A 72,089-nucleotide genomic window follows, 5' to 3' on the forward strand; every position below is an offset into this window, starting at 1 on the left:
GGTGGAAATATTTGAATTACGAGTTTTAGCGAACATCAAAGAGAGTCATGAAATTGTTCTACAACTCACATTTCTTGGAGTATCATAATGATGATATAGTATCCGAGAGATGTATCCAAATCTTGTTGGATTAATGATGAGATAAAATATTATGACGCCATTATATTTTTGTGGATTATGCTTAAGTGACTACCGCTTTTACACTAAATAGAGCATCATCATGATCCATAGAAATGACACCATACGAGTTATGGCATGGGTATAAACCCTAATAGTCCTTTCTTTAAATTTTGGTTTAAAAGTTTACAACCGAAATCGGATAAATGTCTTTGTTGGTTATCCCAAAGAATTGTTTGGGAATTCTTTCCACTATGAAGTAAAAGACAAAAGTGTTTGTTAATGTTACTTGCTTCTTTCCAAGAAATTGTTTTCTAGCGAAGTATTTGAGTGGGAGGACAATGGAACTTGATAGGGTTTATGAACCTGAGCATAATGATCAGAGTAGCGCAGCATCGGAATTGGTTCCGGAAGCGGCCCCGACGATCATGGCTCTCATGACTACAAATTGTTTTAGCCATGGAGATCGAAGTACATATTGAACCTTGTAGGTATGGTTTACTTTGTGATCAAATAAATGATTTGTGGACAAAGGATTGATTTTGAACAATGATAAACCAACTACAAACAAAGAAGTTATGATGGGCCCTGACTCCGTTAAAATGGCTATATGCTATGAAATCCAAGATAGATGAATACTTTTTGAAAGTAAATGGATCTATAAAAATTGATGAAGCTTGACTTGTTGAAAAGTTGTTTACGACAAAGTTCAAAGAGTTGACTACGATAAGATTAGATCTTCCGTAGCAATGCTTATAGTCTATGTGGATTATTCTAGTAATCACTACATATTTCTTTTATGAGATATGCTAGTAGGATGGCAAAATACATTACTTATAAGAAGTGTGTATTAAAGGTGTATACAAGATACAACCAAAAGTTTTGCTAGTCCGTGGAATACTAGATAGATATACAAACTTCAATTGGATTAAGTAAGTATCACGGAGTTGGAATCTTCACCGGATGAAATAGTCAAAGAGTTTTTTGATTTCATCAGAGACGATGAAGAGGCTTGCATTTGCAAGAAATTAAGTGGGAGCGCTGAGACATATTTATAATACTTTATGTAGATGACATATAGTTGGTTATAAATGATGTAATTATATACTTGATTAAAAAGGTTTCATTGAGAATTAATTTCAATGAAAGGATATGGACTGAAACAAATTTAGTGTCAAGATCTATGAAGATAGATTGAAACACATAAATAAGTTTAAGTCAAAGTACATAGGATGGATATTGAAGTAATTCAATATAGAAATATTAAGAAAATGTTCTTGTCATGTGAAGGTTTAACAAGAATTGAGTGTATCTGACACTCAATGAGTAAAAACACATGAGTGATTATAGATCACGAATAATATGTACACAATCAGATGTCCTATGCTCTAAAAGTGTTATGAGCATGTACCAGAATGATTCATGTGATGATCATTGAAAAACAGTAAGAATATTCTTGAGTACTTAAGAAGAACCAAGTGTATATATATATATATATATAGTTTTGTATGGAGAAATGACAAACAAATCGCTGTAAGATGTTGCACCGATATTTGTTTTGTCACATATGAAAATAAAATTTCAATCTCAAATAAGACTAAGTGTTGTCTAAAAGGTAGCAAAATGAGCTAGAAGTTGTCTATGCTAGATTTAGAAGAGTTCTAAATATTGTGACGGATTCTACAAACGAAGGCAGAGTATGTCATTGTTTTGACAATGACTGAGGATGTTAAGTCAAGAGGTTCTTTGAGAACTTGGTGTAGTTCCGATAGTGTCAGAACTTTGAAGCTATATTGTGTATGACAATATTATTGACATATTTCAGACCACGGAATTAAGGTTCCACCAGAAGACCAAAACATATTTAATGCCGACTCATTTGGAAAATGAGTGATGCGTTGAGACACAAATGAATTGGAAAATACATACGTTTCTGAGCGTGTCAGATCCGTTGACTAAAACCTCTCCCGTGAGCAATACATGATAAAGCACCGGAAGGCCAAGGTGTTATATCTTTACAAATGTAAACTAGATTATTGACTCTAGTGCAAGTGGGAGACTGTTGGAGATATGCCCAAGAGGCAATAATAAAATGGTTATTATATATCTTTGTGTTTATGATAATGTTTGCATACCATGCTATAATTGTATTAACCGAAACATTGATACATGTGTGATATGTAAACAACAAAGAGTCCCTAGTATGCCTCTTAACTAGCTTGTTGATTAATGGATGATTAGTTTCATAATCATGAACATTGGATGTTATTAATAACAAGGTTATATCATTATATGAATGATGTAATGGAGACACCCAATTAAGCGTAGCATAAGATCACGTCATTAAGTTATTTGCTATAAGCTTTCGATACATAGTTACCTAGTCCTTATGACCATGAGATCATGTAAATCACTTATACCAGAAAGGTACTTTGATTACATCAAACGCCACTGCGTAAATGGGTGGTTATAAAGGTGGGATTAAGTATCCGGAAAGTATGAGTTGAGGCATATGGATCAACAGTGGGATTTGTCCATCCCGATGACGGATAGATATACTCTGAGCCCTCTCGGTGGAATGTCGTCTAATGTCTTGCAAGCATATGAATGAGTTCATAAGAGACCACATACCACGGCACGAGTAAAGAGTACTTGTCAGGAGACGAGGTTGAACAAGGTATAGAGTGATACCGATGATCAAACCTCGGAAAAGTAAAATATCGCGTGACAAAGGGAATTGGTATCGTATGTGAATGGTTCATTCGATCACTAAAGTCATCATTGAATATGTGGGAGCCATTATGGATCTCCAGATCCCGCTATTGGTTATTGGTCGGAGTGAGTACTCAACCATGTCCGCATAGTTCGCGAACCGTAGGGTGACACACTTAAAGTTGGATGTTGAAATGGTAGAACTTGAATATGGAATGGAGTTCGAATATTTGTTCGGAGTCCTGGATGAGATCCCGGACATCACGAGGAGTTCCGGAATGGTCCGGAGAATAAGATTCATATATAGGAAGTCATTTTATAAGATTTAAAATGATCCGGAAGGTTCTATGGAAGGTTCTAGAAGGTTCTAGAAAAGTCCGGAAGAAACCACTTTGGAAGGCGGAGTCCCAAAGGGACTCCACCTCCCATGGCCGGCCAACCCTAGGAGGGGGGAGTCCACCTTGGTCTCCACCAAGGGGGCCGGCCACCCCCCCACATGGAAGGGGGGAATCCCACCCCAAGTGGGATTCCCACCTTGGGTAGGTTTCCCTATCACATGGTAGGTTTTGGGTTCGGGTCTTATTCGAAGACTTGTAGTCCAACACTTGGGCTTCCACCTATATAATGAGGGGCCAAGGGGAGGGGGCCGGCCACCCCAAGACCACAAGGTGGCCGCACCCCCTAGTGTCCGGCGCCCCCTTCTCCCAAACCCTAGCGGCCCTCTCTCCTCCACCACATCCCGCACGCTTAGCGAAGCTCCGCCGGGTTTCTCCACCACCACCGACACCACGCCATCGTGCTGCCGGATTCAAGAGGAGCTACTACTTCCGCTGCCCGCTGGAACGGGGAGGTGGACGTCGTCTTCATCAACAACCGAACGTGTGACCGAGTACAGAGGTGCTACCTGTTCGTGGCGCCGTGATCAAGATCTTCTACGCGCTTTTGCAAGCGGCAAGTGAACGTCTACCGCAGCAACAAGAGCCTCATCTTGTAGGCTTTGGAATCTCTTCAAGGGTGAGACTCGATAATCCCCTCGTTGCTACCGTCTTCTAGATTGCATCTTGGCTTGGATTGCGTGTTCGCGGTAGGAAATTTTTTGTTTTCTATGCAACGAATCCCTATAATTGATTCTTACATACTTGCATATTTGCATTCATCATATTACTTTATATTGACAATATCCATGAGATATACATGTTACAAGTTGAAAGCAACCGCTGAAACTTAATCTTCCCTTGTGTTGCTTCAATGCCTTTACTATGAATTTATTGCTTTATGAGTTAACTCTTATGCAAGACTTATTGATGCTTGTCTTGAAAGTACTATTCATGAAAAGTCTTTGCTATATGATTCAGTTGTTTAATCATTGTCTTTACCATTGCTTCGAATCGCTGCATTCATTACATGTGCTTACAATAGTATTGATCGAGATTATGATAGCATGTCACTTCAGAAATTATCTTTGTTATCGTTTACCTACTCGGGACGAGCAGGAACTAAGCTTGGGGATGCTGATACGTCTCCAACGTATCGATAATTTCTTATGTTCCATGCTTGTTTTATGACAATACCTACATGTTTTATACATACTTTATGTCATATTTATGCATTTTCCGGCACTAACCTATTAACAAGATGCCGAAGAGCCAGTTGTTGTTTTCTGCTGTTTTTTGTTTCAGAAATCCTAGTAAGGAAATATTCTTGGAATTGGACGAAATCAACGCCCAGGGGCTTATTTTTCCACGAAGCTTCCAGAAAACCGAAAGGGAAACGAAGTGGGGCGACGAGGCGCCACCACACTAGGGCGGCGCGGCCCAAGGGGGGCCCGCGCGGCCCTAGCGTGTGGGCCCCTGATACGTCTCCGACGTATCGATAATTTCTTATGTTCCATGCCACATTATTGATGTTATCTACATGTTTTATGCACACTTTATGTCATATTCATGCATTTTCTGGAACTAACCTATTAACAAGATGCCGAAGTGCCAGTTCCTGTTTTCTGCTGTTTTTGGTTTCAGAAATCCTAGTAACGAAATATTCTCGGAATCGGACGAAATCAACGCCCAAGTTCCTATTTTCATCGGAAGCATCCAGAACACCCGGGAAGGACCAGAGGGGAGCCCTGGGGGCCCCACACCACACCCCGGCGCGGCCAGGGGGGGCCGCGCCCCCCTATAGTGTGGGCCCCCCAGAAGCCCTCCTGCGCCGCCTCTTCGCCTATATAAAGCCCCTGACCTAAAAACCTCGAGGCGTTCGACGAAAACCACAGAAACCTTCCAGAGCCGCCGCCATCGCGACGCCAAGATCTGGGGGACAGGAGTCTCTGTTCCGGCACCCTGCTGGAGCGGGGAAGTGCCCCTGGAAGGCTTCTCCATCGACACCGTGATACGTCTCCGACGTATCGATAATTTCTTATGTTCCATGCCACATTATTGATGTTATCTACATGTTTTATGCACACTTTATGTCATATTCGTGCATTTTCTGGAACTAACCTATTAACAAGATGCCGAAGTGCCAGTTGCTGTTTTCTGCTGTTTTTGGTTTCAGAAATCCTAGTAAGGAAATATTCTCGGAATTGGACGAAATCAAAGCCCAGGGGCCTATTTTTCCACGAAGCTTCCAGAAGTCCGAAGGATAGACGAAGAGGGGCCACGGAGGGGCCACACTATAGGGCGGCGCGGCCCCCCCCCTTGGCCGCGCCGGCCTGTGGTGTGGGGCCCCCGTGCCGCCTCTTGACCTGCCCTTCCGCCTATAAAAAGTCTCCGTGACGAAACCCCCGGCATCGAGAGCCACGATACGGAAAACCTTCCAGACGCCGCCGCCGCCGATCCCATCTCGGGGGATCCAGAGATCGCCTCCGGCACCCTGCCGGAGAGGGGAATCATCTCCCGGAGGACTCTACGCCGCCATGGTCGCCTCCGGTGTGATGTGTGAGTAGTCTACCCCTGGACTATGGGTCCATAGCAGTAGCTAGATGGTTGTCTTCTCCCCATTGTGCTATCATTGTCGGATCTTGTGAGCTGCCTAACATGATCAAGATCATCTATCTGTAATTCTATATGTTGCGTTTGTTGGGATCCGATGAATAGAGAATACTTGTTATGTTGATTATCAAAGCTATGTCTATGTGTTGTTTATGATCTTGCATGCTCTCCGTTATTAGTAGATGCTCTGGCCAAGTTGATGCTAGTAACTCCAAGAGGGAGTATTTATGCTCGATAGTGGGTTCATGTCTCCGTGAATCTGGAGGAGTGACAAGAACCACTAAGATTACGGATGTGCTGTTGCCACTAGGGATAAAACATTAGTGCTATGTTCAAGGATGTAGTCACTAGTTACATTACGCGCAATACTTAATGCAATTGTCTGTTGTTAGCAACTTAATACTGGAGGGGGTTCGGATGATAACCTGAAGGTGGACTTTTTAGGCATAGATGCAGTTGGATGACGGTCTATGTACTTTGTCGTAATGCCCAATTAAATCTCACTATACTCATCATGATATGTATGTGCATGGTCATGCCCTCTTTATTTGTCAATTGCCCAACTGTAATTTGTTCACCCAACATGCTGCTTGTCTTATGGGAGAGACACCTCTAGTGAACTGTGGACCCCGGTCCAATTCTCTTTACTGAAATACAATCTACTGCAATATTGTTCTACTGTTTTCTGCAAACAATCATCTTCCACACAATACGGTTAACTCTTTGTTACAGCAAGCCGGTGAGATTGACAACCTCACTGTTTCGTTGGGGCAAAGTATTTTGGTTGTGTTGTGCAGGTTCCACGTTGGCGCCGGAATCACTGGTGTTGCGCCGCACTACATCTCGCCGCCATCAACCTTCAACGTGCTTCTTGACTCCTACTGGTCCGATTAAACCTTGGTTTCTTACTGAGGGAAACTTGCCGCTGTGCGCATCACACCTTCCTCTTGGGGTTCCCAACGGACGTGCCAACCACACGCATCAAGCAAATTTCTGGCGCCGTTGCCGGGGAGATCAAGACACGCTGCAAGGGGAGTCTCCACTTCTCAATCTCTTTACTTTGTTTTTGTCTTGCTTAATTTTATTTACTACTTTGTTTGCTGCACTAAATCAAAATACAAAAAAATTAATTGCTAGTTTTACTTTATTTGCTATCTTGTTTGCTATATCGAAAACACAAAAAAATTAGTTTACTTGCATCTACTTTACTTATTTCAACATGTTTCCTTTTAATTTCACCACAAAAGACATACCGGTAGGACGTGGGTCTATAGTTGGGAGAAATAATATAGAAGAATTTTTCAATCATGTTAGTACTATTGAAAATTTTGAAGATAGACACTTGGTAGACCTTGCGCCTACTTATGAAATTGCTGCTGCGCATTTAGTTCGCCTGTTGGAGACTAAATTTGTTAATCTTAATCCTATAATCCAACACATGTTTTTCACATTTGGTGATATGGAAGAGGGGGAAAAGAAAGATTTTGTATTAGAAACCCTTCCTAGAGAATTTGGTGGTCTAGCAAGAGAAGCTAGAAAGGTGTTTGCTAAATTTAATATGCTTGGTTCTCCTACTAATTTTGTTAGTCTCCTTGAAAAGATGGATAAGGATAGAATAAGATTCACTAATAATATTGATGATGGAGGGGAGATCAAAGCACCAATACCATGTAATCTCCTAGCTATGAATGATGCACTAGAAAATAATTATGCCTGGCTTGTTCCTGAAAATTTGTTTGATGAGAGTAGCACGCCTAAGACTAATGAAAAGGGAGATGCTAAAACTTATGTATCTAATATACTATGCCTGGTTGAGAAAAGCTCACACCCTGCTGTAGAAGTACCACCCTTCGATAATACTTGATACACACTTTCTGCGCCTAGCTGAAAGGCGTTAAAGAAAAGCGCTTATGGGAGACAACCCATGTTTTTACCTACAGTACTTTGTTTTTATTTTGTGTCTTGGAAGTTGTTTACTACTGTAGCAACCTCTCCTTATCTTAGTTTTGTGTTTTGTTGTGCCAAGTTAAGCCGTTGATAGAAAAGTAAGTACTAGATTTGGATTACTGCACAGTTCCAGATTTCTTTGCTGTCACGAATCTGGGTCCACCTCCCTGTAGGTAGCTCAGAAAATTATGCCAATTTACGTGCATGATCCTCAGATATGTACGCAACTTTCATTCAATTTGAGCATTTTCATTTGAGCAAGTCTGGTGCCATTTTAAAATTCGTCAATACGAACTGTTCTGTTTTGACAGATTCTGCCTTTTATTTCGCATTGCCTCTTTCGCTATGTTGGATGAATTTCTTTGATCCATTAATGTCCAGTAGCATTATGCAATGTTCAGAAGTGTTAAGAATGATTGTGTCACCTCTGAATATGTCAATTTATAATGTGCACTAACCCTCTAATGAGTTGTTTCGAGTTTGGTGTGGAGGAAGTTTTCAAGGATCAAGAGAGGAGTATGATGCAACATGATCAAGGAGAGTGAAAGCTCTAAGCTTGGGGATGCACCCGGTGGTTCACCCCTGCATATATCAAGAAGACTCAAGCGTCTAAGCTTGGGGATGCCCAAGGCATCCCCTTCTTCATCGACAACATTATCAGGTTCCTCCCCTGAAACTATATTTTTATTCCATCACATCTTATGTGCTTTTTCTTGGAGCGTCGGTTTGTTTTTGTTTTTGTTTTGTTTGAATAAAATGGATCCTAGCATTCACTTTATGGGAGAGAGACACGCTCCGCTGTAGCATATGGACAAGTATGTCCTTGGTTTCTACTCATAGTATTCATGGCGAAGTTTCTCCTTCGTTAAATTGTTATATGGTTGGAATTGGAAAATGATACATGTAGTAATTGCTATAAATGTCTTGGGTAATGTGATACTTGGCAATTGTTGTGCTCATGATTAAGCTCTTGCATCATATGCTTTGCACCCATTAATGAAGAAATACATAGAGCATGCTAAAATTTGGTTTGCATATTTGGTTTCTCTAAGGTCTAGATAATTTCTAGTATTGAGTTTGAACAACAAGGAAGACGGTGTAGAGTCTTATAATGTTTTCAATATGTCTTTTATGTGAGTTTTGCTGCACCGGTTCATCCTTGTGTTTGTTTCAAATAAGCCTTGCTAGCCTAAACCTTGTATCGAGAGGGAATACTTCTCATGCATCCAAAATACTTGAGCCAACCACTATGCCATTCGTGTCTACCATACCTACCTATACTACATGGTATTTTCCGCCATTCCAAAGTAAATTGCTTGAGTGCTACCTTTAAAACTCCATCATTCACCTTTGCAATATATAGCTCATGGGACAAATAGCTTAAAAACTATTGTGGTATTGAATATGTCATTATGCACTTTATCTCTTATTAAGTTGCTTGTTGTGCGATAACCATGTTTACTGGGGACGCCATCAACTTTTCATTGTTGAATTTCATGTGAGTTGCTATGCATGTTCGTCTTGTCTGAAGTAAGAGAGATCTACCACCATAGGGTTAAGCATGCATATGTTAGAGAAGAACATTGGGCCGCTAACTAAAGCCATGCTCCATGGTGGAAGTTTCAGTTTTGGACAATAATCCTCAAATCTCAAATGAGAAAATTATTAATTGTTGTTATATGCTTATGCATAAAAGAGGAGTCCATTATCTGTTGTCTATGTTGTCCCGGTATGGATGTCTAAGTTGAAGAATAATCAATAGCGAGAAATCCAATGCGAGCTTTCTCCTTAGACCTTTGTACAGGCGGCATAGAGGTACCCCTTTGTGACACTTGGTAAAAACAATGCATTGTGATGATCCGGTAGTCCAAGCTAATTAGGACAAGGTGCGGGCACTATTAGTATACTATGCATGAGGCTTGCAACTTATAAGATATAATTTACATGATGCATATGCTTTATTACTACCGTTGACAAAATTGTTTCATGTTTTCAAAAATCAAAGCTCTAGCACAAATATAGCAATCGATGCTTTTCCTCTATGGAGGACCATTCTTTTACTTTCAATGTTGAGTCAGTTCACCTATTTCTCTCCACCTCAAGAAGCAAACACTTGTGTGAACTGTGCATTGATTCCTACATACTTGCTTATTGCACTTATTATACTACTCTATGTTGACAATATCCATGAGATATACATGTTACAAGTTGAAAGCAACCGCTGAAACTTAATCTTCTTTTGTGTTGCTTCAATATCTCTACTTTGAATTATTGCTTTATGAGTTAACTCTTATGCAAGACTTATTGATGCTTGTCTTGAAGTGCTATTCATGAAAAGTCTTTGCTATATGATTCACTTGTTTACTCATGTCATATACATTGTTTTGATCGCTGCATTCACTACATATGCTTTACAAATAGTATGATCAAGATTATGATGGCATGTCACCTCAGAAATTATCTGTGTTATCGTTTTACCTGCTCGGGACGAGCAGAACTAAGCTTGGGGATGCTGATACGTCTCCGACGTATCGATAATTTCTTATGTTCCATGCCACATTATTGATGTTATCTACATGTTTTATGCACACTTTATGTCATATTCGTGCATTTTACGGAACTAACCTATTAACAAGATGCCAAAGTGCCGATTCTTTGTTTTACTGCTGTTTTTGGTTTCAGAAATCCTAGTAAGGAAATATTCTCGGAATTGGACGAAATCAAAGCCCAGGGGCCTATTTTTCCACGAAGCTTCCGTAAGTCCGAAGGAGAGACGAAGAGGGGCCACGGAGGGGCCACACTATAGGGCGGCGCGCCCCCTTGGCCGCGCCGGCACGTGGTGTGGGGCCCCGTGCCGCCTCTTGACCCGCCCTTCCGCCTATAAAAAGTCTCCGTGACGAAACCCCGGTGCGAGAGCCACGATACGGAAAACCTTCCCGGAGACGCCGCCGCCGCCGATCCCATCTCGGGGGATCCAGGAGATCGCCTCCGGCACCCTGCCGGAGAGGGGAATCATCTCCCGGAGGACTCTACGCCGCCATGGTCGCCTTCGGTGTGATGTGTGAGTAGTCTACCCCTGGACTATGGGTCCATAGCAGTAGCTAGATGGTTGTCTTCTCCCCATTGTGCTATCATTGTCGGATCTTGTGAGCTGCCTAACATGATCAAGATCATCTATCTGTAATTCTATATGTTGCGTTTGTTGGGATCCGATGAATAGAGAATACTTGTTATGTTGATTATCAAAGCTATGTCTATGTGTTGTTTATGATCTTGCATGCTCTCCGTTATTAGTAGATGCTCTGGCTAAGTTGATGCTAGTAACTCCAAGAGGGAGTATTTATGCTCGATAGTGGGTTCATGTCTCCGTGAATCTGGAGGAGTGACAAGAACCACTAAGATTACGGATGTGCTGTTGCCACTAGGGATAAAACATTAGTGCTATGTTCAAGGATGTAGTCACTAGTTACATTACGCGCAATACTTAATGCAATTGTCTGTTGTTAGCAACTTAATACTGGAGGGGGTTCGGATGATAACCTGAAGGTGGACTTTTTAGGCATAGATGCAGTTGGATGACGGTCTATGTACTTTGTCGTAATGCCCAATTAAATCTCACTATACTCATCATGATATGTATGTGCATGGTCATGCCCTCTTTATTTGTCAATTGCCCAACTGTAATTTGTTCACCCAACATGCTGCTTGTCTTATGGGAGAGACACCTCTAGTGAACTGTGGACCCCGGTCCAATTCTCTTTACTGAAATACAATCTACTGCAATATTGTTCTACTGTTTTCTGCAAACAATCATCTTCCACACAATACGGTTAACTCTTTGTTACAGCAAGCCGGTGAGATTGACAACCTCACTGTTTCGTTGGGGCAAAGTATTTTGGTTGTGTTGTGCAGGTTCCACGTTGGCGCCGGAATCACTGGTGTTGCGCCGCACTACATCTCGCCGCCATCAACCTTCAACGTGCTTCTTGACTCCTACTGGTCCGATTAAACCTTGGTTTCTTACTGAGGGAAACTTGCCGCTGTGCGCATCACACCTTCCTCTTGGGGTTCCCAACGGACGTGCCAACCACACGCATCACACCGCTGCCATCTCCACCGCCATCTTCATCACCGCTGCTGCTCCCATGAGGAGGGAGTAGTTCTCCATCGAGGCTCGGGGCTGTACCGGTAGCTATGTGGTTAATCTCTCTCCATGTACTTCAATACAATGATCTCATGAGCTGCTTTACATGATTGAGATTCATATGAGTTTGTATCACAATTTATCTATGTGCTACTCTAGCAAAGTTATTAAAGTAGTTCTATTCCTCCTGCACGTGTGTAAAGGTGACAGTGTGTGCACCGTGTTAGTACTTGGTTTATGCTATGATCATGATCTCTTGTAGATTGCGAAGTTAACTATTGCTATGATAATATTGATGTGATCTATTCCTCCTACATATGCATGAAGGTGACAGTGTGCATGCTATGTTAGTACTTGGTTTAGTCTATTGATCTATCTTACACTATAAGGTTACTAAAATATGAGCATTATTGTGGAGCTTGTTAACTCCGGCATTGAGGGTTCGTGTAATCCTACGCAATGTGTTCATCATCCAACAAAAGTGTAGAGTATGCATTTATCTATTCTGTTATGTGATCAATGTTGAGAGTGTCCACTAGTGAAAGTGCAATCCCTAGGCCTTGTTCCTAAATACTGCTATCGTTGCTTGTTTACTGTTTTACTGCGTTACTACTGCTGCAATACTACCACCATCAACTACACGCCAGCAAGCTATTTTCTGGCACCGTTGCTACTGCTCATATATATTCATACCACCTGTATTTCACTATCTCTTCGCCGAACTAGTGCACCTATTAGGTGTGTTGGGGACACAAGAGACTTCTTGCTTTGTGGTTGCAGGGTTGCATGAGAGGGATATCTTTGACCTCTTCCTCCCTGAGTTCGATAAACCTTGGGTGATCCACTTAAGGGAAAACTTGCTGCTGTTCTACAAACCTCTGCTCTTGGAGGCCCAACACTGTCTACAGGAAAGGAGGGGGAACGTAGACATCAAGCACTTTTCTGGCGCCGTTGCCGGGGAGGAAAGGTAAAAGGTACTCACACTCCGGACCTCGGCTACCAAGCTATTTTCCGCCATTGTAAGTACTCAAAGCTATTTCCTTTAGATCCTGCAATTGCAACTTTTTGTTTCTTGTTTTACACTAGTAAGGCATAATGGAAAACATCTGTGAGCTCTTTGTACTATTTCCCGAGTCAAGACATGAATGGTTTAATCCGAAAATTAAAAAACCCATGGAACATGTTAGTATGAACACTTTGAATACCATTGTTGCTAATGATATAGAAAGTTCTAAGCTTGGGGAAGCTGGTTTTCATGATCTTTTTAGTCCCCCAAGCATTGAGGAGAAAATTTACTTTGACGATACTTTGCCTCCTATTTATGATGATTATAATGATAGTAGCCTTTTGTTACCGCCTGTTATGGAGAGTAAATTTGATTATGATTACAATATGCCTCCTATATTTGATAGCTACTTTGTTGAATTTGCTCCCACCATTACTAATAAAATTGATTATGCTTATGTGGAGAGTAATTATTTTATGCATGAGACTCATAATAAGAATGCTTTATGTGATGGTTATATTGTTGAGTTTGCTTATGTTGCTACTGAAAGTTATTATGAGAGAGGAAAATATGGTTGTAGAAATTTTCATGTTACTAAAATGCCTCTCTATGTGCTGAAATTTTTGAAGCTACACTTGTTTTATCTTCCTATGCTTGTTACTTTGCTCTTCATGAACTTGTTTATTTACAAGATTCCTTTGCATAGGAAGCATGTTAGACTTAAATGTGTTTTGAATTTGCCTCTTGAAGCTCTCTCTTGCTTCAAATACTATTTCCCGCGAATGGATTATTAAAACTGCTGAGCCCATCTTAATGGCTATAAAGAAAGAACTTCTTGGGAGATAACCCATGTGTTATTTTGCTACAGTACTTTGTTTTATATTTGTGTCTTGGAAGTTGTTTACTACTGTAGCAACCTCTCCTTATCTTAGTTTTGTGTTTTGTTGTGCCAAGTAAAGCCTCTAATCGAAGGTTGATACTAGATTTGGATTTCTGCGCAGAAACAGATTTCTATCTGTCACGAATCTGGGATTTTCTCTCTGTAGAAAAATCACAAAAATATGCCAATTTACGTGCGTGTTCCTCAGATATGTACGCAACTTTCATTAGTTTTGAGTTTTCTGATCTGAGCAACGGAAGTATTTATTAGAAATTCGTCTTTACGGACTGTTCTGTTTTGACAGATTCTGCCTTTTATTTCGCATTGCCTCTTTTGCTATGTGGGATGGATTTCTTTGTTCCATTACCTTCCAGTAGCTTTGAGCAATGTCCAAAAGTGTTAAGAATGATTGTGTCACCTCTGAACATGTGAGTTTTTGATTATGTACTAACCCCTCTAATGAAGTTTATGAGAAGTTTGGTGTGAAGGAAGTTTTCAAGGGTCAAGAGAGGAGGATGATATACTATGATCAAGAAGAGTGAAAGCTCTAAGCTTGGGGATGCCCCGGTGGTTCACCCCTGCATATATTAAGAAGACTCAAGCATCTAAGCTTGGGGATGCCCAAGGCATCCCCTTCTTCATCGACAACATTATCAGGTTCCTCCCCTGAAACTATATTTTTATTCCATCACATCTTATGTGCTTTGCTTGGAGCGTCTGTTTGTTTTTATTTTTGTTTGTGTTTGAATAAATTGGATTACATCATGCTTGTGTGGGAGAGAGACACGCTCCGCTGGTTCGTATGAACACATGTGTTCTTAGCTTTTAGTATTCATGGCGAAGTTTCTTCTTCGTTAAATTGTTATATGGTTGAAATTGGAAAATGATACATGTAGTAATTGCTATTAATGTCTTGGGTAATGTGATACTTGGCAATTGTTGTGCTCATGTTTAAGCTCTTGCATCATATGCTTTGCACCCATTAATGAAGAAATACATAGAGCATGCTAAAATTTGGTTTGCATAATTGGTCTCTCTAAGGTCTAGATAATTTCTAGTATTGAGTTTGAACAACAAGGAAGACGGTGTAGAGTCTTATAATGTTTACAATATGTCTTTTATGTGAGTTTTGCTGCACCGGTTCATCCTTGTGTTTGTTTCAAATAAGCCTTGCTAGCCTAAACCTTGTATCGAGAGGGAATACTTCTCATGCATCCAAAATACTTGAGCCAACCACTACGCCATTTGTGTCCACCATACCTACCTACTACATGGTATTTCTCCGCCATTCCAAAGTAAATTGATTGAGTGCTACCTTTAAACAATTCAAAATTTATCACCTCTGATTTGTGTCAATGTTTTATAGCTCATGAGGAAGTATGTGGTGTTTATCTTTCAATCTTGTTGGGCAACTTTCACCAATGGACTAGTGGCTTCATCCGCTTATCCAATAATTTTGCAAAAAGAGCTGGCAATGGGATTCCCAGTCCCAAATTAATTAACAAAAATAGACACTCCTCCATGGTATGTGATTGTTGGACGGCACCCGAAGGATTCGGTTAGCCATGGCTTGTGTAAGCAAAGGTTGGGAGGAGTGTCATCATAATAAAACTAAAATAAAAAGGCACTCCTTCATGGTATGAGATTGTTGGCAGGCACCCGAGGATTCGGTTAGCCATGGTTTGTGAAAGAAAGGTTGGAAGGAGTGCCATCCAAAAATAAAATAAAATGGGAGCCGCTCTTTGAAGGTTTGTCTGGCAAGGGGGTTAGAGTACCCGCTACCATTCGTTGACAACAACATACACCTCCCAAAATTTTACTTTTATGCTCTCTATATGTTTTCAAAATCAAAGCTCTAGCACAAATATAGCAATCGATGCTTTTCCTCTATGGAGGACCATTCTTTTACTTTCAATGTTGAGTCAGTTCACCTATTTCTTTCCACCTCAAGAAGCAAACACTTGTGTGAACTGTGCATTGATTCCTACATACTTGCTTATTGCACTTATTATATTACTCTATGTTGACAATATCCATGAGATATACATGTTACAAGTTGAAAGCAACCGCTGAAACTTAATCTTCTTTTGTGTTGCTTCAATGCCTTTACTTTGAATTATTGCTTTATGAGTTAACTCTTATGCAAGACTTATTGATGCTTGTCTTGAAGTGCTATTCATGAAAAGTCTTTGCTATATGATTCACTTGTTTACTCATGTCATATACATTGTTTTGATCGCTGCATTCACTACATATGCTTTACAAATAGTATGATCAAGATTATGATGGCATGTCACTCCAGAAATTATCTGTGTTATCGTTTTACCTGCTCGGGACGAGCAGAACTAAGCTTGGGGATGCTGATACGTCTCCTACGTATCGATAATTTCTTATGTTCCATGCCACATTATTGATGTTATCTACATGTTTTATGCACACTTTATGTCATATTCGTGCATTTTCTGGAACTAACCTATTAACAAGATGCCGAAGTGCCGCTTGTTTTCATTGCTGTTTTTGGTTTCAGAAATCCTAGTAACGAAATATTCTCGAATCGGACGAAATCAACGCCCAAGTTCCTATTTTCATCGGAAGCATCCAGAACACCCGGGAAGGACCAGAGGGGAGCCCTGGGGGCCCCACACCACACCCCGGCGCGGCCAGGGGGGGCCGCGCCCCCCTATAGTGTGGGCCCCCCAGAAGCCCTCCTGCGCCGCCTCTTCGCCTATATAAAGCCCCTGACCTAAAAACCTCGAGGCGTTCGACGAAAACCACAGAAACCTTCCAGAGCCGCCGCCATCGCGACGCCAAGATCTGGGGGACAGGAGTCTCTGTTCCGGCACCCTGCCGGAGCGGGGAAGTGCCCCCGGAAGGCTTCTCCATCGACACCGCTGCCATCTCCACCGCCATCTTCATCACCGCCGCTGCTCCCATGAGGAGGGAGTAGTTCTCCATCGAGGCTCGGGGCTGTACCGGTAGCTATGTGGTTAATCTCTCTCCATGTACTTCAATACAATGATCTCATGAGCTGCTTTACATGATTGAGATTCATATGAGTTTGTATCACAATTTATCTATGTGCTACTCTAGCAAAGTTATTAAAGTAGTTCTATTCCTCCTGCACGTGTGTAAAGGTGACAGTGTGTGCACCGTGTTAGTACTTGGTTTATGCTATGATCATGATCTCTTGTAGATTGCGAAGTTAACTATTGCTATGATAATATTGATGTGATCTATTCCTCCTACATATGCATGAAGGTGACAGTGTGCATGCTATGTTAGTACTTGGTTTAGTCTATTGATCTATCTTACACTATAAGGTTACTAAAATATGAGCATTATTGTGGAGCTTGTTAACTCCGGCATTGAGGGTTCGTGTAATCCTACGCAATGTGTTCATCATCCAACAAAAGTGTAGAGTATGCATTTATCTATTCTGTTATGTGATCAATGTTGAGAGTGTCCACTAGTGAAAGTGCAATCCCTAGGCCTTGTTCCTAAATACTGCTATCGTTGCTTGTTTACTGTTTTACTGCGTTACTACTGCTGCAATACTACCACCATCAACTACACGCCAGCAAGCTATTTTCTGGCACCGTTGCTACTGCTCATATATATTCATACCACCTGTATTTCACTATCTCTTCGCCGAACTAGTGCACCTATTAGGTGTGTTGGGGACACAAGAGACTTCTTGCTTTGTGGTTGCAGGGTTGCATGAGAGGGATATCTTTGACCTCTTCCTCCCTGAGTTCGATAAACCTTGGGTGATCCACTTAAGGGAAAACTTGCTGCTGTTCTACAAACCTCTGCTCTTGGAGGCCCAACACTGTCTACAGGAAAGGAGGGGGAACGTAGACATCAGCCCCTCGTCAGCCCTCCGACTCCGCCCTTCCGCCTACTTAAAGTCTTCGTCGCGAATACCCCAGTACCGAGAGCCACGATACGGAAAACGTTCCAGAGACGCCGCCGCCGCCAATCCCATCTCGGGGGATTCAGGAGATCGCCTCCGGCACCCTGCCGGAGAGGGGAATCATCTCCCGGAGGACTCTTCACCGCCATGGTCGCCTCCGGAGTGATGTGTGAGTAGTTCACCCCTGGACTATGGGTCCATAGAAGTAGCTAGATGGTTGTCTTCTCCTAATTGTGCTATCATTGTTGGATCTTGTGAGCTGCCTAACATGATCAAGATCATCTATTTGTAATGCTACATATTGTGTTTGTTGGGATCCGATGAATATTGAATGCTATGTTATGTTGATTATCAATCTATCATCTATGTGTTGTTTAAGATCTTGCATGCTCTCCGTTATTAGTAGAGGCTCTGGCCAAGTCATTACTTGTAACTCCAAGAGGGAGTATTTATGCTCGATAGTGGGTTCATGCCTCCATTAAATCTGGGATAGTGACAGAAAGTTCTAAGGTTGTGGATGTGCTGTTGCCACTATGGATAAAACATCAATGCTATGTCTAAGGATGTATTTGTTGATTACATTACGCACAATACTTAATGCAATTGTCTGTTGTTTGCAACTTAATACTGGAAGGGGTTCGGATGATAACCTGAAGGTGGACTTTTTAGGCATAGATGCATGCTGGATAGCGGTCTATGTACTTTGTCGTAATGCCCAATTAAATCTCACACTACTCATCATAACATGTATGTGCATTGTCATGCCATCTTTATTTGTCAATTGCCCAACTGTAATTTTTTCACCCAACATGCTATTTCTTATCGGAGAGACACCACTAGTGAACTGTGGACCCCGGTCCATTCTTTTACATCGAATACAATCTACTGCAATACTTGTTCTACTGTTTTCTGCAAACATCATCATCCACACTATACATCTAATCCTTTGTTATAGCAAGCCGGTGAGATTGACAACCTCACTATCACGTTGGGGCAAAGTAATTTGGTTGTGTTGTGCAGGTTCCACGTTGGCGCCGGAATCCCTGGTGTTGCGCCGCACTACACTCCATCGCCATCAACCTTCAACGTGCTTCTTGGCTCCTACTGGTTCGATAAACCTTGGTTTCTTACTGAGGGAAAACTTGCCGCTGTACGCATCACACATTCCTCTTGGGGTTCCCAATGGACGCGTGCTATACGCGTATCAGAGGTAAAGAATACTTATAAGCCTTAACAACTGAGTTGTCAATTCAGCTGCACCTGGAAAAGCACTAGTAACAGGGGTGATGTGAAAGCAGCAGTAATGTGAGAGCAATAGTAACAGTAACATAGAGGCAATGGCACCAGAAAATAGTTGATACTACTTCCAATGTCATATAGGAACGAGTATATGATGATGAGAGATGGATCGGGGTTCCCAGCGATCTACACTAGTGGTAACTCTCCAATAACAAGTGACAAGTGTTGGGTGAACAAATTACAGTTGAGCAATTGATCGGATTGAAATAGCATTAAGACAGAACATCAAGATTATTAATCATGTAGGCATGTTTTCCATATATAGTCATACGTGCTCGCAATGAGAAACTTGCATAACATCTTTTGTCCTACCAGCCGGTGGCAGCCGGGCCTCAAGGGAATCTACTGGTAATTAAGGTACTCCTTTTAATAGAGCACCGGAGCAAAGCATTAACACTTGGTGAAAACATGTGATCCTCATACCTAAGCCTTCCCCTCCAGTTATCCCGATTCTTTGTCACTCACGGGGTCTCGGGTTCCGGACATAGACATGTGCAAACAACTTGTAGATACAATCTAAGAAATAAGTATAGAGCTTAAATCTAAGATCATGCCACTCGTGCACTAGTGACAAGCATTAAACACAACAAGATTGCAGCAACAATAACTTCACAAACTTTATAGATAGACTAATCATAATGTAACAATCCATCGGATCCCAACAAACATGTAGGTATTTCCATAAAACTAGCATGGAACATCAGAAATTATAGATACGTTGGAGACGTATCAAGCATCCCCAAGCTTAGTTCCTACTCGCCCTCAAGTAGGTAAACGATAAAAAGAATAATTTATGTAGTGACATGCTACTTACATAATCTTGATCATACTATTGTAAAGCATATGAGATGAATGAAGTGGCTCAAGGCAACGATCTATAGTTTGCTAACAAATAGATAACATATAGCAAAACTTTTCATGAATAGTACTTTCAAGACAGGCATCAAAAAGTCTTGCATAAGAGTTAACTCATAAAGCAATAGATTCAAAGTAAAAGGCATTGAAGCAACACAAAGGATGATTAAGTTTCAGCAATTGCTTTCAACTTTCAACATGCATATCTCATGGATAATTGTCAACACAAAGTAATATGATGAGTGCAAATAAGCAAGTATGTAAGAATCAATGCACAGTTGACACAAGTGTTTGCTTCTAAGATGGAAGGAAGTAGGTAAACTGACTCAACATAAAGTAAAAGAAAGGCCCTTCGCAGAGGGAAGCAGGGATTAAATCATGTGCTAGAGCTTTTTAAGTTTTGAAATCATATAGAGAGCATAAAAGTAAAGTTTTGAGAGGTGTTTGTTGTTGTCAACGAATGGTAGTGGGCACTCTAACCCCCTCATCAAACAAACTTTCAAAGAGCGGCTCCCATGAAGGACGTTATTTCTACCAGCAAGGTAGATCATCCCTCTTCTCTTTTGTTACACATGTACTTTAGTTTTATTTATGGATGACACTCCTCCCAACCTTTTGCTTACACAAGCCATGGCTAACCGAATCCTCGGGTGCCTTCCAACATTCACATACCATGAAGGAGTGTCTATTTGCAAAATTAAGTTGCTTACTGATGAATCAGGGCAAAACATGTGAAGATAATTATTAATGAAAGTTAATTAATTGGGGCTAGGAACCCCATTGCCAGCTCTTTTTGCAAAATTATTGGATAAGCGGATGAAGCCACTAGTCCATTGGTGAGAGTCCCCCCAACAAGATTGAAAGATAAAACACCACATACTTCCTCATGAGCTATAAAACATTGACACAAATAAGAGATAATAACTTTTGAATTGTTTAAAGGTAGCACATGAAGTATTTACTTGGAATGGCAGAAAATACCACATAGTAGGTAGGTATGGTGGACACACATGACATAGGTTTTGGCTCAAGGTTTTGGATGCACGAGAAGCATTCCCTCTCAGTACAAGGCTTTGGCTAGCAAGGTTGTTTGAAGCAAACACAAGTATGAACCGGTATAGCAAAACTCACATAAGAACATATTGCAAGCATTATAAGACTCTACACTATCTTCCTTGTTGTTCAAACACTTTTACCAGAAAATATCTAGACCTTAGAGAGACCAATCATGCAAACCAATTTCAACAAGCTCTACGGTAGTTCTCCACTAATAGGTTCAAACTACATGGTGCAAGAGCTTAATCATGATCTACTTGAGAGCTCAAAACAATTGCCAAGTATCAAATTATCCAAGATAATATGAGGCATTTTCTGTTTCCAACCAAATAACAATAAGTGCAATAGCTTCCAACTTTTGTCATGAACATTAAAAGTAAAACAAAGAACACCAGTGTTCATATGAAAAATCAGAGCGTGTCTCTCTCCCACACAAGGATTGCTAGGATCCGATCTTATTCAAACAAAACAAAAATAAAAACACACAGACGCTCCAAGTAAAGCACATAAGATGTGATCGAATAAAAATATAGTTTCACTAGAGGTGACCTGATAAGTTGTTGATGAAGAAGGGGATGCCTTGGGCATCCCCAAGCTTAGACGCTTGAGTCTTCTTGAAACATGCAGGGAACCACGGGGGCATCCCCAAGCTTAGACTTTTCACTCTTCTTGATCATATATCATCCTCCTCTCTTGACCCTTGAAAACTTCCTTCACACTAAACTTCTCATAAACTTCATTAGAGGGGTTAGTACTCAAAAAACTTTAATCCACTTTAGTCCTGTAGTGACACATTGCAAGAACTCAATAAAACATTAGCTACAGCTCTCCACGTCTAGAAAGTCTTGCTTAAAGTCCACAAGAGACAATGCAAAAAACAGAGACAAAATCTGTCAAAACAGAACAGCCAGTAAAGACAAATTTTTTAGAGGTACTTCCGTTGCTCAAATCAGAAAACTCATGACTAATGAAAGTTGCTTACATATCTGAGAAACACGCATGAAAATTGGCAGAATTTTTTGGGTTTCCTACAGAGAGACCTACTCAAATTCGTGACAGCTAAAAATCTGTTTCTGTGTAGAAATCCAAATCTAGTATCAACCTTCTATTAGAGACTTTACTTGGCACAACAATGCAATAAAATAAAGATAAGGAGAGGTTGCTACAGTAGTAACAACTTCCAAGACACAACAAAACAGTAGCTAAATAAAGACATGGGTTATCTTCCAAGAAGTGCTTTCTTTATAGCCATTAAGATGGGCTCAGTAATTTTAATGATGCACTCGCAAGAAATAAGAGTTGAAGCAAAAGAGAGCATCAAAAAGCAAATCCATAACACATTTAAGTCTAACCCACTTCCTATGCAAGAAGTGCTTTCTTTATAGCCATTAAGATGGGCTCAGTAATTTTAATGATGCTCACATGGAAAATAGAAAATGAAGCAAAAGGATCATCAAGAAGCAAATTCAAAACACATTTAAGTCTAACCCACTTCCTATGCATAGGAATCTTGTACACAAATAAATTTATGAAGAACAAAGTGACAAGCATAGGAAGATAAAACAAGAGTAACTTCAAAAGTTTCAGCATATAGAGAGGTGTTTTAGTACCGTGCAAATTTCTACAACCATGTTTTCCTCTCTCATAATAATTTTTAGTAGCTTCATGAATAAACTCAACAATATAACTATCACATAAAGCATGTTTCCCATGATTTACAAACACATAATTTTTATCAAGCTCAAAAATAGTGGGATTAAAATTAAATCCACTTTTATCAATAATATAACAAGATGATTGATCAATCTCAAAAGATGTGGGACTCCTACATAAAGTCAAGAACTCTCCAATCCCATTTTCATTAGTAGTACAATTAATATTATCAAGTAACATAGGACCATCATCTAGAGCTTTATCATAAACATTTGCCAAGCAAAACTCTTTAGTACCATGCATTTCGATATCAGGCACAAACAAAGCATTATCATAGGATTTATCAAAATAGCATGGATTATCATAGATAACAGTAGCATAATTATTCTCACAAGTTTTACTCATAGGAAATATTTCAAGAGAATCCACAGGAACATAACATTCATCCTCCTTTGGTAGCATGGAGGACAATCAAATAGTGTAAGAGATAAAGAGTTACTCTCATTAGAAGGTTGGCATGGGTAGCTAATCCATTCTTCCTCCTTTTGTTCATCACTCTCCTCTTCTTCTTCATCCAAGGAGCTTTCAGTTTCATCAATTTCTTCTTTCACAGGTTCCTGCAAATTGTGAGTGCATTCTTGTGCATTAATGAGTCTCTATTTATAATCAATGATATAAGGATTATCACTGTAACTTTATATGCAAAAATTAAGGATAGAAGAGACATCATCTTTAAGGTCCTTACAAGCAACACAAGTTTCATAATTTTTAGCCATGAAGGATTCGATCTCAGAAGCTCCCATAAATAAGACAAATTGTTCTACTTCTTCGAACCCAAGATGAATATAGTTATTCCAATGATAGTTCACAATTAAAACTTCTTCACTAAAGCCACATTGGAATTTAAGATGTTTAGTATCTTGTTTAGAGCAACAGTTTATATCATGGCGTTTAAGCAAGATTTTATTCAATTTTTCTAACACGGCACTCATGACTTTACCCTTTCTTGATTCTCTATAATTCATATATAATTGTATAAGCTCCATACAAGTTGTGGGTTTTCCCATAACAACAGTTTTTAATTTTTCGGTTTTTCAAATTTTTATGGATTTTCGGGTATAAAATATAACAAGACAAAAACAAACTAGACAAAAGTAAACTAAGCAAAATAATATTAGACAGAAATAAACTAAGCACAAATAAACTAGACAAAAGTAAACTAAGCAAAACAAAATAAAATAAAATAAAAAACAGAGAGAGAGGTAGAGTGTACTCCCCAAGTGAACTTATGAGTAGAGTTATGCCTCCCCGGCAATGGCGCCAGAAAATAGTCTTGATAACCCACAAGTATAGGGGATCGCAACAGTCTTCGAGGAAAGTAAAACCCAAATATATTGATTCGACACAAGGGGAGGTAAAGAATACTTATAAGCCTTAACAACTGAGTTATCAATTCAACTGCACCTGAAAAAGCACTAGTAACAGGGGTGATGTGAAAGCAGCAGTAATATGAGAGCAATAGTAACAGTAACACGGCAGCAGTAGTAGTAACACAGAGGCAATGGCACCAGAAAATAGTTGATACTACTTCCAATGTCATATAGGAACGAGTATATGATGATGAGAGATGGACCGGGGTTCCCAGCGATCTACACTAGTGGTAACTCTTCAATAACAAGTGACAAGTGTTGGGTGAACAAATTACAGTTGAGCAATTGATAGGATTGAAATAGCATTAAGACAGAACATCAAGATTATTAATCATGTAGGCATGTTTTTCATATAGTCATACGTGCTCGCAATGAGAAACTTGCATAACATCTTTTGTCCTACCAGCCGGTGGCAGCCGGGCCTCAAGGAAATCTACTGGTAATTAAGGTACTCCTTTTAATAGAGCACCGGAGCAAAGCATTAACACTTGGTGAAAACATGTGATCCTCATACCTAAGCCTTCCCCTCCAGTTATCCCGATTCTTTGTCACTGGGGTCTCGGGTTCCGGACATAGACATGTGCAAACAACTTGTAGATACAATCTAAGAAATAAGTATAGAGCTTAAATCTAAGATCATGCCACTCGTTCACTAGTGACAAGCATTAAACACAACAAGATTGCAGCAACAATAACTTCACAAACTTTATAGATAGACTAATCATAATGTAACAATCCATCGGATCCCAACAAACACAACACCGATTACATCAGATGGATCTCAATCATGTAAGGCAGCTCATGAGATCATTGTATTGAAGTACATGGGAGAGAGAGTACCAACTAGCTACTGCTAGAACCCGTAGTCCATGGGGGAACTACTCACGGAGCATGATGGAGGCGGTGGCGTCGATGGAGATGGCTTCCGGGGGCACTTCCCCGTCCCGGCGGCGTGCCGGAACAGAGATTCTGTCCCCCCGAATTGGAGTTTCGCGATGGCGGCGGCGCCCCTGGAGTCTTTCTGGAGTTTTGTCAATTGGTATCGGGTTTTTAGGTCTCGAGGGATTTTATAGGCGAAGAGGCGGCGCGAGGGGGTGCCTGGGGGTCCCACCCCATAGGCTGGCGCGCCCCCCTCTAGGCCACGCCGCCCTGTGGTGTGGGGTCCCTGGGCCTCCTCTCCGGCTCCCCTTCGGTGTTCTGGTCCGTCTCGGTGAAATAAGATGTTTAGCTTTTGTTTCGTCGAATTCCGAGAATATTGCCCGAATAGCTTTTCTGGAACTAAAAACAACAGAAAACAAGAACTGGCACTGTGGCATCTTGTTAATAGGTTAGTTCCGGAAAATGCATAAAATCATTATAAAGTGTGAGCAAAACATGTAGGTATTGCCATAAAACTAGCATGGAACATCAGAAATTATAGATACGTTGGAGACGTATCACTCCTTCCCGCTGCGCCAGTGATGCAGGAAATCGGTCCAGGCAACCAAACGCGCCCATAGTACTCCTATAAACATTTTGATTGATCAATAACGTCTACCAGATTGTCTAAATCGCATCTGCATGGAGGGCTTCGCGGCGGAGGGCCTGGCATGGTGGCAGCGGTTGCTGCCCTGCTCCAAAGGGTACATGCGGAGGTTGCTGGTGGGGAACCAGAGGTTCTCCTCGTGGCGGGCAGCGGTGGGCATTGAGGCTGAGCGGGGATGTCTGGCTAGCCACGATAGCGGGCGGCTACGACGCGCGTGCGCTGCACTGCCGGATGCGTGGAGGTCAGGTGAGCCTCCGGTATACTTCTGGTTGCCGGCGGCGGGTGGCCAGACCGCCCTCTCCGGTTTCGGCGCGTCGTTGTCGCGATGCAGTCATCACTGAGGGCGGCGGCAACGTTCAATTCTTTCAGCACATCGGCGGGGCGGTTGCAGGTTTGCCGAGGTGCTGTTGTCCAGACAAAAGTCCTACTCCTGTCGAAGTCAACATCGGCGACACCCACGGGTGCCGCTACCTTCTTGAAGGCGGTGTTTCGGGGACTTCTAGTTCTTCCTTGGGCATGCTCTGCTTTTCTCTGGGAGGAAACCCCAGATCTCTTTGATCCGGCGATGGCAGCGTTGCACGTTGCGTACCTCGATGGATGCATCATCTTCGGAGCTGCCACTCTATGCTGGTTGGTTGGCGTTGCAGGGAGACAAGTGGTTGTTTGGCTTCACTGGAGCGTGGATGGTCTTAACTCCTCCCTCATGTCCACTTTGGTGCCTCAAGCATGGAGTGCTCGGCGAGCTCTATCTCCGGGCAACACGACTCTGGGTTGAGCTCTTTTCTCTGGCATTCCAGCGGCATTGGTTGACCTTCTCTCAGGAATGTTCGTGTATACGGTGCAGTCTCGGTGATTGTCGTCCTTCGATGGCGTATGAGGTTTCGTTGCCTCGTGTTGTGCCCAACCTTTCTCATTCGGTGATGGCGGAGGCAAGAGGAAGTGCGGAGTTCGTCTCGATGGAACTTTGCCCTTCGGTGATGTCGGCGGCTTTCGGTGTTGCAATGTAACCTTGGCAGTGGGATGCCATTCGACGGCTGCCGCGACCTTCCTCGTTCGAGGCCAAGACGATGTGCACTGTCTTGGTGGAACACTGCCCTTCGGTGGTGTTGGCGGCTATCAGTGTCACATCATGACCTCGGCAGTGGGATGCCTTTCGACGATGGCTGCGACGGTCCTAGTTCTTTCAAGGTGTAGAGTGATAGTTGGGCAAGCGAGTTTCGTTTCTTTGCGCTGCCTCGATTTCAAGATCATTTCGGCTTATCCTTCAGCACTCCTGAATTCCTACTCTTCTTGGTATGTTTCATTGTTGCTGGATGCTTAGTTGCTAGGCTTGGCGGTGTCGTTTCTGCTTTCTGTTCAGGCCGGATTATGCCCGTCGTAGTTACAGTCAATTTTTGTGTCTAAATCTAAAAAAAACTAAATGCACATCGGAAAAAAGTCGGAGTCACAGTCGGCACAAAAAAATTGGCTTGCCTTTCTCTCATACGAGCTCCCTTGGTGATTATACTGGGAACCTTTTGAAATTTGAAGCTAACAAAAAGTTGAGTGGTGTTTGGCACCCGGGAGCATATGCTCCCGGTTTTTAAATTTTGTTAAGTATAAATTTGAAATGTTGAAAAATTCGAACACAAAATTTAGTGGGTACATCTCAAAATTATACACGCTCACAAAACCGACATTTTAAATGTCATGTGTTAAAATGACGAATTTTGGTGCAAAAAATGTCGGTTTTTCACAAAAGTTGATGTGCGCATAGAATATCAATAGTAACCGTGAAAATTTTCATTCGAAAATTTTAACATTTTAAAATATTTTTTCGGTGCCAAGAGCATATGCTCCCATGTGGCTAATTGAATTTCTGCAAAAAAAACTTTACCTCATACATAGGGCTATCAGCCAACCAAGATCAAATAAAATGTAGAATGCAAAAAATTGCAATTGTCTGACCGCTTCACATATGGCATGATCAAGATACTCACGTGACAACCCTTGTCGTATGTCTATTCAACCTATAACAAGCTCCGCGAGACCGGTAAAATTAGAAAAACTTGGCAAATGTACACCTTAGCCTTATGTATTGAGCTCGAATGACTATGTTCACGATGGCCACAAATATTGAATTCTTCTCTTGGTTGCGGTCCCTTAGGGAAGACTCTCAGTTTGCTCACCCATATTTCACTATGTGTAAGCTTCACTTAGGCGCATTTTCAAATGACCATTATCAAGAAAGGGATGACAAGCTTCAAACATATAAACCCCGGGGACCCTTATCTTGAACATGATCTAGGCAATCTTGATGGCCATCTTTACTTGGTGTCATCCTCTCATGGGTTGTATAAAATCTTACGTGTTGATGCAAACCCATGAGTGAGACCTAACCCACGTGGAAAACCAAGCACATATAGTTCATGGGTTAGTTCAAAAAGTGCGGTTAACAATTGTTTACCATACTACTAGATCGCTTGAAACCCCACAACAAATAATTTCCGCTTGAGTGTTGATCTTACAAAAAGCAACCATCTAACTTCATCTTGATCAACCTTTATATTGTTCATGTTGTACCTTGATATCTTGAAACCATAAGGAATTATTCAGTTGAATTACTTAAGCAAAGACTTGATCGATAGTGGCTCAGCTAGTGAGCCCAAACATGTCCGATTTTGAGTTCTTCCAATGAACTCCATCCTTGGCCATATCTTGTTCTTCACATGAACTTCTTCCTGATCATGTTTGGCTCACTTATTGAACACAATGTTCATGCTTCACAGATCATTTATTTTTTATTTTTATCATAACATTTATAATCATGCCCTAAACTTAATGATCTTGGCGATGTAATTTATTTCGAATCAACCCATCATACTTATTGTGTCTCCTATAGAATAGGTATTCTCTTTCAGGAGAAGGTTGCCTGCGGATTTAGAGAAGATACAACTATTCTCCTTCTCTCATTTTGCTTTTTTAAAACTTTTGCACCTGGATGCTTGCGCCGTATTTTCGTTATCTCCCCTGGTAATGGAAATCGATCCCCACGTGGGTCGCTTGGAAAAAGATACAACTTGATGAAATTGTTAGTTCGTTGGAATTGTCATCCATTACTAAACTTCAATGCACTTTATCTTGATGTTATTCATTTTCGAACCTATCCAATGTTCTTCATGTGTTACTTACAAAACATTATTTCATATACAACTCGGTGAGACTATCCATCGAGAGAATTTGTCCCATATACCAACGCTCCTCACCCATGGATATTTATGCTAGTCATTCTACCATATACTATTACTACACCACCAACCACCATAGCATCTTAGGCTATAAACACCGGTGCATCTTTTTAGAAGTCACAAGCATACACAAGTGCCGGCCAATATACACATGCATTGCCCCTTCCCTCCTTAGCTCACCTTCACCCTCCGAATTCTATCCGTGTTGGTCCATACTATTCACAAAGAGAGCACTTATTTCTCTAAGTCATAGATTTTTGTGTTCATAGTTATGAGATATGATCAAGAAGAAACCTTCGACTAACCATTCTGCTAAAGGGGTATTGTGGAGCTCTGAGAATAGAAGGCACCGGGATAAATTTATTGAGATGAACAGAAGACATTGGTCAATTGGCATAGGATTAGGGGGCATAACTCATAATTGAGCGTAGTCCTCGAACCAATTCTCGTTCTGTGTCCGCATGTCATGCAGATAATTAGCTAGTTGTTGTAATAGTGGCACACAATAATCTTATGTTCTATAGTCGTAGGATCACCGATCAATTATCAGGTCCTCTTTACTCCAAGGTGGCACTCCGGCTTCTCTGCCCCAAGTGGCCTAGTCCCTGGTGGTGAAGCACATAACCGTGCTTGGTTGCGTAGACATTGTAGAGCTGGAGCTAGCCAGAGTCATATCTCCGATTGATTTTTCATTTTAAGATTTAGGGTCATAATCCGACCCTAAAGATAGTCTCCGCTCTCCAAACAATATCTTCAACAAGACCATTGCCAGACATAAGCAGTTAAAGTCAGACCTTAAATTTTCACCCTGAAAGTTAAAACTCTAAACCACACTACTATACTTTGGGGATTCGAAGTTGAAGCAGTACTACACATATCCAAATTTTTACACCGGTAAGAAATAACTAGCCATGCATACTATGAATGGACATGTAAAATCCTCTAAAACAGTTTTTTTTTTGTTTGGATCACGAAAAGCATAAGGGTTTGTTTGAAGTTGATACACGAATTTTACACCCATTTCAAACGGCTCGGATTAAACACGAATTTTACACGGAAAGCATAAGGGCTCATCCATGCATATTTACCACCAACCACCATAACATCTCAGATTAAAAACGAGTGCATCTTCTTGTCAGTCACAAGTGCCTCTCAATATATATATTCACACACACTGGCATTACCTTCCCTCCTCAGCTCACCTCCACCCTCTGAACTCTATATGAGTTAGTCCATACTATTCGTAAAGAAAACAATATTTTAAAGTCATAGAATTTGTGCTGGTAGTTATGAAAAATGATCAAAAGAAACTTATTTACCAAAGTTGTCGTCTACGCTTAGATGTTAAAGAGTAATGTGGAGCTCTGAGAATAGAAGGCACCCGGATAAATCTATTGAGCCGGAGGAGAAGAGGCGGCATCACATCATTGGGCACAGTCAATTCACAAACACATGTTCTGTTTCCGCATGCCACCTAGATAAACCCCTCATTGTAATATTGACAAGCACATGTGGTTGACATTTATACAAGGTGTTGGGGGTGTAATTCAGTTACAATTGTTTCTAGATGCTAATACATGTTAGTGTCGGAAATTCCAGTCCCTAGAAGACTCTTTGTTTGCGCAATACATAATACATGAGTCGTAACTAGCAAAAATGCACGTACGTTGTACCGGAAGAAATAAATACTTGAACGTTTCCTTATTATTGACGAAAGTGTTTACATTTTCTCCTACTAAATACCTGACACTTACTATGGATCCGAGGGAGTAGCTTTTCTTCAAAAAAAAAAAAAAACCTTATCACCTCACAAATTTCGGCTAAAAAGTAAAAAACTGATTTACCCACTACTGAATTTGGTGTGCTCACGGATCCTTTTGTGCTTCCAGCATGGTCGCCTCTCACTATCAAGGTCCACTGCAGTTTCTGGTGTTAATGCAAACAATCATACCCCACAACTATATCAGCAACACCATCCACAAAATTTAAAATCAAGCAACCCATGGAACACATAGCCAGCAGCTCTGCAACCCTGCGGTAGTCAAATAGATATATACCTAGGACGAACCATACGAGCTGGGGCTACATGCACTCACTTTCACAAATTTAAACCAAGCGATGCTCAAATTATTCCCTCGGTTCCCATGATTGAGGCATATTTCGTTAAGAAAGCCTTTGACCATTAATTACTATTTTATTATGTGATACAAAATCACTATAAAAAACTAAGTGCTTTTGAAAGCGTATCTAGTGACAAAAATTTCATGTCATATAACCTGATATTCATTTTTTTGGGGGATATAGACTGATAGTCACTAAGCAATTGTTGTTCAAAGGCTTGTCTTGAGGAAACAAAACACGACCTACTCTAGAAACGGAAGGTGTATTATACGGGCTGACTAGAAAAGGTCAGTGTCATGTTTAGTGAAACCATTAAGCTATATATTCCTTTTCTGTTAGCAAGGATGCGGCTTTAAACGGATGCTTCGATCATACCAAAGAAAGCCCAACAAGTTGCATAAAAGTTGCTCAATGGACATGTTATCCTAAATCATCATAGTGCTCCCGTTCAAAAAAAAAAAAAAATCATAGTGACAAATGCAGCCTTTTTCTATGTATACATTCACCCATCCAGCATTGAATATTCTGGCCACAAACCTTCATGATACCGGTGGAATATTCACCCTCAGCATAGGTAGTGGGAATATTCACCCTAATAACCCGTCAGCATCTCACTGAGGGAAGCTTCAGTAGGTAGTTACAAAATAAAAGCAAGGGTTTAGAAAGAAATTTGAGGTTTCTGACATTGGCGACGAAACACAGAGGTACAGGTTTAATGAGCAATTGCCACATACACATACTCCTCCAATTATGAAATTGGGGATAAGACACACAGAGGCAAGTATAACATAAGACATCTCCTCCATTTATGTTTAGTCTGAGCGATGGCACCCATTCAAGATTCAACTCGCCCAGGGAAGAATCAGTACATAGTCACAAAATCAAGCAAGGGAATTAGAAGAACATTCAGGATTTCTGAAATTGGGGATCAGACACACAGAGGCAAGTTTGAATCAAGTTCAGTTTCCTGTATGTATGTACATAGTTGTGACAATCAGCAGAGACACCAAGTTCCCTGCACTAGACACACACTCCTGATGAACACTCATCAGCGTTTCACCAGTTTACAACTCAAAATAGGTGCCCCCATTGCACGACTCGTAGACCCACACTGCATCACGACCAGACCAACAAATACTAATGCCATGGCGGTCAAGGCCAATCGCAAGACATGTAAAGAACAGCAGCTTCCTGCACAACCCGACGCGACGCCTAGCGATTTAGCAAGGCAAAATCAAATCAAGATTTGCTTCACTGTGCATATACCGGCGTGTACCAGAAGCAGGGCGGCTTGTAGCCCTCCGCCCTGGGGAGTGACTCGACGACCTCGATCTTCTTGTGCTTGCCGGCGAGGCTGTAGGCCCACACCCTCGTCTCGCCGTCGAGGTCGACGGCGTAGTACACGGTGCTTGGCCTGAGCCCGGGGCAGTCCCTGGTGGACGCTGCCACGGCGCCGGACGCGTCGACGAGCACCGCGACGTCCCCGATGTCCTCCTCCTCCTCCCACGTCTCGCCGCACTCGTCCAGCATGCGCACCACGAAGCCCTCGCCCCCGGCCGCCAGTACGGGGCGGAGCAGCTCCACCTGCATGAGCCCGGCGCCGCCGGGGGTCTCGACGAGGAAGCTGCGCTCGACGTACGAGGTCGGGCGGCGCGTCACGGACGGGATGATCTCGGGCGACGCCGAGCCGAGCCCGCATAGCTCCGGGTAGACGTAGACCATCCCGTAGTGCGTGTTGGCGTAGAGCTGGCCGCGGTGGAGCGCCAGGTCGACGACGGCGGGGATGCTGCTGGGCTTGACCGACTTCCACGCGCCGTCGCCGGGCCGCGCCGTGGCCCACTGGTTGCGGTGGTGCGGCTGGCGGTAGATGGCGACCACCAGCACCCCGCCGTCCGGGGTGGGCACCGGGATGGCCTTGTGGATGAGGCCGTCGACGGGGTCGGCGCCGGAGACGCCGGCGCGCTGGTGGTGGAGCGTGAGGAGGCCGGCGGGGGTCCGCTCGACGCGGTCGACGAGCGGGAGAGTGGCGGCGGGGGGCAGCGGCATGCGCTTGCCGGTGACGAGGTCGAGCAGGTGCATGTCGCCGCGGTCGTCGGCGGCCACGATGGCGCCGCGGGAGGAGCCGAGGGGCACGAAGCGGCGGTCGTGCGCGCGGCCGAGGCGCGCCGGGAGGGTGACGACGGGGACCTCGCGGTCGCGGCAGATGACGAATCGGCGGCCGTCCGGGTCGGGCGCGTCGGTGGGGAGCGCGAGCCAGGGGCGGTCGGGGCGCGGGCGGCCGTGGGCGGATGTGAAGGTGGCCGCGGCGGCGCGCCAGGAGGCGCAGACGGCGCGGAAGCGGCGGAGGTCGAGGGAGGGGAGGCGCGGGACCAGCAGGAGGAGGAAGTCCTCGTGGAGGCCCGACCAGTCCGCCATGGCAGCTTCGGGTGGTCGCCTGGAGGCGGGTTGGCCGGATTGGCTAGGTTTATATATTGGGGGATCGATCGCGGCGGAGGAGAGATAGTTGCGGAGAGCGGTTGCCGGTTTTGGGCGTGGGGAACTCCGGTTGCTTATTCACCACGCGGATGGCTTAATTTTAGCGTACCTCCTAAGCAAGCTCATATCGCTACTTCATTGGGCCGCTAACTGGTGAAGGCTACAGCCCATCAACGTATTAATGCAACAAATTTAGCCCAACTCCAAGCAGTCTGGCCCAGTAAGGATCCAGTTTCTGCTCAAAGTTTGGCTTTAAGGTTGCAGTAAGAAGAAATTGGCGAAGATCAAGTAACAAGTATGTATTGGAGAAGAAGATTAAGTGAGCTCTCATGTGTATCTTCAAAACATCAACATGATTAATGTCGTTGGTACAAGCCGGAGTGTCCAACTCTTGAACCATGGGGAAGACTTGAGATCTATGGAGCTCATTGAGGAGCAACTCACACCGCTGAAATTGTCGTTGGTACAAGCTGGAGTGTAGACGGATCATACCGCGGTGGGCTCATGAATGGTAAATATGGACCGGTCACTTAATTGTAGTGCTTGTGAAGCGGGATCATGTTATGTTATTCGCAATGGCCCGAGATCTTTCATGGAGGCGGCCTATCGGCTTCACTCTTTTGTTGTGGACCCACTCGTGAGCGAGCTTCTCGCAAGTAGGGAGGCTTATATGATGTGTCTATATTGGGGACCCGGAGATTATCATCCAAACTGACCGCAACAATCTAGCGAATTTGTGGCAGGGTGAGAAACAAGTACAAGGTGCTCACACTGTGAGTGAGATGAAATTGTTGTGTGCAAGCCTACGGGAGGTCAAGTTTCTTTTTATTGGCCGTGATGCAAATAATGCGGCACATAGATGTGCCAAAGAAATTTAGTGGTTTTAGGTTCTGTTAGCTTTGATGTAATACATGGATTGTTGGCTGATGTAAGTTCAATCTGAATGTAACCACCCCGGGATTACAATTTTAAAAAAGGTACTCGAACAGCCGACGTCGCGGTTTCTGCCCCTCCGAGTCCCACAGTCTGAATGCAGGTTGAATGACGAGGGGCGGACGAAAATATACTCCTTGCGTCGGCTCCTCTAGGCGATCGAGGGGGTGATAACCCTAACCCCCATCGCCGCCGCCTCCATCCTACATCCATCTCCTCGCCGTCCCTGATGCTGCTACCAGCGAAGCCCTACAACGCTGGTGATGGGGAGACCGGGATCTGCTCTCGGGTCCCCCGGTGCGACGGTATGGAGGCAGGCTACCGCTGGGGAGGGGCATGGCCCCTGCATTTGGCGACTCAGTGGCCCTCCCTCCCACCCTCCGCTCGGCCTCACCGACGCTTGGGTGGCTCACGGGGTGTTGTGCGTCACGATGATGTCAAGGACCACGGAAGCCAGGGCGATGGCCCTGGACGACGGAGAGGGCGGTGCATGTCCTGGTGGCGCGAGACACTCGTTAGTGTTGTTGACAATCCTTCTTGGCCGCGAGGGCGGCAAGGGGACAGTGGATGGTGACTGCAGCGCGGTGGTCACCCCATTGACATCTGCCAGATCTCAAGACGGCGACTACGCACCGCGCTGATCCCATCCCCTTGGCTTCGGTTCCTCCAGATTTGGAGCCATCTCGGGGTGGTGGGGTTGGGGCTCTGTCCGGGAGAAATCCATGGCCGTCAGTTCGTGCTCAAGGCTTTCTTCCCATGTGACTTGTCCAATTTTGTGCATCCGTGCTCTCGGGGTGAGCTGCTATGCCTCTCGACGGTACGACGCCCTACGAGCTAGGGGAGAAGGCAGGGGCCTCTTCGGAGGTGGAAATAGATTACACATTGGCGATGCCGCATTGGAAGTTGACGAAGGCAAGATCTTTCTCCGGTGATGTTCTTGTCTTCACGGCGTAGTCTTCAACTTCTGTACATGTTGGCGTCGATGGCCTCAAAGCCTAAGCTATACTCTTTGCTTGCTTGTGGTTTTTAACCCTAAGTATTAAATTGTTTGTTTAACGCCCTTGTACTTGCCCTTAAGGTGTTAGTAATAGGGCCTAATGTTTAAACATGCGATGTTGCCTTGGAGAAGGTGTTTCTGAAACCGAGCTCATATGCTCCTGGTTGAAAAAAAAAATTAAAAAATAGGAAACAAATTTGAAAAAAAAACTGATTTTTTTGTGCAATGAACATGAATAAGTGTTCTAACTACACACAAAAAACTCTGAGAAAAAGACATATGTAGTGGTGTGTGCAAAAAATACAAATCGAAATGTTGTAAGCAACAAATTTAGATATTCTAAACAACACCGCATTTTATCTTTTTTTTTTGCATAGACCGCTATATGTGTCTTTTCTCAGAGATTTTTGGTGTGTAGTTTTTTTTGCGAGTATTTTTTGGTGTGTAGTTAGTACACTTGTTTTGGTGTGCAGTTAAAACACTTATTCATGTTCATTATACAATATTTCAGATTTTTAAACTTGTTATACTTTTATTTTCGGTTTTTTATTTATTTAACCAGGAGCATATGAGCTCGGGTTGAGAAGTAGTCTTTAGACGTCGCCTTCAGCTATTCCCAAACTGAGGTAGGTCACGGCCGCGCTTATTTCCCCCCTTCCCCTCTCTCTAGCGTGAACAGTACCTGAGAGTCCCCTCCTTCTCTCCGGGCCGATCCCGACCCCTCTCCGGCGGCTCTGCCGGCCGGAGATGGCGACGGAAAAGCGCCGGTGTAGGTGTAGATAGTAGTAGTTTTCCCCTAGTGGAGTCTAGGAGTAGGTCACCAGATCTCCCTCACCAGATCTGGTGCATCTTGTTGTGGGGCAGTGCGGCGGCGTGGGCGACGGAAGCAGCACGGCTTCGATGCAGGCATCTCCGAGGATAAGGTGGGTTGGAGCTCGTGCTTCCCGAGGTGCTGGCGCAGCATCGGGAAGCAGATCTGGGTGGCTCGGCGCTCGCGTCCATGGTGGGCGTTCAGCGGAGCCGCTGCGGCGAGCTCGGTCAATAAGCGCCGCCTCCAGCAGCTGCAACTTCTTCTTCTTCTTTGTGCCCTCCTGGCCGGCCATGGTGGCGAGGGGAAGGGCGCCGAAGGCGACAAGGAGCTTGTGGCGGCTGGCTTATCTCCTGCTGCTAGTTCGAGCTTTCTCACGGTGGCTAAAATTTGGTCATCGATCTTGTTTGGACAAGATCATGGAGTTCTTCAGCGGAGGACCGATGCCGGTGGCCATCGCCGCCTTGCCTCTGCACCTTATGGTCGAAAGGCGACCCTCCTAAGCTTCTCCTTCCCAGAGACCAAGCAGTCCGAGGGGAAGGCCTGTAGCTCCAACCATGACGCTGGACCAAGTGGTTCGTCCCCGGCGCCGACGTCTCCTTTGTGGTGGAGCGACACATCGACAACCTTCAGCGGCGGAGGTGAGAAAGAAGGACCCGATTGCTTTTTCTACAATCTTTCTAGGATCCTTTCTGTAAAATTTCGATCCTCACCCAGAAATCCCCTGTTCTGTAGGGGTTTTCTTGCAATTTGTACACTCCGCCTCGGTAATACTAGGGTCTTCGGACCCTTTCCTTGTTAAAAAAAAAAAAGAGGTAGGTCACGGCCCAGGAGCATATGGGCTCGGGTTGGGAAGTGGTCTTTAGACGTCGCCTTCAGCTATTCCCAAACTGAGTTACTGAGGTAGGTCACGGCCGCCGTTACTTCTAAAAGAAAACGTCACGGCCGCCGTCCTGAGCTCCCCCTTCTCTCGGCCGTGGCGGAGGGAATGGGCGCCGGCAAAGACTCAGAGTCGGCGGCGGGACCGTTAGCGGAGGCGGAGATGGACCTGGACTTCTCGCGCGGCGGTGTAGTGCCCAGCTTCGAGTTCGCGTTCAATTCGGCCAACTTCTCCGACAGAGTGCTGCGGATAGAGATCGTCGCCTGCGACAATGTGCCTGGGTACAGCGGAGACATCGGCGGAGGATCCATTGGCGACTTCCGAGAGGACAAAGGTGCGTACGGTGCCTGACCTTCGATTGTCGTGTACGTTTTTTCTGCTGTTCGGTGCGATTCAGGTGTGAATTTGTGGCTCGTTAGCTATTCTTTTGGTTAATTTTGAGGATTCGATCACTCTTTACACAGCTAAGACTTCCGTTAGGGCGTTAGTGGTTAGGGCAAGCGAAAAATAATATATTGGAATTCATAAGTTGTGCTGGTAATGTGAGACCAATCCGCGGTCTGAACAATCAAGAAAATTGTTATAGGCTGCTGAATCAAGTTAGGCAAACTGTACTGCTGGGGTGGTGTCCCCATGAACTCTGGGCAAATATTTTTGACATTGCAATTGTAACGAAAATTCTAGGAAAAATCACAAGTGTAATACAACATTATACAATGTCACACCCAAAATAAAGAATCAGAGGAAACATTTGTAGTATGTGGCTCGTATGTAAATAATAAGCTGTAGCTAATATGTATGACTATAAAATTCATAAAATTTATCCTTTTTTTCTAATGTAAACGTGAAACTTCACAAGTCAACATAAATCTAGAGCTATGATGTGTAGACCTTTTATTAAAATTTTAAGTACAAATATCTAAAAGAAGTGAAGGTGTAGGTACACCCCAACGTAGAAAAATTCCCCTCACATCTTAGATGAAGCAATAAGCAACTAGCGGACTAGAATGCAGCAAATATTTAATTGCTTGTTTTTCATGTAGCAATCATGTTAAGATGGATTGTCAAACAAAACAAAAACATGATCAATCAATTGTAATTGGAATAGGCATACCTGACAAGAAAGGGGCACAACCATGCAACTCAGAAGAAATGCAAATTACCTGTGTCAGATGAAACCTGAGAGGTGCCTATGTAGGTTTTAAACCTTTAATCTTCATGTTGCAACCGCTGGTCAAGTTTGTGATCACAAATCCTTTTGAAAAGGTATTGTCTAGTTAGGTTCTTGCGAATTATTTATTTCTGGGATAGTTTAGAGATCTCTGAATTAAACTTTATTTGAGTGAGGTTGCATTGAGACATTGACAGGTCAGATAATTCAAAGAGATTTTTTTTGTAATCACTATTCACTACAATAAATCTGCCAATTACTAGATTCCTTAATGTAGCAGAATAAATAGGAACACTATATTATAATCAAGTGTGCTATCGATGTAACTGATGTATTTGGAGTGAAGAAGAAACTGTTCCATGGCCTTCATTTTAGGTCAACATTAGTCTGCATTCTTATTTTCCGCCTCTAATTTTTGTAAACAATGGTTACCATTAGCCCAGTGGCGGAGCTTCATCCCAGCATGCCTGGGTGGCTGCCCACGCTTCGGCTGCTAATCTCCTCTGAGTTCTATTTGCAAGAGCTAGCCTACCCTAAATAAAGGTTTTCTTTAGGCAAATCCCAATCAGAACTGTCGCATGTAAACCTTGCCCGGACTCAGCGATGGGACTGGCTTCGCCACTGCATTAGCCTGCTCGGTAAATTGTTTTTAGGATGCCTCTACTGTACATGTGAGTATGGTTTTGCACAATCTGCTGCTCAAAGGTAGCCATTGGTTATCTGTTATGTCTACACATACACACAAAACTGGTTGCAGACCGGTGCTTGCAAAAATGCAAAGATAACAGCAAGTTCTTAGTCAACACCTTATTTCCAATTTAGATACCTGAACTTGCTTGTGTTACTAGATGCTTGTGCAGTATGGACTACACTAGTTCATTAGATAGCAGAGCCAGTTACATCTATGATTAGTTTATATACTGAGCTACAATCATGCTAGGATTACTGGATGCAGCTAAATTTGTTTTTTGTGACGCTATTTTAACCATTTTATCCTATTTCTGAAGTTTGATTAGATGAATCTGCGGATCAGAGTGTTTCGAGTATTTTAATAACACTATATGTTCAGTGATTCTATTTGCATACGTTTTACTTTTCCTGATATGTTCTTTATTTATTTGATCTTCATATTTTCAAGGTAATGAAGGACAGAGTGTTGACTCTTCCGCGATGATTCCTTGCACACCAGTTTTACGAGAAAAGACCATCTATGTCAATTCAGCGATTCTTGCTTCAAGAAGTCCTTTCTTTCTAAAGGTAATTCTTATACCTTGTGAAATGCATTTGTTCTAGTCAGTTGAAGTTTCTAATAAACTCCATGCTTCTTAGCTTTTCTCAAATGGCATGAAAGAATCTGATCAGACGCATCCAGCATTAAGGATTGCTGATTCAGGTAATGTGATATATAAAGTGTAACGTTCTTACGGCTGTGTTTTCTTTAAATTATTTTATTTTAAAAAGAAGAAAAAAGATGATCATTTATGGTAAATGAAAGATTATGTTCCATAGTTTCTGCGACTTCTTTGTACTTTCTGTGATAAAGAAAAGGTCTCCCATTGTATAATCAGTTGGATATGAAAGGCTGTCCTTTTGTTCTATACTTCATAAACGGTTTCCATGATCCTTATGCATTTTTGTTTTCATTCTACTTGGAACAGAGGAAAATGGCCTTATGGAGCTTTTAAGCTATATGTACAGGGGAAAATTGACTACAAAAGAGCCCACTGTTCTGCTCGACGTCTTGATGGCTGCAGACAAATTTGAGGTTCTTTCTTGCATGAGGCATTCCAGTCAGCTGCTCACAAGCTTGCCTATGACCACAGAATCTGCACTGCTCTACATAGAACATCCTTGCTCGACTTCATTAGCTGCTGACGTCCAGCGTGTGATTGGTGTAGCCAAGGAATTCCTTGCCAACAAGTACAAGGATTTTGATGAGTTAGTGATCCCCATTTGATGGAGCAATGTTCTTTTTCTTTGAGGAAAATGTAGGCAGTGATGTCATTAAATCATGGTTGTAGCATACTGATTGCATGGTTTGTCTCATTTCAGGTTTGAAGATGAACTGATGAACATCTCTCTTGCTGGGATCGAAGCTATCTTTTCAAGTAGTGACATATGCGTAGAAACTGAAGATGACTTGTACTTCTTCATGGTCGACTGGGCCCGTGCGCGGTATCCAGAATTGGAGGAAAGACGCAAGATCTTGAGTTCTCGTTTACTTCCGCTGGTACGCTTTAGTCATATGACATGTGAGACACTTCGGAAGATCCTAGCGTGCACTGATAATGACATAGACCATGAGCTTGTAAATAAGCGTATCACTGAGGCACTTCTACACATAGCTTATCCAACAGAGGTGGAAGGCGCTCTTGCAGCAGAAGTAAGAGCTTACACTCGCAAACCTGTGAGAGTGGTTGCGATTGATGGACCCTGCCCACATGTTATAGTTTACTTGGATCTAACAAGCAAGGAGTGCTCCAGATTCTTACCGTCAAAAGGAATGTTCCTATTCTCGCATCCATTCTATCTCGCAGGGCAGGAATTCAATCTCGTGGCCGTGGGAGGCCGTGAACGGGGCGAGGCCACTAACTCCTGCGGCTTTGGCCTCTACTTGCAGATACAATGGGATCCGGAGAGCTCAAAGCCTATCACATTAGATTGTGAGTTTGCTGCCAAGAGAAAATCATCAGGGAAATTTGTCATGCTCTGTAATGACGAGCTCACCGTATACGATGAATGTGTGCATGGATACAATGATCTGTTTCAGATGTCATGGTTGGACTTCATTACTGATAATGACCTCTTCATCGATGACGTGCTGCATCTGAGAGCCGATGTGGCAGTGGTGGGGCAGCTGAAGTTGAAGACTTGATGTATATATGTGATATCTCACATTATCACCCAGCCGACGTTTAGTGCTAGGCAATAAGATTTTGGTAAAGTTGGATGTATGTATGTTCTATCTAGTATAAGATATATTTAAAATTAAAAAATATAAGACATCTTTTTATAGATGGAGGGAATATAATATGGTTGTGTGTACCATAAGATTGAGAGACCGAGAGGATGTCTTTCCGTCATATAAAAAACGAGAAACTTCTAGGGTTACACAACAATGTTCAGGCGAATTGAAATGTCATGCTTGCATAATAATTTCAATTAAAAATGAACTTAAGTTAAGCTTGAAGAAAAGTGAGCAATTTAATTTGTGTTGGAAGTTGAACTTCCAAAATGGTACATGAGAAATCTCTAGCTTACAACCATTTTCTCTTTCAAACTAGAAAATCTCTAGCATATGTATCAATCGATGCACACAGCTACTATTATGGTGGACAAAGCAAATAGATAGACCTTTAGACCAAGATGTCAATATACACGGCCCACAGATAATATTTTTATAGCACATTCATCCTTTTTTTTTTTCATTTTTGAGATCGTTTGAAGGTACATCTTGAAAATTGCTTGTAGCGAATCTTGAAAATTGTTGAGACCATCGATTTTACTTGTGTCAGCTGTTTAGCGGGGACCCAAAAGAAAGCTGTTCAACGGTGGGAGGTCTCTATACCGCCCGGGCGGCACACAGCAATCTCGTGCCGCCTACTAACTACAGTATTTTTTTTGCGAAACACAATACAATTAAAGGCGCTCACACATACGCACACACACTCACACTACCCCTATGAGCACCTCGAAGAACTGATCTGGCGGGTCTTGAGATTGACGAAGTCACCACATGCGTTTCGCTGTCGACGAGAACGTCGCCTTCCGAGTCGGTCTTGAAAACCGAAGTATTGATAGGAATACCGGGGGTTCGAATCCCTCTCCATCCGCGAGGTCATAAGTTCTCTCTTGCCTTATCTATAGATAAGAACGAATCTCCTGATATGATGGATGGAATGGGTAGAAGGTTGAGGTTATTGTGTGTTGATTTATTTAGGACTTTGTCTCCCTTTCGTTATCTCTCCCCTCCCCCCGGGTGGATGACCTGTGGGAGCTAAGTCGAAGATCTCGGTGTCGTCGTGAGTGGTAGCAGCGATTGGAGTTTGATTTAGACCCTGTGAAGCTTAACAGACAAACAAAGAAAACGATGGGCTGAGGTTGCCCTCCTAACCATCCAAGCACAGCCTGGTTCTGCCGCCTCCTAACCAAGCGAACATACGGGTGTGCTGCTCCGGATGAACATCACAGCTTTCATGGCCAGTGCTTAGCTATTTCTGGTGTTTCAGAAGATCGGGAACGGTATCCCCGAGTCCAGATGAACGAGAGTGGTGTTTGTGCGTTCGAACGAGTGAGAGTAGTTTTTGGTGTTTCAGAAGATCGGGAGCGGTATCCCCGAGTCCAGATGAATGACAATGGTGTTTGTGGGTCCGGATTACACAGTGGTGGGTGTGGTTAATCTTAAAAAATGTTTGACTATATGTAAAAATCTGCACTATTAATAGACGTACAGCTTCCTTGTTCAAAAAAAAAACATAGTCGTACAGCTTCAATTTTGGAATTTCTGGTGTTGGCACAAAGACCATCCAAAATATAGTGGAAAATCATGAGTAATTATTAGGAAACAACCGTAGCCTTCCTTCTCTTATTTTCGTCACCTCTATTAATATACGTGCAACTTCAGTTTTGGAATTTCATGTGTTGCCGAACAGTACTTGTAACTTTTAATCATGAATATAGTAGAAAATCGGGATATAATTATTTGGAAACAATTTGTTTCCTAAAACCAGGAATTTTGATGAAACAATTATTAGGAAATTACTATTAGTAAGCAATTACACGGGAACAAATCGTATAATTCCTTATTTACTATGGTCAGGCAATATAAATACATACGAAAACTACCACAGCCCTATATATCAAGCCAAACCCAGACGCCATATTATTTGATTGACGACCTTTCTCGCCTTAGAGCAGCCGCCGCCGAACTGTAGCACGCGCCGCCGCCGGTGCTGATGGATTCCCCGTCAATGGCTGGATCACAGTGTGCGTCCAGCTTGAAGAAGTGTCGTCTGCGGAAAAAAAAACAGCAAGGTTAATATCACTTTTGCTTGTGCAACTGTGCTTTGCTTGTGTACCTTATGCTTTCATGCCACCACGTGATCGTTGTATTTTTTTTCACATTTATGAACAAATTTGTACTTTAAACAAATCTGGATAAATGGTTTATTTTCATCAACTAGTATACTCGTTCTAATAGACGTGTCCTCAATTCTGTTGTCACTGTAATGAATAGTATATATTCTATATAATCTGGTACCACCTAGTATACTTGTTCTGGAATCTGTTGCATGTTTTAAATCTAGCGGTAAGTTGTAAATCCCATCAAGGATTTGCAAATATTATTGGGCATTGAGTTAATTTACGCAAGTACTCGCATGTTTTTCATGTTTTCTTCAAATAGAGTGATGAACCTAAACTCCAAGGAATTCATGAGATGTAAGAGCTTCCGCACAAATCCAGTAATCTGGGAAAACCATCGAAACCAAACAAGCTAAAATTTCAATCTGTAGTAAGATATGATCTGTACTTATAATGATCTTTACTAAGCACTAGAAAATTTTGAAGTTATTGTGTTGTTAGCATAAATGAAAAAATTACGGGAAAATGAACTAATAACAAACCAACATGTTTTCTTTGAATCACGGTGCTGCAACTGTAATCATTATATGCCGCTTGAACCTAGATGTATTTTGTTAACACATTTTTCAATCATGTAGGGAACTAAGAAATGCTCACAACGCGTCTATTATAAACTGATCAGATCACTGACATCGATCAGAGAGCGTTCATAATAGCTACTGACCTAGGGCATCTACTGAAGACACAACCAGTGAATATCCGGCGCCACATGTGTCGATGCCTTGCATGTACTTACGACATAAATGTAAACATTTATCATCAAACATGACAAACATGTTAGAATTTCGGACGTATAGAATCTTATTGGACTGCCCTCCAATTTTTTTGATTTTGAACCAAAATTGTCACAAAAAAACATCTACACTATATGCAAACCTGGAATCACTTACACATCACTTTTGGGAAAAACGCGACGGATGTTCACTCGCTGTTGTGAGCATCCAACGCAAAATTTCATGTAATTTCTTATGCAAGTGGGGCAACTAGTGAAGATACAGCAAGTGAACATTCGATGCTTTTCTTTCCCAAAAGTGATGTGCAAGTGATTCCAGTTTCCATTTTGTCTCTTGTACTCAAGGTTTGCATACAACGGGTAGATGTTCTGTATGACAAGTTTGGTTCCAAATCAAGCCCTTTCGAGGGCAGACCCATAAGATTCTCTACGTCATGCATGCAGTGAAATTCTAACATATTTGCTATCTTTGATGATAAATGCTTTAGTGTTTATGTCGTAAGTATTTGCAAGCCATCGGCACATGTGGCGTCGGATGTTCACCGGTTGTATCTTCAGTAGGCGCCCCAGGTCAGCGGCTACTATGAACACTCTTAGATCGAGTGCCAGTGATCTGATCAGTTTATAATATGCCTGTTGTGAGCATTTATGAGTTCCCTACATGATTGGAAAAGGTGTTAGCAAAATACATCTAGGTTCTAGCGGCTTATAATGATTACAGTTGCACCACCCGTGATTCAAAGAAAACATGTTGGTTTGTTATTAGTTCATTTTCCCGTAATTTTTTCATTCATGCTAACAACACAATAACTTCATAATTTTCTAGTGCTTAGTAAAGATCATTATAAATACAGATCATGTCTTACTACAGATAGAAATTTAGCTTGCTTGGTTTCGGTGGTTTTCCCAGATTACTGGATTTGTGCGGAGGCTCTTACATCTCATGAATTTATTGGAGTTTTTCTTTTTGGAGGCGTCTGCTTTTGGAGAAGCCGTACTTCTGGTGCTGTCTTGGTTGTGTTAGTGCTGCTATTTCTAGGGATAGAGCGATGTAGCGGGAATTTTTTTATATAGTTCTTTTTTATGTATGCATCTGTAATGCTGCTAGATCAATAAGTTGTGACTAGGTGTTATTGGTACCTCTGCCATATCAATATATACTCTTTATCGTGAGAAAAATCAATGCAATTAGGTACATGTAGATGAATATTTTCCCAGCGAATGCGGAAAATCATGTACTCCCTCCGATACTGTAGTATCTAAAAATGTTTTTTTACATGAGTGTCTAAAAATGTTGATACCACCATTTACTTGTCTCGGCCGTTTAGCGGGGATCTAAAAGAAAGCTGTTCAGCGGTGGGAGGTCTCTATACCGCCCGGGCGGCACATAGCAATCTCGTGCCGCCTACTAACCAAGCGTGCGTGCGTCTTCCAGTTCCTGTTGGCTTCCGGAACCAGGAGACTGCTACAGACAAAAAACGAAACCGTGATTGCAAGCAGTTCCGTGCCATCTGTTCCGCTGCCCAATCCAGAGATCCCATCCCCTGTTCCGCCCGCCGCCGCCGCCGCCGCCGCCGCCATGCCGCCGGCCGGTAGCCTCACCGCCGACCAGCTCAGCTTCTTCGATACCAACGGTAAGCACGCCGCCGTCCCCTCAACCTCTCCGCCTCTCAGCAACCGGCGGCGAATCCCCCCAGTTCTGAAATTATCAGCGGAAGCCCTAATTCGAATCGTGCGTGGGCTCCCAGGGTACCTGGTGCTGGAGTCGTTCTCGAGCGCGGAGGAGGTGCGGGCGATGCGGGACCGCATGGCCGAGCTCGTCGAGGGTTACGACGGCGCCAACTCCAGCGTCTTCTCCACCAAGGACCATGTATGTCCAGATGAGAGCGACGCTAACCATCTCGAACCTGCCCCGTTCGGTCGGAGGGTTATTCGTACTCTTCGTTGTTCCTTTTGCCGAATAACTTACTTTGTAGGCCTATGTCATACTGCCTTGTACAGTTCCCCATAGCAGTGCTCTTCAGTTTTCATTTGCAAGATTTGATTTCTTGCCTCGCATCCAGCACGATTTAAATCTGCATTTCCTGTCATGTATGTTCAGATGAGAGAGAGGCTACCCATCTCGAACTGCCCTCTTTGTTCACAGGGTTACTCGTACTGTTCATTGTTCCTTTTGCCGAATAACCAACTTTGTAGGCCTATGTCATATTGCCTTGTACAGTTCTCCGACTGCACAAAACCGAACCGAAACTGAAAACCGAACCGAAAAAAACCTAACCGTAACCAAATTCCAGTTTTTATGGTTTTATGGTTAGGTTTCAGTTAGCAAAAGTGCTAACCATATACACTTCAGTTAATTCAGTTAAAAACCGAAAAACCATTGGTTAACCGAAGAAAACCGAACAGTCCAACGCAGCAGAGAATTTTGCTTTTTAGGCCATCCCAAATTCACGTTAACCTTCTCTATATGTTTAGCATGAATAAGAAAGCTAGTCCAGCCTGGTGGTACGTACGTGCAAATACACATATATTTGTGAAGAGTCGTGAGTTCAAGTCTCTAATATTGCATCAATTTTTTTATTTTGAACGCATTTTATTATTTATCATTTCTTTCTTCTATAACACGATGGGTTTGGTCTTAATTAATATAGAAACAAAATATATGTCTATAAAATTAGATGTTATTTAAAAATTCGCGTCAATTTTGGTTAATTTGGTTATTACCGAAACCGAACCGAATTTATATGGTTATTACCGAAACCTAATCGTATTTTTATACGAAACCGTATTTACCGAAGTATAAAAATCGTATTAACCGAAAAATCGTATTTACCGAACCGAACTAACCATATTAACCGAACGCGCAGCCGGATACAGTTCCCCAGAGCATTGCTCTTCAGTTTTCATTTCCTAGATTTGATTTCCTGCCTCACATCCAGCACGATTTGAATTTGCGTTTCCTGAATAATATTGGTTTCCTATGCAGCGGCAGTTGAAGGATGACTACTTCTTTAAGAGCGCGGAGAATATATCTTTCTTCTTCGAGGGTATGTGATTCCTATCACCCTGGACCTGTTGGAATGAGTTACCCTTGTCAATTATGAATGACGAGTCAGTAGCATTCTTCAGTTATGCTCCTTGAATCATGAACTGATAGATAATTTGTTTGAAAGAAGAAGATTTAATTTACAGACTTACATTTGGTTAACTGTGCTGCTAGTTATGTTCTTGCTTTACATCTTAGCTCTTGATGGTGATTGCTCACTGGTCACTTTGCTGTTTATGTGGCCACAGAGAAGGCATTTGGAGACGATGGATGCTTGAGACAGCCAAAGGAACTTTCAATTAATAAAGTTGGACATGGTAAGTATGCTGATGGTGCAATAAAATTCAGAGAGAAATTATTTTACTTGTTTGTCTTTCAAACTATATGATTGATTGGTTCTTACGATATAATTTGACTGCATTTGTTGCATGGCTCAAAATCTTGTTGTCATGTATTATATATATAGTCTAATTTGTCTACTGAGATGATTGGTATGCAAAGCAATGAGGACATTACTGACTCATTAAAAAGCGTTAAATTGATTATATGTCGGAAAAATAAGTTGCATATGATTTAGATGTTGGTGATAGATTTAAACACCATCATGTTGCATTTCAGTGGGCGGCATTGGTTCTTATTTGGAAAAATGATATTTGAAGATCAAATTTGCATTTATGTCTGCTGTTTTCAATTCAATCAACTGGAGTTAGGCGAAAAGTGTGTATGGTCCAAAACTTTTACAATCCAGAGCTATTTTTTTCGCCTTAGTTGATATTATCTAGTTAATATGAGCTGAAGTTTTCCATGATGTCAGTGGCTTATCATGTTTATATGCTTGCATATTTTGATAATGGCATGATTTTTTTAATCTTTTGAGATATCTTCACCACACTATTTATCATGCAGCATTACATGAACATGACCCTGTGTTCAAGAAGTTTTCTTTCTCGGAGAATGTTTCTAGCCTGTTCTCTTCTTTAGGGTACAAGAGACCTGCAGTTATTCAATCTATGTACATCTTTAAGGTACCTTATAGAGACTCTAGTTTGTTGTTTGTATGATATGCATGTTTTATTATTTATTATTGAGTTACTTTATTTTCTTTGCATTTCAGCAACCAGGCATTGGTGGCGAGGTGGTGCCACACCAGGATAATACGTTCCTTTATACAGAGCCTCTATCCTGCACAGGATTGTGGCTTGCACTTCAAGATGCGACAATAACCAATGGTTGCCTGTGGGCAATCCCTGGGTCACATAAAAGTATATTATTTTGCCAAATTATCATATGCAAACAGTTCTTTTGTTATCAGACAATCTAACTTATTATGATTTGCAATGTTCTGAACTAGATGGTCTGCAAAGGCGAATGATCAGAGATGAAAATGGTACTCATTTTGATCGTCCCTCGCCGCTTTATGATCAGAAAGAGTTTGTACCACTGGAAGTAAAATCAGGTGACTTTGTTGTCATTCACGGCGATCTTGTACATCAGAGGTGAATTTCCTCTATATACCATATGTTTCCTTGTTCCATTTTTCTCTCTTACATTTTACTAACATGCTTTAGCTTTCTTTATAGCTTTGAGAACAATTCTCCAGTGTCAAGACATGCACTGAGCTTACATGTAGTTGATATGGAAGGATGTAAATGGTCCAAGGACAACTGGTAAGTTCATGACGACATGACGATGGTTCAATTTCAGTTTGTATTTTTAGATTTTATTTACTCAATATGGTATCACATAATTAATTGTCAGAACTAGAAGGAATGCAAAACAAACCCTAGCTTGCACTGAATGTGGCAAGCACTTGTTTCCTCCTCAAAGCAAGCTGCTGATTTTAGACAGCATAGTTTTCTATCTTCGTGCAACAGTTTCGTAGTAACTGAAGACACATTTTGGTTACCCATGAAGAAAAATGAAACATGACGTTGTCTTTTTCTATTGGGAACACTGTCCATTTCACCTGCCTAATAATTAAGCTAGACAAGGCAGCATTCTCATGTTAGGTTAGCAATATTGCTATTTGTTTAGTTAGGTTAGTTATACTAGGTTATTCTATGGGTGTCCATTGAAATAGTACTCTCGTATTAGAATTGGGAGTATGCTTGCGCTAGCGAAGCATATGCCGCACCATATGCCAACATAATGGAAATATCCGGTGATTTCTGTACAGACTTGTTGATTTTACTCACGATTTTGACAAAAAAAATTATGTGTGTTTTGCAGGATACAGAGGACAACTGCACCTGAACCTCTATATGTGTCTTAGTTCAGCCAATTATTACTAATAAAACGAGAGATCTCCAGATAGCAGTTCCCGTTGGTGGTGCCAATTGCTTATCATCGGTGGAGTTAAACTTGGGAACGCTGCGGGATAATGCTTGTTTTCTTTACTTTCTTTCACATGCGAACATTGTAAATACTCGTGCTACTATGTTGCCATGATATGGATCTACTGTGCACCAAATGAAGGTAGCCATACTTTACTAGCTCACTTGTCATAGCTCACAGTGTACTGTTCATTCGAGACTGAAAGTGTATTACAGTTTCTTTCTCAGTACCCTTTGATTTATAGGATTTGGATCCTATAGAAAAAAAAATTTATGCGAGTTTGATTCAAAGGAATGTATCCTATAGGAACTTATCCTATATAAATCTTGTACTGGACATTCTATAGGAAAAAACCTTAGATCATACTTCAAGGAAAATTTCTTTTCTACAATCAAACATAATTCATTTTTCCATAGGATTCAAATACGCATGACATCCCAATCATATGATTTTTTTCTATCAAAGAAACCCTCAATCAGTTTCGTTCCCTCCTTGTTTGCTGCAAGACACCGTATCTGTTTTGGATATCAGCAATGGCCTGCGAGCGAGAGTCTGTTATCCCGTGAGCTTTGGCACGGGCCACATGGAGTACAAAATTAGTCACGTTATGCAGATCGATCCGACAGCCGTACAGTCCAAAAGGCATCACCATCATATCAACATTTATATATTCCAAGTGCCTCGCAATCAGGCAAAGTACATGTTGCCTTTTGTCCTGTACATATCTCAGACGACAGATTATGTAGATTGATTGCCATCGAAATCATGTAGACCAGTTGACGGTTTATGTAACTTTTCGTCTACCTAAATAATCGTGTTTCTAATTTGAAACGGAGGGAGTAGGATGTTAATTTGCCAAAAAAACATTTTACATATATTTAAGAAACATAGATAATAGTAAGAGCAACTCTAGCAAATCTTGGAAAACGATATGGAACTGGAAAAGTCGAGCCATTTTCTAGTTTTGGGCTATTTGCAAGAACGGTCTGAAACCGGAATATTTCGGAGCCCGAAGAAATCCCCTAAAACAGCCTAGCTTGGAGAACTTTATGTAGGGCACCTGAAAACAATCTGCCCCTCCGCTACACACCCAGGTTGGAGGGTGATTTAAGGTTTCAATCCCCGAGCCCTCCGTCGCAATCCTCACCCCTCCGGTGAGCAATCCAACGGCAACCGCATCCGAACGGCTTAGCCTCTCCTCGGCATGGGTCAAACACGGGGGCCGGATGTGTAGCCCTCCATCCGATAGCGAGATTGAACGCTAGTGCCATCGCTTGAATGCCATTGATAATAGTAAGGACATGTTTGGTTCCCAGCCACACTTTGCCAAGCCTAACTTTGGTAAGTGTGGCTGCCACAAAAGTGTGGCTTGGATTTTGGAAGCCACAAAATGTGGCGAAAATTGGCAAAAAAAATACACACTATGATAGGTGGGCCATATGAATAGTAAAGTGTGGCAATTTCAAAGTGTGGCAAGAGCCAAACACATGCCAAATTGACAAACTTTGGCTTGGCAAAATGTGGTTAGGAACCAAACAACCCCTAAGAGCAACTCTAGCAGATCCCATAAAATGGTTCGGAGCCGGAAAAGTCGGGCCATTTTCTAGGTCTGGGTTGTTTCGGAGAACGGTTTGGGAACCGAAAAACTTCGGCCATTTCCAGTTTTGGGCTATTTCGGAGCCTGAACAGATCCCCTAAAACAGCCTAGTGTGGAGAACTTTATGTAGGGCACCCAAAAACGGTCCGCCCCTCCGCGACACACCCGGGTTGGAGGGCGATTTAAAGTTTCAATCCCGAGCCCTCGGCTACAATCCTCACCCCTCGTGCGAGCAATCCCACATCAACCACATTCGAACGGCTTAGCCTGTCCTCGCCGTGGGTCGAACGGGAGGGGCGGACGCGTAGCCCTCCATCTGATGGCGAGGCTGAACGCCAGCGCCATCGCTTGGATGCCATTGAATCCACGTAGACTTGTAAGATTTCTTCATACTTATACTATGTAGTAACGACAGTGTGTCTAGCTAGGATCAATCGTCTCAACTCTCAACAAAAAAGGAAAACATCATGATCCTAATGCTTCCTCCCTCTCAAAGTAGGTCTAAATTTTCTCTAGATAAAGATATATCTATATTATAGTACTAAAATACGCCAATATATATCAGGATCTAGATACTTGTGACACTTATTTTAAATTCTAATTCACTAAGGATTTCGCATGCGAATATTTACTCTTTCATGTCTTAATTTGTTAATTTAAAACCTTACCAAATAAAACATTTTTGTTTCCTCCGTCATCCCATCCAATGATTTTTTTCATTAAAATCCTATCGAATCATAGCTTCCGTTGTTCCCACTGCTTCTACTTGAATGGTTAATTAAGTCTGAATTCCACAATGGAGCTTCAAAAAATTCTTTGGAATTATTTTTTTCAGTTTTATTAATGTTAGTACATGACACATACCAGATGCAGACGATCTTTAAGGCAAACACGACCCAAACCAAGTAAAAGTCAAGCAGATTATACTGTGCTCTCATCTCCATGTACATACATATTTATGGTAAGCCAGTTTAGGCACGGTCGATCTTAGCTAAGCATCACACAACAATGCATGTGACCGCGGGTACGTCGTAGTTGAGGCGATCGACACGACCGGAGGGCCATGGCCACACAACACGCCGGCCGGCCGTGACACACAGACCAAGCAAGCAAAGCGTGTACCACCCACCTACCGCGCAAGCTGTTACAAGTCGATCCCCTCGCCATTGATCGTTGGTAGAGCTCCGCCGTACGCCGACGGCGCGCCGGCCGCCGGGCTGCGTAAAGTGCTAGGGCTTGTGGAGGACCCGTCCGGCGACGACGGCGGCCTCGATGACGACGGTGATGACGTCGATGACCTCGTCGATCATGCACTTGTTGCCCTCGAAGGTGCCCCCGCCCTCCCGCAGCTCCGCCAGGCACTCCAGCAGGCTCTCGTTGCACTGCGTGCTCAGGTAATCATCTGGAAATTAAACCAAGAGACACATCAGATCATCAGAGTCACACACACACTGTCACACGTAGCTGATGGATTGATGGATCGCGACGACGTACTCTTTGCCTGGACGCAGTAGTCGTGGCGCATGCAGCAGGCGTCGAGGGGGTCGCAGGGCCGCTCGCCGGGGCAGCCGCTGTAGAGGATGCCGCAGTACTTGCCGTACCGCAGGAACGGCGCCGCTGCGTATCAAAGATTACGTACACTTCGGTGTCAGCCATACGCATTGAACATTGAACTGACGAAGACGAAGAAGTTAGATAACGTACTCGTGCAGTGGTCGGACTCGCACGTACGGCTGCACGCCTGCTGCTTGCTCTGCGCGCGTCCGCGTTCCGGCCGCCGGAGAGTTCATCCACAAACCACACAATCAGCTAGGTCGTTGCTAATCAATTGGCAAGAGCAGATGGGCACACGAAATGCAGGCGCGAGCTAGCTCGGCCACTTACCACGCCGTCGCCGTCGGTGTCGGCGGACTGGAGGCCGACGTTGAGCGCCGAGGAGCGCGGCGCGACGGCGGCGCACGCGACCAGCAGCCCAGCCACCGCCGCGAGTAGACGCAAATGCGGCCGCCGCATCCCAGAACTACTGCTTCTGCCGCGTGCCATGTGCTAGAATCCTCTTCTTCTCCCTGCTTGTGTCGATCGAGACGGCGGCAGCCACCTGCTAGCTGCAAACTTATACTGCGCCTGCGCGTCGTTCTGGGCGGGATAAGATCTAGGGAGAGCGGCGCATTGGCTGGGAGCGACGGCGACTGTAGTTGCGGCCGCAGTAGGCAGGCGCGCGCTGATTTAGAGAGAGAAACGGGGAGATCGGGCGGTTTTGGTTGTATCCCGCCCGTGAGCGCGCGGGGCTTGTTGCCTAGCTCACGGGCGGGCAGGCGACAGCGAGGAGGAAGATGCCGTGCATGCACCACGTCGGTCTGTCGATGGGTCGAGCGAGCATGTGTCGGCGATCCAGCGCCTTCCTTTCTTTTTCGTCAAGTACTCCGTAGTTTCTTTCGGCGGAAATACTTGGGGTGGGTCATCTCATGGACTGATCTAGATTTTCAGGCGTGGCTTGATCTTTTTTGTGACAGTACGATTTGCGACTCGCTGTCGTTGGTTAGTTGAGTTTGGTGCCAGCAGTGTCCCTGTCCATGTTGTCGGGAATTATATGTTCTATAAAATGAGAAATCAGTCTTAGTACTCTCTTTGATCCACAATAATTATCGGTGAAACGATACTAATACTTCGGAGGGACTAGTATGGTTTCAAAAAGAATGTTGCATTGGTTTTTCTAACTCTCAGCTGGCTGAGAATTAAGTCATTGCCCAGTTAAGTCATCGTCTGATTGCAACGCAATTCATGCACCTATAAGTTGCAAGTTAAATTACTACTAAGATTTTTCGTGTGGTTTCCAACTAAGAAAAATACTTCGGATCGCTAGATTTGATTCATTGTTCGCGCAAGTCATGAGTAAGTTCTCATTTGACCGTAAATTAGTCACACCACCGTGCATACTGTTCCTTTGCACTGGGTCATATGTCTCAGCTTTGAATCGAATCCTGATCAGCACAGATGCACCACTGGAACCCTACCATCACCACACCCCAATTCTCACTCAGCCTCCATAATTGAGATGCTTGATTTTTCCGAGTGGTCACCGGGAGGAGCAAAAAGGCTCCCGTAATTTTTTTTATTTTATCAGAGGGAGAGGGAGAGGGAGAGGGAGAGTGAGAGAGAGAGATAGAGAGAGAGAGAGAGATCCATATCACTAGTTTCCGGGGCTCCTCGGTTTGCCATCTTCCGTTGTTCCTAGCATTATTCCTTTGCACTAGGGTATATGTGTCAGCCTCCATATATAATTGTGCTCCTCAATCTGACTAGATGTTGACCTATGTGGACCGATACTACCGCTCAAAGTTTAAGGACCGCATGGTGACTATCTAGCGATGAATATACGAAGGAATGTGAGAGGGGCACAAGAGATGTTCTTGAAACAATTCCAACTTTCCATGAGCGGGAGATATCACACCTAAATTCTCAAGAAAGATATATCGCACCTTCCGAATAGAAACATGAGTGCGAAGGCTAGTATTTTCTATATGAGCTAAATAAAACTCAAAATACCGGATTCACTGTAGGAATATAGTTGCCTACTCTAGCAAATGCCGTATAATCTCGTTCTATAAAAGTGTTTCCAGTAGTGAAAAAGGAAAACATGTTTTAATCCTTATCCTTAAATTATGGTTTTTTGCAATTCTTAGTTTTTTAATCGACCAATTATTGACTCGTGATTTTGGAGAAAAATCTCTTTTTACGATCATAGCTCACTTTATTACTCAATGTTTTCAGGTACAATATTTGAACCAGGAGATACAAGGAGCCAAAGGCGGCGACCCTGATGCAAGTCTAAAGAAATACTACCTCCATCCCAAAGTTTAAGGGTTATTTCTTCGAAAAGTCAAACCAAGTAAAGTTTGACCATATTTTTAGAACAATCTATCAAAAATATAATATTTTGTAGATATCATAAGAAAATATATTTCTTTATCTATTTAATGATATTAATTTCATATTTTACATGTTAATGATCTTTTATAAAAACTTAGTTGACCTTGACATAGTTTAACTTTCTAAAAATAATATGAGCCTTAAGTTTTGGAATGAAGGTAGTACCAGCTGGATCATGAGTATGGACACTAGATGCTCTGTTTCCATGGATAAACCACACAAAGGCTTCCATTCGGAGCTTTATTTCCTGCATTACTGTGGAGAAAATTATCTATTCCTATAAACTGTAAAGCCCACCGATATCAGTGGAGAAAAGGAGACTGAATTAACGCGATATTCTGGTCCTCTCCTACAGCACAAGGATAGGCAGGTCATGGGCTCATGACTCATACTTGGGCTGCCACTTAGGAATAGTTTCTACAAGCCTGGCTAGCCCCTGAAAATATGTGGCTCTGGCCCAGCCCGGTATAAGATTTTTACAGCTAAGAATGTCCCGTCCGATTGTAGAAGTCCAATTTACCACCCTAAATTTGTCCTAAAGTTCAGTTTACAGCCCTCAGCTCTTATTTTGTTCAAGCTTTACCCCTAAACTTTAAAAACCTTTTAAAATACACCCTTTCACCATCTAACTGGTTTAAGCTAGGTTTATAGACACGTTAGCTGGGTTTATCTTGTATTTTAACTAAACATACACGTACATGTATTGAGATCTCACATGTGAGGTACGAGAAAGGATTATGCTCTTGCTAACTAAGAACATATAAACGTGCATTCGTTGATTTTGGTGTACCAGCCCTAGCATGCATGTATGAGGGGGTACACTCAGGCGTTGATTTGTTGTACTCCTTCGTTAACGCTAAAGAATTTGGAGTACATAAAAAAACCTGCAGAGGTTGCAATAAAAACAGTGAAAGGGGTGTATTCTGAACAGTTTCTAAAGTTTGAGGTTAAAACTTGAACCAAATTAAAATTTAGGGTTGCAAATTGAACCTTGAGACAAGTTTGAGGGGGTAAAATGGACTTCTCTCTAAAATAAATAAATAAAAGTCCCCGTCGTGTGGTGACCCGGCATACCACTGCATGGTGTAGTATGCAAGTCTGATATAACACCAATGAAACACCGTTCCACTCGTATTATATCGCTCAGAGTGGTACAACAGAAACATATGCGGGTCCAAGGCATGTCTATAGAATTACAACACAGACTCTTTACAAAAGATCCACACAGCCTCCTACTTTACAATGAGGTAAAACTGCAAATAAACTCCAGAAGAACGACTCGTGATCTAATCTTATCACGGACTCTATTTAAAGAGTATTTGACTAGCTAAAGAGGCTATGACTAGATTCTAGCTAAATAGGAGCTAGGTTTAGGAAGCTAGTTCCCTTCTACTACTTAATTTAGGGTTTCTCCATGGTAGTTGTAGTGTTTGACCCTTCCAGCAGGTTCCTGTCCCCTTGAAGTATTTGTAGACTCCTCGGTCTTCGAGTTGCATGGTAGATCCTCCTTCGATGCCTCCATATCTAAGCAGGGGATTTAAGAGTGGGATGAGTACGAGCGTACTCAATAAGTTCATTATAGGAAATAGGTGTTTAATGCACTAGCTACGGCATTAGACCAGAAAGTCTAATACCAATGCAGGTTTTCATAACCATTTCTTCAAAAGGTTGCTTTTATTCAGAAGAACTATGTCCGTCAGCCTTCACCGGTTTACTAGAACTTCATGGAGCTCCTTTCCGGCCGCGTTCGCAATTCCATATCCCGGAACAGGGAGTGACAGGTCATGATTCATTACACTCTGCAGAGGTGTGTTGCTTTACCCATAAGAGATCTTAACCTTGGTGCCAACCGGGCGTACACCCCGTCCACACTTCCTTTGGTGTGAGGCCCGGTATAAGGTCATAGCCAATCATATTCCTCCGCTGCCTCATACACCCACCCTTTGCTGCAAACTCCGACCCTGGGTCCTCGCCGGTCCCATTATTCCCACTTACGGGTGGACCCCGACCACGACAACAGTTCAGGTCTCTACCATGAACTCCTTCGCCGCATTGCAACCCATCATAGACCGCAATTACCGTGGGGACTTCATCGGGACCCCCACCCTACCACCTGTCCTCTCTTGGATCAAGGGTACCACTTGTCCTCTCTTGGATCAAGGGTCTACGGTAAAGCGCATCCGTTGATGTACAAGAGGTGGAAATACAATTGACTATTCCGTCCCACTCCAGATCTTATGGTTAACACGGGTATTACGGCACAAGAATCACTGGCGACATTTGTTGTTTAATCCTAGATGGATATAAACCCTTGCAATGGAACCTCCACCATATCAACACAATCCATGGTTCCATTGCCCACCACATAGTCATATTCATAGTTATGAAAATAGTGGTTTTGGTTTTTATGCAATAGTGATAATCATAGTACTTTCCAAGTAATTGGATAAAGATACTCAAATGACATGAGCAAGCGATGAACTTGCCTTTCTTGACTGCAAGATTATGCAGGCAAGGTCTTCGATACGCAATAACTCCAAATTCTGAAATAGCATCATCGTCCGGTAAGGACGATGTTTGAAAGATTGGCAAGGATGCAATAATGCATAAATATGAGATGCAATCGCTCTAAACGTGACCTAACCCCGATGATTTAGGATTAGTGAGTTGAAATGATTTGTTTAGGGTGTGTTGCACTTTTAGGGTGGTTCTCTAACAAGGTTCTTATTAAGGATTGGTTGATTGGTATCATAAACAGGTGCTGCAATATATCATAGCAATAACACTAATAGCACACAACAATAACCTTTGGTATAATCCTAACATGTAATGAATAGTGGGCGGTTTTAGCACTATATGGCATGGTTAATGGTTACTTGTTATATTCTTCAAAAGAATAACTTTTGAAGAACAGGTTCTTTAATAAAGAACATGTAAGACAATTGGGTTTGTGGGTTTCTATAGTTTATTATGGTTTCAATTAGTTTCTGGAGTAAGTATTAGATGGATCACAACAATGTTGGATTCATCGACAACTAGGGCTTGTAAGGTTGAGTTAAGCCTAGGAATCCTAAGCAATTATTTATACAAGGTTGCTATCAAGGTTGGTTCATCTTGTTGGTGATAGCTAGCTAGGGTTTATAGATCCTATTAAGCAGGTTTGATGGCTACTCCCTATTTACTTCAAAAGAATAACTTTTGAAGAACATACTTCTTAAGTAATAAGAAGTATTGCAATTAGGGTTTATAGGTATTAGGGTTTCCTATTGGATCATCTAGGTTTGATTTGGATGGAAACATGAGATACCAATTTATTAGGGATAGATCTCTATTATTTTATGAAGATATGACAAATATTTAGTTGCTACTATGGATATATGAATGTAAAGAGGGTAACAAGATCATATACCATAATCTAGGGTTTAGGTTTAGGGGTAATTAGGGTTCACATATAAATTAAAGGAACTAGGGTTCCTAAATGAATTTAGGGTTTTAGGGTTCCACATAAAATGACAAGGTTGTGATTTCATCCAATTGGGAATTAGGATTTTCATATGATTAAACATAATCCTTAATAATTATTTGTTGTTTTATATGGCATCTTAATGTGAAGTAATGTTTAATATTTTCTTTATGTGAAGAATCAAAACAAGAAATTATATGTTTAGTATTTAGGTTTTAATAGTTTAAGATTTAAAATTAGTTCTTTTAAAATTTAGAGGAAACTCTAAATTATTGTTCCTTTGATTTTAGGGTATTTGTTTTATATTATTATTATAGAGGTAATTTTCTGTCACCCTATTTTAATTATTTGTTGTTATTGAATTAACTTTTAAATGATAAAAATTTCGTAGGAAAAGAATAAGGAGAATAAAATAGAATAGGCTAGATGGCCCGTTGGTTTGGCCCAATGGCCCGGTCCAACCGAGTTGGCCAGGTCGGCCCGATTGAAGTCCTCAACCCGACCCAAACCTCTCGCTCTCTCCTCTCTTTCTCTCGGCCACGCACACGCACGCAGACACGCTCGCATCTCTGGTCGCCGCTGTGACCGTCGTCATCGTTCGCCTTGCTCGACCGCCGTGCCGCATCCGCCGCCGTCGTTGGCCGGCGAGGCTCCGCCTCCTCTCCTTGTTCTCCCCCATTGATACTCCCCTCTCCTAGATGCCTCTGTCACCGGTACTCACCCCCAGGATTCCGTCGCGTCGCCGCCGCGTTCTGGCCGATTCCGGCCTTCGCAGGCTCCGGTGAGTTGGGGTTCTTGCTCCCCTCGACAAGGTCTACCACTTCCCTCTGTCGATCTGAACTTCATGGTCTCTAGCGGTCGCCCCCGACCCCGGAACCCTAGGTGGTGTCCGACCGATTCGACCGTCGTCGCCCCTACTCCGGCTGGCTCCAGTCGTCCCCGCACCACCCTGACCTCCTCCGCAGGACCCCCATCGATGCCATCCTCTCCACGCCCTCACTTGCACCCCGGGGCAACATCTAGCTTCGGGTTGGCATAGTCGCCGCCGGCCGCTACTGTCTCCGGTGCCTCTGGCTGCTCCCCTTCGTCGACCCCAGCTTGACCTGGTTGTGTTCGGTCCAGCGCTGGCCACTTCGGTGGTGTGGTGCTGGTGTGGAGATGCTGTACTACTGCTGATGGTGCTGTAATGCGGTGACTATTGGTGGGTGACTCGACGCCGGCAGGACGGCGTCGCCGACGCAACCCTGGTGTCCATGAACTGGTGGTGCTGTCGCTGTTTTCACTGCATCCTCGACCTCGACGCCGGTGGGACGGTGCCGCGGACGCAACCCTGGCGCCGGTTTCTCCTCTATTTGCCCGCACCACTGTGAGCTATTCCCCTATCTCCCTCTCTGTATTCTCTATAGTGTTGAATTAGTTGGCCAGGAACTTATGTGTGCTTGGCCTGATTATCTACTCGTGGTGATTGTAGCATTGCTGCTAGTTGTTGCTTAAGAGTGGTGATTTCCTGTACCTATGCATCTACTGCTAATTGATTTAGTGTGCCTAGTGATTGGTGTGCTTATTGTGTGGACTGGGAAATATGGTTTGACCAGTAATGCTTAGCCCGTGGTGATCTCTTCCATGAGCTTAATTTATAGCTTGATTAATCCTTGTTTAGTTGGTGCAAGGATGCCTCTGTTTGAGTGATTATTTATCCATGGCATGGTCGGCTTGCTATTCTTCTCCTTTTGATGAAGATGAACTAAATACTATGTTGTGTTGCTTGGCAACATCATGATGCTTGTTGGCTGGTGGCAATTAAATGATTGTTTTAATCATGGCTCGCACGGAGATTACTTGGTTGGTGGGGAGCATTTCTGGATAATATGTAACCTTACCGTCTCGATGATGAACATGTAATTGCCCTACTGGCTGCTATATTCTTGTGATGCCCTGTTTGGAATCGTTTTATCATCCTGTATATATGATCGGTTATGTTGCTTTTACTGAAAGATGCATTATATATTTACTTGATGCTCGACTTGGCAATTTATTTGATGGCTTGCTGTATTAGCTTGTATGCTTATAGCCCCTGATTGCTGCTATGGTACTGCTTGGTTGGCCTAGGATGATTTCCTGGACCCCAAGTAGACCACTATGGATGGTGAATTTATTGGTGAAAGATGTGTTGTGTAACATTTATAAGAACAGATGTTGCACTTGAGATCTTGGCCCAGCCTATGATGCAAAGGCTGAGGCAAAAAATATTGGATAAGAACAGATACTAATTTATGTGATTTAATTCTCTGTGATGATTCTTGCATAGCATCCCTATGCAATACTGAGAGAAATCCATCTTTCTATCCTCCTAGGTGAAAACCTAGTTGAAGGGTAGTTAGATGGAATGATTTTTATTCCATTTGTTTTCCCACAGATGTGTATGCAATCTAAAGATACATATACTATGAGCTATTTAAGCTACTGGTTGATTTCTACCTGTTGCTCCCTAGTTTGATATCTGGTGGTGAATCTTGATCAGCTGTCACTTGTGCTTGTTGCCATGTGTTCCCCTCTTCTTCTCCTTCCGGCTAGCTTCTTGATTTCCTCCAAAGATCTTGTTGTATATCCAGTGGTTATTATGGGGGTATGCGTTGATGAAGCCTGAGCCAAATGGTTTGGCTAGCTGTGATGCCCATGCTTTTATATTACTGGGCTAATGTCTGTGGCAATGACAGCACATTCTTGCATGCGTTGAGTGTGCTGCATGTGTGTGTGATCCATTTATCAAGTGGATGTGGTCAAGATGGCTTTGCTTTGCTTCCAAGTACAAGGCACGGTTGGGTTGGGTACTTATCCGGTTTGGTATTTCTTTTGTGTCTGCCAGGTGTACTAACTCATATGGGCACTATGACTTTCTTATTTATCTCAATGGCTAATAACTATGTGAACTGAACTATTTACGGTTTAATGATTTGGTTGCTTAAATATTGATTAAGCTACTGCTTAATTATCAAGTGGTTTATAAAATATTTACTTAAGATCATTTTGACTTTTCCATGTCAAAAATGATCATTTTAAATAAACTTGTGAGCATTCATGGTTGCTGGCTAGATTAGAGGGAAATTTTTCATAGTTGCCTTGTTGCCTCAAATAATGTTGCCTTGTGTCCCTGGTTGCCTTCTTGATCACTGGTTTTCTATGATAATGCCTCGTTGATGCCAAATGACCCATATGTCCCTTTACATGATCCATTTGTTCATGATGTTGCCTAAGAAAGAATTCCCTCTAATCACCACTTGGGGATCAAGACTAGTTCTTGACTCCCATTGGCTAGTTTCCAAAACTAAAATGTCTCCCAAAATGCGGAGACAAACATTTTAACCTTAACACAACATTTCTTTGTCTATTGTTTATTTTTCTTATTGCAGGGAAAAGAAGAACAAGAAATGTTAAGAAGATTTAGATTTAGGAATTCTTTTAGTTCCATTTTGTAATCTCATAATTCTTTTGTAACTTGTAATATTTTAATAAGTGTTGTAATAATACTTATGTGAATTGTTATTTGTAATATTTGATTCTCATTTATATTTATATTTACTTTGTGTTTATATAATTGATTAGAATTCAAATTCCAATCCAAGATCTTATTTGAATTATGTCTTTCATATTTGAATATGAATTCAAACTGTTTCCCTCAAAAACATAATAAATTAATAAAGGTCTTGTCGAAATTTATCGCACCCACATCGAAGACTAACTCAATTCCACTGATGTAAGATAAACCTCGACCCCTTTGGAGGTTTTAAACAAAAGCGCGAAAATTCCCCGGATTTTCTATGCATGAATGCAATGCACACATCTGTTTCCTCTCTTTTTGTAACCCCCAATCCTGGGATATTACAGTCTCTCCCCCTTAAACTAAACTTCGTCCTCGAAGTTTGAACTCTCTTACGTTTCCGGAGCGTGGATCTGACTTATGCAGACTACGACTTCTCTCGAACTCCGTGGTGATCTCACTAGATATAATTGAATATATCCCTTGTCCAGATTCTTCCTGGAATCCACTAGGTTTTGTCTTACTTGTGCTTTCATACTTCTGAGTAAATATTACTCTCTTTCTCAAGTTATAGTCCACTTCTTACTTCCTCGAGGTATAAACCTCGGCTTCTGGTCTGACATCCTTCTGAAAGTAGTGTTCGATAATCTTATGAAAATAAGATCGAACTTTCTCTCAGTTCAGACCTTCATCAACTATCTTGCTCAAAGTATTGATTCATATTGGATCCAACTGATCCCTCGCTCTCCCCCTTAGGAATGTCCTAATGGTTGCTAAGCTCATCTTCCCCAACCAACTAGCTCCTTGGTTAGGCTATATGTCTTTTCCTTGGCTTTCTATTGTACTTTTCTAGGGTATCCTATTTGGATTGGTGGTGTACCCACATGGCTGTGGATACCAGTACGATATGTTAGTTGGTTATGCAACTATGGTTATTCCAACTTTACACAGGACAAGTGTGTTGCCCACGAAAGCTTGAGCAATTTTAAAGATATTATTCCGCAACTAATATTGTACTAAATGAAGAAGTTGCTTCAACATACTGATTGAGTCAGAACAAGTATGGTCAAAGTCCTATGCATCCGTCCTTGTGCTCCATCCACTTCCTTGTTCGAACTTCTTAGATGATGAGCTCCCCCGGTGATTTGAAAATTGGTTCATTGCTTCATTAGATCTTCGTACCAGATATGGATCCGGGCATTCTGATTTCATATGACCTAGTTGTCCACATCCAAAACAGGTAATATCCTGTTGCGTGCAATCCTTGGCATAGTGACCTTTTCTTGCACAGTTATGGCATCGAACTTGACTATAAAACGGTGTGATTGTCTCATCTCTAGTTTGGAAATTCATCTATGACTGAGTTTGTTGTATCTGAATTGGTTGTGGTTCCAACCTTGCCTTCCGTTTTCTTTCATTCTGCACTTCTTCATAATCATTCTCCAACGTAATTGCAGTATCCACTAGCTCGTGGAACCTTGTGCATTTGGTTAGATTCAACTGCATTTTCAGGAATGGATTCATCCCTTTTAAGAACCTTTTTATCCTTTTCTCCTCTGTGTTCACATCCTCTGCTGCATAACGTGATAAACGATCAAACTCTACTAGATATTTCCATACCGACAAGTCATTCTGTTTCAAGGTCTCGAACTCCCTTCTCTTTAGTTCCATGATACTTTCAGGAACCTGGGCTTCTCGGAACTTCTTAAACTCGTCCCACGTGAAAACATGTCCCGAAGTTTGAATTAGAATCATGTTATCCCACCATAACGCTGCTAGTCCTGATAGTAGATAGGTGGCATATCTAACCTTCTCTTCATCATTACAACGAACTGTATTTAATTTCCGCTCAGTGTCCCTCAACCAATCATCCGCATCCATAGGTTCTGGTGCGGTAGCAAAAGTCAGTGGATTGGTTTGTAGGAATTCCGTAAGACTCACTCCTTTTGGCCCTCCATTTCTGATACCTCCATTATTCTCACGTATCAAATGACTGAAAAACTCATTTTGTCGTGCTAAGTTTGCTGCTCTATCCTCAGCCATCCTTTCCATGTGTTCAAAGAATTCTTGCCCAAGCAGTAAAGGGGTTGATGTTGACGATCTAGTGGCGGAGAATGCCTCTTCCATCCGCTTAACTTCTCTTTCCTGACCTTCTTTTGCCTCCCTCTCTTCATGAGTCATTACTATTTCCTCAGTTGGTTGGTAACTCGTCTCTCCCTCACGCGATCCCATTTACCCTCTAGACCTGTAACATCAAGAAAGAACTCAATGATGCAACATGCATTTGCACACCAAGGTCAAACTTTATGCACAGATCTAGTCAATCAATGAAATTCCGATAAAATCCAAGAAGATTCAGCTTTGTGCTTATAATACACATCATCATAGGCCTGAATAAAATAGTTGAGTAAGACATCTCTAAACATCAGGCTGAGATGTGTAGTATATAACACCACATAAGATAGGTTGTATCGTGATACTTAGCACGAATATATGGAAGTCTACTATTTGTCTCAACCGTTACCTTATTTGCACAATTGCAATAAGATAAACTTGAAACAAGGTGGTCTAGGATAGTTAAGGTTAACCTAATTTTCTTTGGAATTACTAACTTAGCTTTCATTATGTTGAGGACTACTTCATATGGTATATCTAGATTCTAGCATAGTTATTCTAAACACATATCTATTGGACTATAACTCCTATACTTTCAAGTGTTTCTATTGTAAAACTATGGTCATCATGTGCTTGGCACACTTCCCATGGTTTTGGAACACAACTCTTGCACTATTGATGAACACCTGACTTCCTATTGTACTCCTCCTAAGTATGTATGATGTTCTAGTCCCTTACATAACGATTCTCAGGTGAATCATGTATAATTAACAACTCTACCCTGTAAGTAGACAAGTTTTATTTCTATCACTCCTCCTTACATTCCATGATTGACTCACCATGGTCTATACTACTTTATATAACTTATATTTTTTCACTTACTATCAATTGTTTCACGAGTCTGGATAATTTTCTTTAATTAACATGTGTTGGTACACATCTTCCAATAGGATATCTTTCTTATGGTTGTATCCTCTCTTTGGACTACCAAGCATTGTATACCAACTGTGATCTACTCATCTATTGTTTAGGAACTTAATTGTGCACTACATGTTTGGGATTAGCTGACTAACTTTACTTTATCTTGGTAAGTTAGGTAAGAAATGTTGACTCAAGTGTGTCAGGATTATTCTCCAGTGAATATCCATCTCAAGTCATAAGAAGTATTTGTTTTAGCTAAGACAACTTCCTATAGACACTACCAATCCTATAGGTCTCATTTAAAGGGTTTTAATCCTAGGGTCAAAGCATTTGCTCTGATACCAACTGTGGTGACCCGGCATACCACTGCATGGTGTAGTATGCAAGTCTGATATAACACCAATGAAACACCGTTCCACTCGTATTATATCGCTCAGAGTGGTACAACAGAAACATATGCGGGTCCAAGGCATGTCTATAGAATTACAACACAGACTCTTTACAAAAGATCCACACAGCCTCCTACTTTACAATGAGGTAAAACTGCAAATAAACTCCAGAAGAACGACTCGTGATCTAATCTTATCACGGACTCTATTTAAAGAGTATTTGACTAGCTAAAGAGGCTATGACTAGATTCTAGCTAAATAGGAGCTAGGTTTAGGAAGCTAGTTCCCTTCTACTACTTAATTTAGGGTTTCTCCATGGTAGTTGTAGTGTTTGACCCTTCCAGCAGGTTCCTGTCCCCTTGAAGTATTTGTAGACTCCTCGGTCTTCGAGTTGCATGGTAGATCCTCCTTCGATGCCTCCATATCTAAGCAGGGGATTTAAGAGTGGGATGAGTACGAGCGTACTCAACAAGTTCATTATAGGAAAGAGGTGTTTAATGCACTAGCTACGGCATTAGACCAGAAAGTCTAATACCAATGCAGGTTTTCATAACCATTTCTTCAAAAGGTTGCTTTTATTCAGAAGAACTATGTCCGTTAGCCTTCACCGGTTTACTAGAACTTCATGGAGCTCCTTTCCGGCCGCGTTCGCAGTTCCATATCCCGGAACAGGGAGTGACAGGTCACGATTCATTACACTCTGCAGAGGTGTGTTGCTTTACCCATAAGAGATCTTAACCTTGGTGCCAACCGGGCGTACACCCCGTCCACACTTCCTTTGGTGTGAGGCCCGGTATAAGGTCATAGCCAATCATATTCCTCCGCTGCCTCATACACCCACCCTTTGCTGCAAACTCCGACCCTGGGTCCTCGCCGGTCCCATTATTCCCACTTACGGGTGGACCCCGACCACGACAACAGTTCAGGTCTCTACCATGAACTCCTTCGCCGGCAGCTGCAACCCATCATAGACCGCAATTACCGTGGGGACTTCATCGGGACCCCCACCCTACCACCTGTCCTCTCTTGGATCAAGGGTACCACTTGTCCTCTCTTGGATCAAGGGTCTACGGTAAAGCGCATCCGTTGATGTACAAGAGGTGGAAATACAATTGACTATTCCGTCCCACTCCAGATCTTATGGTTAACACGGGTATTACGGCACAAGAATCACTGGCGACATTTGTTGTTTAATCCTAGATGGATATAAACCCTTGCAATGGAACCTCCACCATATCAACACAATCCATGGTTCCATTGCCCACCACATAGTCATATTCATAGTTATGAAAATAGTGGTTTTGGTTTTTATGCAATAGTGATAATCATAGTACTTTCCAAGTAATTGGATAAAGATACTCAAATGACATGAGCAAGCGATGAACTTGCCTTTCTTGACTGCAAGATTATGCAGGCAAGGTCTTCGATACGCAATAACTCCAAATTCTGAAATAGCATCATCGTCCGGTAAGGACGATGTTTGAAAGATTGGCAAGGATGCAATAATGCATAAATATGAGATGCAATCGCTCTAAACGTGACCTAACCCCGATGATTTAGGATTAGTGAGTTGAAATGATTTGTTTAGGGTGTGTTGCACTTTTAGGGTGGTTCTCTAACAAGGTTCTTATTAAGGATTGGTTGATTGGTATCATAAACAGGTGCTGCAATATATCATAGCAATAACACTAATAGCACACAACAATAACCTTTGGTATAATCCTAACATGTAATGAATAGTGGGCGGTTTTAGCACTATATGGCATGGTTAATGGTTACTTGTTATATTCTTCAAAAGAATAACTTTTGAAGAACAGGTTCTTTAATAAAGAACATGTAAGACAATTGGGTTTGTGGGTTTCTATAGTTTATTATGGTTTCAATTAGTTTCTGGAGTAAGTATTAGATGGATCACAACAATGTTGGATTCATCGACAACTAGGACTTGTAAGGTTGAGTTAAGCCTAGGAATCCTAAGCAATTATTTATACAAGGTTGCTATCAAGGTTGGTTCATCTTGTTGGTGATAGCTAGCTAGGGTTTATAGATCCTATTAAGCAGGTTTGATGGCTACTCCCTATTTACTTCAAAAGAATAACTTTTGAAGAACATACTTCTTAAGTAATAAGAAGTATTGCAATTAGGGTTTATAGGTATTAGGGTTTCCTATTGGATCATCTAGGTTTGATTTGGATGGAAACATGAGATACCAATTTATTAGGGATAGATCTCTATTATTTTATGAAGATATGACAAATATTTAGTTGCTACTATGGATATATGAATGTAAAGAGGGTAACAAGATCATATACCATAATCTAGGGTTTAGGTTTAGGGGTAATTAGGGTTCACATATAAATTAAAGGAACTAGGGTTCCTAAATGAATTTAGGGTTTTAGGGTTCCACATAAAATGACAAGGTTGTGATTTCATCCAATTGGGAATTAGGATTTTCATATGATTAAACATAATCCTTAATAATTATTTGTTGTTTTATATGGCATCTTAATGTGAAGTAATGTTTAATATTTTCTTTATGTGAAGAATCAAAACAAGAAATTATATGTTTAGTATTTAGGTTTTAATAGTTTAAGATTTAAAATTAGTTCTTTTAAAATTTAGAGGAAACTCTAAATTATTGTTCCTTTGATTTTAGGTATTTGTTTTATATTATTATTATTATAGAGGTAATCTTCTGTCACCCTATTTTAATTATTTGTTGTTATTGAATTAACTTTTAAATGATAAAAATTTCGTAGGCAAAGAATAAGGAGAATAAAATAGAATAGGCCAGATGGCCCGTTGGTTTGGCCCAATGGCCCGGTCCAACCGAGTTGGCCAGGTCGGCCCGATTGAAGTCCTCAACCCGACCCAAACCTCTCGCTCTCTCCTCTCTTTCTCTCGGCCACGCACACGCACGCAGACACGCTCGCATCTCTGGTCGCCGCTGTGACCGTCGTCATCGTTCGCCTTGCTCTGACCGCTGCTGGCCGCATCCGCCGCCGTCGTTGGCCGGCGAGGCTCCGCCTCCTCTCCTTGTTCTCCCCCATTGATACTCCCCTCTCCTAGATGCCTCTGTCGCCGGTACTCACCCCCAGGATTCCGTCGCGTCGCCGCCGCGTTCTGGCCGCTTCCGGCCTTCGCAGGCTCCGGTGAGTTGGGGTTCTTGCTCCCCTCGACAAGGTCTACCACTTCCCTCTGTCGATCTGAACTTCATGGTCTCTAGCGGTCGCCCCCGACCCCGGAACCCTAGGTGGTGTCCGACCGATTCGACCGTCGTCGCCCCTACTCCGGCTGGCTCCAGTCGTCCCCGCACCACCCTGACCTCCTCCGCAGGACCCCCATCGACGCCATCCTCTCCACGCCCTCACTTGCACCCCCGGGGCAACATCTAGCTTCGGGTTGGCATAGTCGCCGCCGGCCGCTACTGTCTCCGGTGCCTCTGGCTGCTCCCCTTCGTCGACCCCAGCTTGACCTGGTTGTGTTCGGTCCAGCGCTGGCCACTTCGGTGGTGTGGTGCTGGTGTGGAGATGTTGTACTACTGCTGATGGTGCTGTAATGCGGTGACTATTGGTGGGTGACTCGACGCCGGCAGGACGGCGTCGCCGACGCAACCCTGGTGTCCATGAACTGGTGGTGCTGTCGCTGTTTTCACTGCATCCTCGACCTCGACGCCGGTGGGACGGTGCCGCGGACGGAACCCTGGCGCCGGTTTCTCCTCTATTTGCCCGCACCACTGTGAGCTATTCCCCTATCTCCCTCTCTGTATTCTCTATAGTGCTGAATTAGTTGGCCAGGAACTTATGTGTGCTTGGCCTGATTATCTACTCGTGGTGATTGTAGCATTGCTGCTAGTTGTTGCTTAAGAGTGGTGATTTCCTGTACCTATGCATCTACTGCTAATTGATTTAGTGTGCCTAGTGATTGGTGTGCTTATTGTGTGGACTGGGAAATATGGTTTGACCAGTAATGCTTAGCCCGTGGTGATCTCTTCCATGAGCTTAATTTATAGCTTGATTAATCCTTGTTTAGTTGGTGCAAGGATGCCTCTGTTTGAGTGATTATTTATCCATGGCATGGTCGGCTTGCTATTCTTCTCCTTTTGATGAAGATGAACTAAATACTATGTTGTGTTGCTTGGCAACATCATGATGCTTGTTGGCTGGTGGCAATTAAATGATTGTTTTAATCATGGCTCTACCTGGAGATTACTTGGTTGGTCAGGGAGCATTTCCTGGATAATATGTAACCTTACTGTCTGATGATGAACATGTAATTGCCCTACTGGCTGCTATATTCTTGTGATGCCCCTGTTTGGAATCGTTTTATCATCCCAGGTATATATGACTGGTTATGTTGCTTTTACTGAAAGATGCATTATATATTTACTTGATGCTCGACTTGGCAATTTATTTGATGGCTTGCTGTATTAGCTTGTATGCTTATAGCCCCTGATTGCTGCTATGGTACTGCTTGGTTGGCCTAGGATGATTTCCTGGACCCCAAGTAGACCACTATGGATGGTGAATTTATTGGTGAAAGATGTGTTGTGTAACATTTATAAGAACAGATGTTGCACTTGAGATCTTGGCCCAGCCTATGATGCAAAGGCTGAGGCAAAAAATATTGGATAAGAACAGATACTAATTTATGTGATTTAATTCTCTGTGATGATTCTTGCATAGCATCCCTATGCAATACTGAGAGAAATCCATCTTTCTATCCTCCTAGGTGAAAACCTAGTTGAAGGGTAGTTAGATGGAATGATTTTTATTCCATTTGTTTTCCCACAGATGTGTATGCAATCTAAAGATACATATACTATGAGCTATTTAAGCTACTGGTTGATTTCTACCTGTTGCTCCCTAGTTTGATATCTGGTGGTGAATCTTGATCAGCTGTCACTTGTGCTTGTTGCCATGTGTTCCCCTCTTCTTCTCCTTCCGGCTAGCTTCTTGATTTCCTCCAAAGATCTTGTTGTATATCCAGTGGTTATTATGGTGGTATGCGTTGATGAAGCATGAGCCAAATGGTTTGGCTAGCTGTGATGCCCATGCTTTTATATTACTGGGCTACTGTCTGTGGCAATGACAGCACATTCTTGCATGCGTTGAGTGTGCTGCCTGTGTGTGTGATCCATTTATCAAGTGGATGTGGTCAAGATGGCTTTGCTTTGCTTCCAAGTACAAGGCACGGTTGGGTTGGGTACTTATCCGGTTTGGTATTTCTTTTGTGTCTGCCAGGTGTACTAACTCATATGGGCACTATGACTTTCTTATTTATCTCAATGGCTAATAACTATGTGAACTGAACTATTTACGGTTTAATGATTTGGTTGCTTAAATATTGATTAAGCTACTGCTTAATTATCAAGTGGTTTATAAAATATTTACTTAAGATCATTTTGACTTTTCCATGTCAAAAATGATCATTTTAAATAAACTTGTGAGCATTCATGGTTGCTGGCTAGATTAGAGGGAAATTTTTCATAGTTGTCTTGTTGCCTCAAATAATGTTGCCTTGTGTCCCTGGTTGCCTTCTTGATCACTGGTTTTCTATGATAATGCCTCGTTGATGCCAAATGACCCATATGTCCCTTTACATGATCCATTTGTTCATGATGTTGCCTAAGAAAGAATTCCCTCTAATCACCACTTGGGGATCAAGACTAGTTCTTGACTCCCATTGGCTAGTTTCCAAAACTAAAATGTCTCCCAAAATGCGGAGACAAACATTTTAACCTTAACACAACATTTCTTTGTCTATTGTTTATTTTTCTTATTGCAGGGAAAAGAAGAACAAGAAATGTTAAGAAGATTTAGATTTAGGAATTCTTTTAGTTCCATTTTGTAATCTCATAATTCTTTTGTAACTTGTAATATTTTAATAAGTGTTGTAATAATACTTATGTGAATTGTTATTTGTAATATTTGATTCTCATTTATATTTATATTTACTTTGTGTTTATATAATTGATTAGAATTCAAATTCCAATCCAAGATCTTATTTGAATTATGTCTTTCATATTTGAATATGAATTCAAACTGTTTCCCTCAAAAACATAATAAATTAATAAAGGTCTTGTCGAAATTTATCGCACCCACATCGAAGACTAACTCAATTCCACTGATGTAAGATAAACCTCGACCCCTTTGGAGGTTTTAAACAAAAGCGCGAAAATTCCCCGGATTTTCTATGCATGAATGCAATGCACACATCTGTTTCCTCTCTTTTTGTAACCCCCAATCCTGGGATATTACAGTGAGTAAACACCGCTCTCTAGTATTACTGAATCAACGATACAGACATACGGTTGAACCATTCAAAAAATAAATAAGTCGTACGGATCAAACAGCAGTCATGCTTTCTGAGGAAAAAGTAATGATCATTATGAGTAGAGCTGGGAAGACTTGACACTTGACCCAATGAATACATCAGGCAAAATCAGAACTCTCCGTTGGACTCGAATGGAAATTGAAATGATCAAACACGTTCCTTTCCGTGCATGTGGTGCAATGAATCACTCTTTTGGAGCTAAAAATAGAAACCAAATAACACTACCATCACGTACTGATGAAAGTTATGCCATCAAGCATGTGTACTGCAACGCGATTTAGTTTAAAGAGAATGAAAAGTTTGAGAGAGGGTGATCAAATGAGAGGCCTCTGGTACTATTATCACGAGCGTGGGTAAATGTATAATCAAGCCATTGTTTTCCTCATGCCCTCGAAATAATAAATACAAA

General features: G+C 42.3%; 4 protein-coding genes across 4 annotated transcripts; 2 read left to right on the forward strand and 2 right to left on the reverse strand.

The window, feature by feature from the left end:
* Positions 1 to 31,817: 31,817 nt before the first annotated feature.
* LOC127293230 (F-box protein KIB4-like) lies at positions 31,818 to 33,421 on the reverse strand. Its single transcript, XM_051322809.2, has one exon. It carries the CDS (start codon positions 33,285 to 33,287, stop codon positions 32,124 to 32,126), a length of 1,164 nt encoding a protein of 387 aa, XP_051178769.1. The 5' UTR covers positions 33,288 to 33,421; the 3' UTR covers positions 31,818 to 32,123.
* A 3,545-nt stretch (positions 33,422 to 36,966) lies between these two features.
* On the forward strand, positions 36,967 to 41,151 carry LOC127293231 (BTB/POZ domain-containing protein At2g46260-like). Its single transcript, XM_051322810.1, has 5 exons — positions 36,967 to 37,299; positions 39,275 to 39,393; positions 39,466 to 39,529; positions 39,795 to 40,074; positions 40,189 to 41,151. Exons 1-5 carry the CDS (start codon positions 37,074 to 37,076, stop codon positions 41,009 to 41,011), a joined length of 1,512 nt encoding a protein of 503 aa, XP_051178770.1. The 5' UTR covers positions 36,967 to 37,073; the 3' UTR covers positions 41,012 to 41,151.
* A 4,331-nt stretch (positions 41,152 to 45,482) lies between these two features.
* LOC127293232 (phytanoyl-CoA dioxygenase 1) lies at positions 45,483 to 49,549 on the forward strand. The gene is made up of 9 exons (XM_051322811.2): positions 45,483 to 45,645; positions 45,760 to 45,881; positions 46,998 to 47,058; positions 47,306 to 47,374; positions 47,964 to 48,082; positions 48,172 to 48,319; positions 48,409 to 48,553; positions 48,638 to 48,724; positions 49,287 to 49,549. Exons 1-9 carry the CDS (start codon positions 45,591 to 45,593, stop codon positions 49,327 to 49,329), a joined length of 849 nt encoding a protein of 282 aa, XP_051178771.1. The 5' UTR covers positions 45,483 to 45,590; the 3' UTR covers positions 49,330 to 49,549.
* A 2,345-nt stretch (positions 49,550 to 51,894) lies between these two features.
* On the reverse strand, positions 51,895 to 53,334 carry LOC127293233 (phospholipase A2 homolog 3). The gene is made up of 4 exons (XM_051322813.1): positions 52,873 to 53,334; positions 52,693 to 52,741; positions 52,483 to 52,605; positions 51,895 to 52,390 (listed from the first exon to the last, which is right to left on the reverse strand). Exons 1-4 carry the CDS (start codon positions 53,029 to 53,031, stop codon positions 52,218 to 52,220), a joined length of 504 nt encoding a protein of 167 aa, XP_051178773.1. The 5' UTR covers positions 53,032 to 53,334; the 3' UTR covers positions 51,895 to 52,217.
* Between the last annotated feature and the right edge of the window lie 18,755 nt (positions 53,335 to 72,089).

Source organism: Lolium perenne, chromosome 4 (genome assembly GCF_019359855.2).
Source record: "Lolium perenne isolate Kyuss_39 chromosome 4, Kyuss_2.0, whole genome shotgun sequence".
Taxonomy (NCBI): domain Eukaryota; kingdom Viridiplantae; phylum Streptophyta; class Magnoliopsida; order Poales; family Poaceae; genus Lolium; species Lolium perenne.

Excerpts from the sequence above, each read along its gene's own strand:
- LOC127293230 (XM_051322809.2), bottom strand. The coding sequence starts at position 33,287 with ATGGCGGACTGGTCGGGCCTCCACGAGGACTTCCTCCTCCTGCTGGTC.
- LOC127293232 (XM_051322811.2), top strand. The coding sequence starts at position 45,591 with ATGCCGCCGGCCGGTAGCCTCACCGCCGACCAGCTCAGCTTCTTCGAT. Across the intron at positions 45,646-45,759 it reads CAGCTTCTTCGATACCAACG|GGTACCTGGTGCTGGAGTCG; the intron begins GTAAGCACGCCG and ends GTGGGCTCCCAG. Across the intron at positions 48,725-49,286 it reads AAATGGTCCAAGGACAACTG|GATACAGAGGACAACTGCAC; the intron begins GTAAGTTCATGA and ends TGTGTTTTGCAG.
- LOC127293231 (XM_051322810.1), top strand. The coding sequence starts at position 37,074 with ATGGGCGCCGGCAAAGACTCAGAGTCGGCGGCGGGACCGTTAGCGGAG. Across the intron at positions 39,394-39,465 it reads GAAGTCCTTTCTTTCTAAAG|CTTTTCTCAAATGGCATGAA; the intron begins GTAATTCTTATA and ends CATGCTTCTTAG. Across the intron at positions 40,075-40,188 it reads AAGTACAAGGATTTTGATGA|GTTTGAAGATGAACTGATGA; the intron begins GTTAGTGATCCC and ends GTCTCATTTCAG.
- LOC127293233 (XM_051322813.1), bottom strand. The coding sequence starts at position 53,031 with ATGGCACGCGGCAGAAGCAGTAGTTCTGGGATGCGGCGGCCGCATTTG. Across the intron at positions 52,742-52,872 it reads ACACCGACGGCGACGGCGTG|AGCAAGCAGCAGGCGTGCAG; the intron begins GTAAGTGGCCGA and ends GGACGCGCGCAG. Across the intron at positions 52,391-52,482 it reads CTACTGCGTCCAGGCAAAGA|ATGATTACCTGAGCACGCAG; the intron begins GTACGTCGTCGC and ends TTTAATTTCCAG.